The 71,535-nt window shown below is 41.5% G+C and overlaps 1 protein-coding gene and 1 long non-coding RNA gene across 4 annotated transcripts, besides 6 other annotated features; both read right to left on the bottom strand.

Moving 5' to 3' along the window:
• Positions 1-223: 223 nt before the first annotated feature.
• LOC105370838 (uncharacterized) lies at positions 224-12,432 on the bottom strand. Of its 3 annotated transcripts, none has more exons than XR_932307.2 (3): positions 12,098-12,432; positions 5,881-6,013; positions 224-511 (listed from the first exon to the last, which is right to left on the bottom strand). It is a non-coding gene; the product is annotated as an uncharacterized LOC105370838 (long non-coding RNA). The 3 variants fall into 3 exon arrangements; XR_932308.2 differs by lacking the exon at positions 12,098-12,432 and adding an exon at positions 11,753-12,088; XR_932309.1 differs by lacking the exon at positions 12,098-12,432 and adding an exon at positions 10,485-10,572.
• Positions 32,545-33,143: an enhancer, noted in NCBI's record as "OCT4-NANOG hESC enhancer chr15:60301179-60301777 (GRCh37/hg19 assembly coordinates)". NCBI's record gives its function as "activates a minimal SCP1, AML or CMV promoter by ChIP-STARR-seq in primed H9 embryonic stem cells {active_cell/tissue: H9 hESC(primed)}" and the evidence as "EXISTENCE:reporter gene assay evidence [ECO:0000049][PMID:30033119]".
• Positions 34,679-37,812, bottom strand: FOXB1 (forkhead box B1). Its single transcript, NM_012182.3, has 2 exons — positions 37,480-37,812; positions 34,679-37,216 (listed from the first exon to the last, which is right to left on the bottom strand). The coding sequence occupies exon 2, from the start codon at positions 37,157-37,159 to the stop codon at positions 36,182-36,184; it is 978 nt and encodes a 325-aa protein (NP_036314.2). The 5' UTR covers positions 37,160-37,216; positions 37,480-37,812; the 3' UTR covers positions 34,679-36,181.
• Positions 35,219-35,513: a silencer, noted in NCBI's record as "tiled region #13950; HepG2 Repressive non-DNase unmatched - State 4:PromP". NCBI's record gives its function as "represses a minimal TATA promoter and a strong SV40 promoter by Sharpr-MPRA in HepG2 cells {active_cell/tissue: HepG2}" and the evidence as "EXISTENCE:reporter gene assay evidence [ECO:0000049][PMID:27701403]".
• Positions 35,520-35,639: an enhancer, noted in NCBI's record as "active region_9503". NCBI's record gives its function as "activates an Ori minimal core promoter by ATAC-STARR-seq in GM12878 lymphoblastoid cells {active_cell/tissue: GM12878}" and the evidence as "EXISTENCE:reporter gene assay evidence [ECO:0000049][PMID:35858748]".
• Positions 35,720-35,799: an enhancer, noted in NCBI's record as "active region_9502". NCBI's record gives its function as "activates an Ori minimal core promoter by ATAC-STARR-seq in GM12878 lymphoblastoid cells {active_cell/tissue: GM12878}" and the evidence as "EXISTENCE:reporter gene assay evidence [ECO:0000049][PMID:35858748]".
• Positions 37,616-38,131: an enhancer, noted in NCBI's record as "NANOG hESC enhancer chr15:60296191-60296706 (GRCh37/hg19 assembly coordinates)". NCBI's record gives its function as "activates a minimal SCP1, AML or CMV promoter by ChIP-STARR-seq in naive H9 embryonic stem cells {active_cell/tissue: H9 hESC(naive)}" and the evidence as "EXISTENCE:reporter gene assay evidence [ECO:0000049][PMID:30033119]".
• Positions 46,075-46,862: an enhancer, noted in NCBI's record as "NANOG-H3K27ac-H3K4me1 hESC enhancer chr15:60287460-60288247 (GRCh37/hg19 assembly coordinates)". NCBI's record gives its function as "activates a minimal SCP1, AML or CMV promoter by ChIP-STARR-seq in primed H9 embryonic stem cells {active_cell/tissue: H9 hESC(primed)}" and the evidence as "EXISTENCE:reporter gene assay evidence [ECO:0000049][PMID:30033119]".

Raw genomic sequence — 71,535 nt, 5'->3', positions numbered from 1 at the left:
CAAAACTTTTACCCAATTGAGCCAGCAAGATTTTCATGAAGAAAATCTGAGAAATTAATTAATTAACTGTAACTGAATTTCACCTCTTTAACCTTAACTCGTGAGCAAACCTGAGCTAAATAAACATCTGACCATTCGATCTCTTTCACTTAAGGTTAACTTGAGTTTATTATTCAGGCTACTGCCCTTGTGTATTAGGCAACGCATAAATTACGCATACTAATTACCCTGGATGGGGCACCACTTTAATGAATTCTTTTAATTAAACTGCAACACGGTGGTTTTGCACAGGATGGTCTATATTTCATCCTTAAACTGTGTTAATCTTCATCTTTGTCTGGGCGGCTCAAACATCCAACCGGAGAAGGTCTGAGTTTAATTCATCTAAGTATATACATTCCACAACCCCCACTCCTTGACCGTCATAGGAAAATTTGAAAGACGTTTCTCTTCTGCTTTAAGGTTAAGAAATTAGATGCCTCTGTGAAAAGTTATGATTCTGCTGGGGATACTGAGATGGAAAAGAAAAAGACAAAAACTGAAATGACAGAATCAACCAGCACAACACTGCAGTCTTTAAAATATAAATAATAAAAGGAATTAACAATGTTCTTATTAATATGTAAACTAAACAAAGGACATACTTCACTTTGCAATCTGTATATTCCTGAGTTTACAGCAAATAATCCTTACCATCAGTCCAGTTTTCAAGGATACAATCAGTTCTCTATTATCTGGAACACTTAATGGATACAGCAGTAAAGAAGATTGAAACCAATGCATATTTTAGCCATGAGTATACATCTTCTCTTGTCTTTTTACTAAGCTCCTGCTTCTAGGTAGGAAAATTGACTGCCTTGAGTTTTATCTCCCTGGTATCTGATTGGGGGTTGTGGGGAGAGGAAACAGTTGAGGTACTATCTAGATCCCAGGTAACTTCACTCCCTTGGGTAGTTCAGCTGGGAGAGCAGAGGCCCCAGTTCAAGTCAATATATGTTAATTGATCACCTATTGTAGTTTTAGCCCTGTGTCTGTGCCAGAATATCATGGTGATTGAGAATTGTTCTATGTATGTTATTTTTTAAAGAAAAAGGAATGCATTTCTGTATTTATATTTGTACTTACCTAGATGAATTCAGGAAGATGCACAAAAAACTTTTGGGAGAGTTTGCTTCTGAGAAATATTAAAGGTCTTTGTTGGGAGAGAAAAGCACTTATTCTACATCCTTCTCCTTTTCCTCTTCCCTCTTTTTTTTTTTTTTTTATCATGAGCATGTAATCCTTTATCATTTAAAACTTTGAAACAATAAAAATAACTAGGGAGTTCATAGTTCACTCAGGGAGAAAAGCACATACAATGTAATATATTAATAGCAAGTGCTGTGAAAGGTGAACACACAAACTCTTCTACAGACACAGAGGTGGGATCATCTAATAGTGTCTGGTGGAGTCAGGGAAGACTCCTTAGAGGAGGTGGCATTTAAGTTGGGTTTTGAAGCATGAGTGTGAGAGTTTTTCAGGTTAAGACTCAGCCATTGAGTAATGGGAAGAGGAAGATAGCATAAGATGATTCCATCCACCCAAGATTATTCTCTCTTAGAAATCCTGTTAGTAGATATGCTACTCTAGGGCTTTCCTGGTGACATGTAGAAATAGCGTTTGAATGGGTACAAAAAAGTTAGAAAGAATGAATAAGGCGTACTATATCATAGCACAACAGGGTGACTATCGTCAATAATAATGTAACTTTACATTTTTAAATAACTTAAACAGTGTGACTGGATTGTTTGCAACTCAATGGATAAATGCTTGAGGGGATAAATACCCCATTCTCCGTGATGTTCTGATATACTTATTTCACATTGCATGCCTGTATCAAAACATCTCATGTACCCCATAAATATATATACCTACTATGTACCCACAAAAATTAAAAATAAGACTAGCATTTGAATCATTCTGATTTCTGACAAGGTGATTGGGAGTGATACATTGTAGATAATCTAAAAAAAAATTTGTTCACTCTGGAAAATAATTGGACATGCCTGAAATCCAAACTTCATAGTTTTTCCAAAAGTTCCTGAAAAATTTTCACCAATCCCTAACTTAACCTAAAATTTGTACAAAAGCAACTAACCTGGAGGTAGGATATAACTGATCTTCGTTTTGTTGAGAAAGATAAGGAAAATGTGGCATTTTTTAAATCAGCAAAGCCTAGCTATTAAAACCTTTCATTACATTCGGAAATGGTATCCCCGCCTTCACCTTGTAGCCACAATAGAGGAAGAATAGGGAAAGTAAAGACCATGGTGGTCTCAAATTCCATAGTTTGCCATTGATGGAGTTCTCTGGGGCACCACATTTCCTTATGATGAAGCTATTAAGGATCCCCTGATATCAGCTGGGTGGTTCCAAGCCAGGCAAAGGAACCCAGCCTCCCAAGCACAGAGCAACAAGTCCTAGAAAGAGGGATTTGGTAGAACTTGGCTTGGCTCTCCAGGCCTCTTAGAGACCCCTCGTGCATATGTAACAACCAGGGGAAGAGGCAAGCTGATTTATCTCATCTCTACCCTGACGCTGGTATGATCAATACCTTTCAGTTATTTACTGAGCCAGGGCTGTATGCCAGATGCAGAAAATGCAAAGATGGATGTTGCATGGTTCCTGCTCTCCAATAGCTCACAGGGAAAAGAGAGTCAGAGACAATCCACTGTAATACGGAGGAATGAATGTATTTCTCTAGCCAAAGCCAAGCACAGAGCTGGGAACCAGGACTCTTCCCTATGAAACTGGGAAGATTTCTCAGCCTGAAGACTCCTGAGTACAGTGCAAATATACCTTTAAAATGGAATCTATTCGAAGTCTTAACCGACGTTTTCATTATTTTAGACGAAAGAAGCAGAAGAAAGGCTGATGTGCATAGGTGGAATATAATTTAAAGGCAGAATTCTACAATGGATAGATGGCTAAACCCAAAGAAAAATTTTTCTCTCCCCTGACACTCAGCACATTCAGGAAGCCCCATAGTTTGTTAAACAATCTATGACAAAAACTAGGCTCCAGAATGAATTTTTTGTGATGACAATAGTGGCTCCTGAGACAGACAACTCAGGTCCCCTTTGGATGTGCTGTGTGACATTGGATAAGTCATGTAGCCTCTCTGATTCTCATCTTCTTCATCTGTAAAACTTGGATAATAATAGGACCTACATCACAGGGTTGTTGATGGGGATTACATGAGATAATGGATGCAAGGTGCTTAGCAAAGTGATAGGCCCCAAGTGAGTAATCAGGAAGTGTTAGCTGTTATCATAATTAGTATGAGTAAGGCAACTACATCTTAGAATGCTAAACAAGAGCATTTCTAAACCCGAGGGTTTTATGGCCAAACCACCAGAAATGACTGTAGGAGTCTTCTCCATTTAAATGGGCATGTGAAACTGCAAAAGCTGAACACACACACACACACACACACACACACACACACACATTTATTTCGGTTTGGAAACCAAATTACTGTTACCGAGGACCTATGTGAAAGACCTGGGATGAATCCTTTAACAACCAAATGCGACTTTTATTGACTTACTTAAAAGCAGAGAGTGTCAGTCCTTTCTGGCCCTGATAAATTCCTCAGAAATGACGTGTATTTCACACAGAAGGTGAGTGCATGTTGGTGTTCAGGTGTGCCCGTGAGTAGAGGGCATATCTCAAGTATCAAGAGCACCAGCACTGGAGAAAAAGGTCCTGGCCCCAGGAAGGCACAGTCAGGCCCTCTGGAGGCAGCCACCTGGGGCTGCCGACTCCCCTGGAGTGACTCCAGGACTCAGCGCCAGTGCGCTCCGCTTTGATCCTTTTGTGTTCCCAGGGCTTCCCAGGTGGCGTTTCTGCTCCAGGCTGTCTACACACAGAGTGTCTTCAGGCTGTCCTCTGCAGGAGCATATGCTGTGACTTACCATCTGGCCTTTATGCAGCTCTCCAGTGGCCATGGTATGAAAACCTGCCTGTTTGGCAGCTACAAGTGCCCACAGTCTCTTTGGTCTCTTTCTTGGTCTGAGTGTTTTTCAACATCAATGGATGTAATTAAGAAGAACTCAATCAAGCACATGGACTCAGGAGTCCATTATGACCAGGAAGGGAGCTCTGCCTTGGGAGAGGAGCTGCTTGGGGCGGGCCAGCCTTGGGCTCTGGGGCAAATGGAGTGCCTGTGGCAGTGGGCCTGGCACACTCATTTACAGCTAAACGCAGTGGCCCATTGCACAGGCTCAAAGCTCAGCTCTAGACGGAAGCTTGGAGCATTGTCATGCTCACTGACAGCCAGAGCCTGGCTGAGGGGAGCACAGGCAGCTTGCTGATGAGAGTGTGTGTGTGTGTGTGTGTGTGTGTGTGTGTGTGTGTGTGTGTCTTGGCTCTACTCAATGGGCAGAACACTAGAACTGCTCAAATCCAAGGGTCAGCATTATTTATGTTGTTGCTCTTTGAACAGAGAAAGAATTACCAGTTGCTGGATGGCAGTTATTTCCAGAAGGTATGGAGGGGGATGCCAAAAGCCATCTCCAGAGAGTTGAAATTAAAAGATAAAATTTGAATGTATAAATCACTGAATATACATACAATGGAATTCTAGGCAGCTAAAGAAAAGGCTGGGGAAATTCTTTACGTACTGATATGGAAAGAACCCCAAAATGGGTTAAATGAAGAAATCAATAAAACCTCTTCTACTATTTGCATAATAAGGTTGATAAGGTTGGGGGTGAGATGGTTGTGTTTGTACTGGCTCATATATGGATAATAGCGTCTGGAAGGATATAGGAAAAACTAATAACCGTGGTTATCTATGTTGGGAAGAGAGGAAGAACATGAGCAGATGGGGAATTGCATGGGAATTTTTACTGTATACTTTTATATACAGTCATGCATCGCTTAATGACAAAGATACCTTCTGAGAAATGTGTCACTAGGTTATTTGGTTGTGCAAACATCATAGAGTGACTTACACAAACCTAGATAGCATAGCCTACTACACACCTAGGCTATACACTATAGCCTACTGCTCCTAGGCTACAAACCTCTATATATAGCATGTTACCTCTATAGCCACTACCGGTCCATGGCCTCTTAGGAACTGGGCTGCACAACAGGAGGTGAATGGTGGGCGAGTGAGCATTACCGCCTGAGCTCCATCTCCTATCAGATCAGCGGTAGCTTAAATTTTCATAGGAGCACGAACCCTGTTGTGAACTGCGCATGCAGGGATCTAGGTTGCGCGCCTTATGAGAATCTAATGCCGGATGAAAACATCTCCCACCCCCATCCGTAGAAAAATTGTCTTCCACGAAATCGGTCCCTGATGCCAAATATGTTGGGGACTGCTGGTGTAAAAGATAAAAAATGGCACACCTGGATAGGGCACTTATCATGAATGAAGCTTGCAAGAGTGGAAGTTGTGGCCAAGCACGGTGGCTCACGCCTGTAATCCCAACACTTTGGGAGGTCGAGGTGGGCGGATCACAACCACAAGACTATCCTGGCCAATATGGGGAAACCCCGTCTCTACTAAAAAATCAAAAATTAGCCAGGCATGGTGGTGCGTGCCTGCAGTCCCAGCTACTAGTAGGGCTGAGGCAGGAGAATTGCTTGAACCTGGGAGGCGGAGGTTGCAGTGAGCTGAGATCATGCCATTGCGCTCCAGCCTGGGCAACAGAGACTCTGTCTCAAGAGTGGAAGTTGCTCTGGGTGAGTCAATGAGTGAATAGTGGGTGAACGTAAAGGCCTAGGACATTACTGTACACTACTGTAGACTCTATAAACACTGTACACTTAGGCTACACTATATTTATTAAAAATATTATTTTCAATCATAAATTGATTTTAGCTTACTCAAAGTTTTTACTTTATAAGCTTTACCCCAGCTACTCAGGAAGCTGAGGCAGAAGGATCATCTGAGTCCGCAGGAGGATTGCTTGAATCCAGGAGTTCGAGTCCAGCCAGCACAACATGGCAAGAACCATCTCTAAAAAGCAAAACAAAACAAACCACTTAATTGTTTTAAACTTTCTGACCCTTTTGTAACAACATTTAGCTTAAAACACAAACACTTTGGATAGCTGTACAAAAGTATTTTCTTTTTTTATATGCTTGTTCTATAAGCTTTTTTACTATGTTTAAAAATGTTTTAATTTTTACTTTGTAAACTTTTTTGGTAAAAACAAAGACACAGACATACACATTAGGCCTACACAAGTTCAGGATCATCAATATCACTGTCTTCCACCTCTACATCTTGTCACATTAGAAGGTCTTCAGGGACAATAACACACATGAAGATGTCCTCTCCTATTATAGCAATGACTTCTTCTGGAACACCTCCAAAAGGACCTGCCTGAGCTGTTTTACAGTTAAACTTTTTAATATATAAGTAGAAGCAGTGCACTCTAAAGTAACAATAGAAACTATAGTAAATATATAAACCTGTAACATAGTCATTTATTAGCACTATAAGGTACTACGTATTGTACATAATTGTGTGTGCTCTATGTTTATTTAACTGACAGTATAGTTGGTGTGTTTACACAAGTATCACTACAAACACATGAGTAATGTGTTGTGCTATGACGTTATGATGGCTACATCACTAGGCAAAAGGAATTTGTCAACTCCATTATAATCTTATGGTACCACTGTCTACGTGATCCAACACTGATCAAAAGATTGTTATGCTGTGCATGACTATAATTTAACCTAATTTTAAAATGTATTGCCCCTTTTAAAATTAAATAAATTTTAATGTGTTTAAAAGTTTTCAAGGTGACATTCTAAAATATTGACAAGCGAGGGGAGATTGCATACTAGTAGATTTAGAAATACATTTTTATTAGTTTCTGTGCACATCTCTCCACATGATTAAAGCCATTTGATTGCTAATAATATTCTCCATAACTTATTATCATATGATAGAGTAACTCACACATTGCTTTTTCACATTGAGCATTTTTATATTAAGAAACTAAAATAAATATAAGTTGCATTAATTAACAAATTCCAGGTTTGGATGTGGTTATGTGCTAATAACTAGAAGGCAGCATTAAGCGTTTGCCCTTTTTTCTATTGAATCAGCTAACATTTATTGGACAAGTGTCATGTGCTGTTGACATTTTGCTCTAGAATCCAGTTTCCACTGTATGGAACTCTGTATGTGTAGAATAATGCATGGTATATCCAGACAGGAATAGGTTTGGTTCAGGAAGTTTTCTGACAGATTATTTACTTCTCTGGTTTGTCCAGAAAGAATATCATTTGGTGCCTGCATGTTAAACTGTTTTTGTTTTTCTAACAATACACACGGGCATCAGGAAGATGACCAAGGTGCTGCTATTGACAAACTAGTAGAATCACAGATATTCATGTTCTCTCTTTCTCTCTCTCTCTCACACACACACAAAATACAGAAATTTAACCACAGAGCTTTTTGTAATAAATCCATTTCCACTTCTCTAAGAAACTATGAAAATATTTACTGTAGTGGCATTGCACTGTGTAAATGTAACTAAACCGAAACTCATTTCCCCATGATTCCTTTCCCCACAGGGCTCCAGGTTTGCATGAGCCACAAGAGAAACTTGCCTGAAATTTGGAAGACAGCAGTGAGGCAGCATTAATTTTCAGTCTTTGAGGGCTGGTTTAGGGTGCCATGCACTATAGTGACTTGCACAAGTTGTCACTGATCTGCTAGCTCACCTTGTGGGTATGGGTGTGGGTTGTAATTGGGCTCACAGCTCCTCTGGCTCCCACCGGATTTCCTCTCTCAGTTTTTCCACGTCCTGGGCCAGATATGTGTGCAGCTCCATGGCACAATATACTAGCTTTCCCTGCAAGTCACCCACATTATGAAGGATGGAGGCCCAGAGAGACAGATACAGGTTCCAATACATCTTCCTGGGTTCCAATTTGCCCTTTTCTCCTCTACTTCATACCAAGACTTCTTTCCCAATTGCCAACTTAGCTGAGTATGTCAACCTCAGACCCAACATCAGACATAGTGGTCACAATCTTGAATAGACTTCTGTACTTGCTCCTACAATTGCATGAGGTCGAATCCCCATAATAAACGCTTTATTCTATAGCTCTCATAGTGTTTCTGTTTCTCTAGTTTAACTCTGATTGATATGCTTCCCCAAAACGTCCAGAGACATGTCTTAGTCTTACCATTGCTAAGAGCACAGAATACCTAGGCATCAGTATCTCCACTTTGTAAGTAAAAAAGTGGGTTCCACAAAGAAAGTAAGCATCAAGGCTGAGAATCTCTCTGTATTAGTCAATTCTCACACTGCTATAAAAAAATACCTAAGACTGGGTAATTTATAAAGAAAAGAGGTTTAATTGGCTCATGGCTCTGCAGGCCAGCTCCTGCTCAGCTTCTGGCGAGGCCTCACGAAACATACAGTCATAGCAGAAGGCAAAGGGGAAGCGGGTATATCTTGCATGGCCCGAGCAGAGGGAAGACAGAGCAAGAGGACAGGTGCCACACACTTTTAAACAATCAGATTTCCTGAGAACTCTATCATGAGAACAGCACCAAAGAGATGGTGCTAAACCATTCATGAAGCATCCACCCACATGATCCAATTACCTCCCACCAGGCCCCACCTCCAACACTGGGGATTACAATTGAACATGAGATTTGGGTGGAGACACAGATCCAAACCATGTCACTATCTAACTTCAAAATCCATACTCTTTCTGCCAATACAATATTGCCTTGGCTTCCAAAGTAAGAGGAGAGCATAGAGCAAAAGAACATTGTCATAATATCTGAAAAATCAGCCTTCAGAATAGATTAAAGAAAACATCCCCAGCCTCTAACTGAGAGCACTGGGGCTCAAGATGGCATTTGCATTGTGATAAAAGACAAACATCAAGAATAAAAATGCTTTGCACATTCTGGGGAGATGGAGGACATTAGCCTTATAACATTTTAGCTATTTTGAATGAATGCAAGGATGAGTATTAGCCATATGTTGTTCAATACCATGAACTAAAATTTGGATTCATTCTATGCAATGCCAAAAAGTCTTCTTTTTTCTTTTTTTTTTTGAGATAGAGTCTCGCTCTGTCACCCAGGCTGGAGTGCAGTGGCACAATTTCAGCTCATTGCAACCTCTGCCTCCTGGATTCAAGCCATTCTCCTGCCTTAGCCTTCTGAGTATCTGGGATTACAGGTGCACACCACCATGCCCGGCTAATTTTTGTATTTTTTAGTACAGACAGAGTTTTGCCATGTTGGCCAGGCTGGTCTCGAACTCCTGACCTCAAGTGATCTGCCCACCTCAGCCTCCTAAAGTGCTGGGATTACAGGCATGAGCCACTAGGCCCAGCCAAAAAGTCTTCTATAACAATATTTATAAATATCCCCAAAGACTGTTTTAGAATGTGATGGTTAATTTAATAGTGTCAACTTGATTGTGCCGCAAGGTGCTTAGATTCAACATTATTTCTGAGTGTGTCTGTGAGGTTGTTTCCAAATAAAATTAGCATTTGAATTGGTAGACTCAATAAAGTAGATAGCCCTCCCCAAGCTGGGCTGGCATCATCCAATCCATTGAGGGACTGAGTAGAACAAAAAAGTGGAGGAAAAAGGAATGTACCCCCCTTTTTTTTCTATCTACCTGCATGAGCTGGGATGTCGATCTTCTACTGCCCTTGAGCTGAGACTTACACTATGAGCTCCCCTGGTTCTTCGACCTTCTTTATCTGACTGGAATTAGACCACCAGGCTTCCTGGGTCTCCAGTTTGCTGATAGCAGGTGGCACATCATGGGATTTCTCAGCCTCCATAATCACATGAACTAATTCCTCATTGTAAATCTCTCTCTCTCCCTCTCTCTCTCTTACCACACACACACACACACACATACAATTGGAGATTATATATATGTGTATGTGTGTGTTTGTATGTGTATATCCTGTTCAATCTGTTTCTTTGGAGAACTCTAATACAGAGAGTATTATGTGATGTTAGGAAATGCAGATTGTGGACAGCCTTTTGCTGGTTCCAGCTTTCCTTCCTGGGCATGCATATATAGAGGTAATGCTTACACTCTCCATTGGGTTACTCTAAAAATTGCCTCTATCCAAAATTGCTAGAAAATGTTATTTTCAAATCTAAATGATGGCTACAGAAAATGCAAGTCGCTGACAACTGAAAGCATACAGCAGAAGGAGAAATTCTCAATGTCATTTATTAGTTGAAAGGTAGCAGGGAAAGTATTAACAGAGAGCAGGTCAGTTTGGGAATGAGAAATTTCTGGAAAGCCCTACGCTAATTCACATCTTGGGACAGAAGAGGCTGTAAATCAATATAGCAGAGAATTTTAAGTTGGGCCTGTTTGAGACAAAGGGTGCCATCGTTGTCGTAGTCTGCTCAGGCTGCTAGAGCAAAATACCACAGGCAGGGTGGCTTGAACAACAGATACTTATTTTCTTACAGTTTTGGAAGCTGGAAGCCTGTGATCAAGGTGATAGCTTATTCAGTTGTTACAGAGGGCTCTCTTCCTGGCTTGTAGACAGCCACCTTCTCTCTGTGTGCTCACACGGCCTTTCCTCAATGTGTGTGTCTGGAAAGTGAGAGAAAGAGCCAGCTCTCTGATGTCTCTTTTTATAAGGACACTAATCCTATCAGATCAGGGCCCCACCGTTGTGATCTCATTTCACCTTAATTACTTCTGCAGAGGGAGGATTCAACCTTGATTGTAGGTCACCAGTAAACAAGGGTAAATGAAAAGACCTTCAGATTTTAGCTTTGTGCTTGAACTTCTTCTATTTTGTCTTTCACAGCAGCATCTCAAAATTTGCCAACATGCTCAGGTTGTAACCCTTCTGGTTAAAGAAATAAGTCCTGCTTTACCTTAATAGGCAATTAGCTTTGACAATCAAATAGAGAGAGTCGTGATTAATGACCTTGCTAATTGTTCTTCCTGATGTGCACACTAATACAAGCAGAATGCTCAGAATTCTCAGGAACATTCATTCTTTGAGTTTGCCATGCTTTATCATTGTGGATCCAAAGCTGAGACAGACATAAACTTAGCCCCCTGGGAGATCAGAATCTAGTACAAAAAAGTGTGTGAACAGATATACTACAACAAGGTAGCGATCTTGTCAATTTTCCTATGTCTGGCACAGCACTGACATAATGTACACCTTGGCCAGTTAATTACCAATGACCCCAGCAGGACGGCAAGCAAGAAAACATGCAGGAGAGATTCTGAATGCATAGCATGACAGTATTCAAGGATGTTGTCAAAGCTGGGCAAAATGTTCAAACTATGCAAGCCAAGTAGAAGCCAGAACTTTACTCTAAAAGAAACTGGAACAATATTCCCAATTGTCGAGTTAATTGTTTTTGTATAAAGAAATCCTACCTGGGCCGGGCACAGTGGCTCACGCCTGTAATCCCAGCACTTTGGGAGGCCGAGACGGGCGGATCACCTGAGGTCATGAGTTCAAGACCAGCCTAACCAACATGGAGAAACCCCATCTCTACTAAAAATACAACATTAGCCGGGAGTGGTGATGGATGCCTGTAATCCCAGCTACTATGGTGGCTAAGGCAGGAGAATCGCTTGAACCTTGGAGGCAGAGGTTGTGGTGAGCCAAGATTGCAACACTGCACTCCAGCCTGGGCAACAACAGCAAAACTCCATCTCAAAACAAAAAAGAAAAGAAAAGAAAAGAAAAAACCAAGAAATCTTACGTGTTCTTTAGGAGCCAACTCCTCCATTAAGCGTCTTCTGATTCTGGCAGCTGGAAGTGGTCATTTGCCCTTAGAACACTCTAGAACTGTGTTTCACTCACCTGCTGTTTGTCATTCAATGCCTTCTTACATACCTAAAAGCTATATGTCAGAACTGTAGCATGTCAGACTAGAAAGCTCTCAGAGAGATCCTGTGGTTTTGCTTCCTCCATCTACAGATGGGGAAACTGAGGCCCATCCAAGGAACATTCAGTAAGAGATTAGGCCTTTCTGAAGTGGTGGCAATTAACCACAGACTTAAAGGAGGTAGAAGGAGTTAGTGCAATGCTCAGAGAGGACTTGTACCTGCACAGTCTGAGAAGACTTCATATCTAGGAGGCTCTGTTAGCTGCAGCAAAGTGTAAGGAGAGTGACCAGGGATAAGGTCAGAGAGAGGGTGGTGGTGGGTTCAGATCCTGAAGGGCCTGTTGGCTTACAGAGTCATTCACGCTGAGGGAAATGCGAAACATTGCAAGAATTGTTTAAAAATCAGCTTTAGTGAGGTATAATTTACATAGAGTAAAATTCACCAGTTTTAAGTGTATAATTTGATAGATTTTAACGACTGCATAGACTTGAGTAACCATCACTACCACAATCAAGATATAGAACACCCACCTCAGAAGTGGGTGTTCCAAAGTTCCAAAGTTCCGTACCACCCCTTTGAGGTCATCCCTGTCTCCACTTCCAGCTCTTGGCAACCACTGATCTGATTTCCGTTCCTATATTTTGCCTTTCACGAAATGTCATGTAAATGAAGTCACAGATATGTAACCTATTGTAGCTGATTTCTGTTACTTAGAACTAAGCTTTTAAGATTCATACAAGTGTTGCATATATCAGTCATTTTTTTTTTTATATATATATTGCTGAGAAGTATTTTGTTAAAAGGATGTAGCAGTTTGTTTAACCATTCACTAGCTGAAGAACATTTGGACTATTTCCAGTTTGGGACCATTATAAATAAAGCTACTATAAACACTTATATATGGGATCTTATGCCATTATTATTTTTCTTGGGTAAATCCCAAGGAGTGGAATTTTGGATCATTCGGTAAGGGTATATTAAACTTCATAAAAACTACCCAATTATTTTACAAAGTGGATGTCCATTTTTTTTTTTTTTCTTGAGACGGAGTTTCACTCTTGTTGCCCAGGCTGGAGTGCAATGGCACGAACACGGCTCACTGCAACCTCTGCCTCCTGGGTTCAAGTGATTCTCCTGCCTCAGCCTCCCAAGTAGCTGGGATTACAGGCATGCACCACCAGGCCCAACTAACTGTATTTTTAGTAGAGACGGGGTTTCACCATGTTGGTCAGGCTGGTCTCGAACTCCTGACCCCAGGTGATCTGCCCGCCTCAGCCTCCCAAAATGCTGGGATTACAAGCGTGAGCCACCACGCCCGACCAGTGGATGTCCATTTTCTATTCTCATCAGCACTGTATGAGAGTTCCAGTAGTCCTGTATCCTCATCAATACTTGGTATTGCCAGGTTTTAGCCACGTTAATTAACGTGGCTTAATGGTAAGTCTTTGAAATCAAGCAATTTCTAATTTGCATTTCCCTAATAAGTAATGTTTTTTAGCACATGTCTTTTAAGTGCTTATTTGCCATTCACAATATCTTCCTTAATGAAGTGTCTGTTCAAATCTTCTGCTCATTTTTTTAGTCTCTTATTATTGAGTTGTAAAAGTTCTTTATATATGTTTTGGTATAAGTCCTTTATCAGATATACAGAGTGACAAGTCTTGTGGCTTGTCATTTTTCTTAATTCCAGTGTATCCATTAATTTTTTTTTTTAATGGCTCAAGCTGTTGTATCCTCTCTAAGAAATCTCTACCGAACCCAAGGACACAAAGATTTTTTTCCTACTTTTTCTCCTGGACATTTTAGAGTTTTAGCCTTTAGATTTAAGTCTGTGATCCAATTTGTTAGTTTTGTGAACGGTATAGGATAGCAGTTAAGATTTTTGTCATATAAGTGTTCAGTTTTTCCAGCATTCTTTGCTGGACAGACTTCTTTTAGCCATTGAATTACCTAGGCATCTTCATTGAAAGGCAAGTAACCATACATGTATGGGCCTATTTCTGCTTTATGTCTATCTTTATGCCAACACCACATATCTTGGTTATTATGGCTTACTGGTAAGACTTGAAATCAGATAGTATAAGTGCTCCAATTGGGTTCTTCTTTTCCAAAATTGTTTTGTGTATTTTAGGTCTTTCAGATTTCCACAACAATTTTATAACCATCTTACCAATTACAACAAAACCCTTTGGAGAGTTCTGAGTAAAAGAACAGCATGAACTGACTTACATTTTAAAAAGGATCACTCTGGTGGCTGTGACTTGCTCAATATCAAAGCTACTGGATAGACTACACTTGACTATCCATTATATAAGGATATCTCAATCCAGTGGGTCAAATGAAAAGTAAACAAGTGTCATCTTATTAGCGAGGGTGCTCAAATAAATTTCAATGTACTGTGTCACCTAAAGATATTTTACAGAAAATTTAAGAATATTAGAATGTTAAATACATTTGGACTAGGTCCCCCAGATGAAAATGACTTATGATTGCCTTTGACAAACTATTTAATGCTGAAGGGAGTGTTACCGAACCCAGGGAACACTTCCCAAAATAAAAGATGCTGCAGGCTGGGTGTAGTGGTGCATACCTATAAGCCCAGCACTTCGAGAGGCCGAGGCAGGAGGAACCCTTGAGCCCAGGAGTTTGAGGATAGCCTGGGCAACATAGCTAGGTTCTGTCTCTGTTTACAAAACAACAACAACAAAACTCTGGCATTCATGTGAATGTGTTGTACAGGGTTGCAAGAAGCTGTGGAAGTTGTCATTTGATTACTAACTAGGTTACTTTGGGCAAGTAATTAAATCTGAGTTCCATATTTTCCAGCAAAACAGTGATATCATCATTAACTACCCTATCTATCATAAGACTTGTGAGAATTCAAATGTGACAATGTGTGTAATGACATTGTATGGACTCTGGAGCCCAGTGTATAAACTTTGGTCACTAGAATTGCAAAAAATATATAGGGCTGACTTTGTGGATCTGCTTATATGTTATTGTTTTTTATTATGTTTCCTGCTTACATATTTTAAAAAATGTATTTAAGCCAGTATTTATGGGATAGCTACAACATGATACATATTATTATGGGGTAGAAAAAAACTATAGTTAATCCAGGAGGTTATAATTTTATCAGGAAGACAAGCCTTGTACATGTAAAATAATGAGATACCAACAATAGTTCATATTTGGAAGCACTTTTCTACTTTGTTTGTTTGTTTTTGTTTTGTTTTGTTTGAGACAGGGTCTTGCTGTGTCACCCAGGTTGGAGTACACTGGCACAATCATGGCTCACTGCAGCCTTGACTTCCTGGGCTCAGGCGATCCTCCCACCTCAGCCTCCAAGTAGCTGGGACTACAAGTGCATGCCACCACACCCTGCTAATGTTTTTTTATTTTTTTGTGGAGATCACAATGTTGCCCAGGCTGGTCTCAAACTCCTGGGCTCAAGTGATCCTCCCACACTGGCCTTCCAAAGTGCTGGGATTGCAAGTGTGAGTCACTGCACCCGGCCTTGAAAGCACTTTTCAATTTGCTGATTTCTCTCACACACTTTATCTCATTTCATTCTTATAAACAACTCTATGTAGTATGTAGCACAGTTATTTTTTGTTCTCATTTTACAAATGAGAAACCCTGGCCCAGGAAGCTGAGATTTCTTCAAAATTATAAGGCTCATAAACATTGGAGTTGGCACCTAAATACAGATTAATTTCTGACTCCTAGCCCAGAAAATCTATTTTGATGGTTCTCAAACTTTAATGTGATTAAAAATCATTCAGGGAACCTGTTAAAAATGCAGGTTCCTGAATCTCACAGGCAGGGTTTCTAAATAACTTGATCTGTGTCTAAGAACCGATCTTTAACAGGTATTTCATATGATTCTCTTTCAGATGGCTTGCAGTTTGTTCCCCACCAATTTATTTTTCTGGTGCAGAACATAAAAAGCAGAAGCAGAGAGCTACTACCCTTCTGTATAACTGGCATGCAGAGTAGTGGTTATGAGCACAAATTCTGGAGCCAGCTTGCCTGCTTTTAAATCCTGCTTTCATCACTTGCTAATTGGGCAAATTATGTAACCACCCTGTGCCTCAGTTTCCCTGTCTATACAACGGGGATAATACTAGTGCCTACCATGTAGGCCTATGATGAAGATGAAATAAGTAATTGTTTGTAAAGTAATTAGAGCAGTGCCTGGCACACAGCAAGCTTTGTGCTTGTGAGAAGGGACCTATAAAAATATAAAGGATGAGGAAGAACAGCCCTTCTGAGATGCAGAGGCCTCATTCCTCACCCTAAACAACCCGCCATTCCCACCCCCTCATACTCACCCTTCTGATCTTGCAGTTATCCATTGGCATCAGGTCCTGGGGAGGCTGACTGTAGCCAGTTATCTCTGCTTGCAAAGGAAGTGGAAGGTTCCGATGGGCTTTCTGACCCTAAGTCGACTTTGTTGCTTTATCCCATTTAAATCCACATTCTCTGCTAAAGAAAATAAACCAACACAGTAAAGCTTGCTGATAGTCACTCCATCTGTATTATAGCACACAATGATGGCTGGAAGTTAAAGGTTTGATATATAGGTCTATTTTTTTATTGCCAGTCCCTGCCCCTGAAGAAAGTATTAAAATTTCCAGATGAGTAACCAAACAATAAATAGATGAGACAGTTGCCGTGAATATCTCATTTTTTGCATAATAATGAGATATTGCTGGATAATGCACTCTGCCATCCCCAGTTTGTCTAAATTATCATTTTGATTGGTCAAATGCCTAAGAAAGATATACCAATAAAGTCGTGTCAAGTGCTCCGTTGTAAATTGATGCTGGATGGGCGTTCTTTAGGGTTGAGGTGAGGTGGGGGCAGGGAGAACTGATTCTTCAGTAAGTAACTTTAGGTAGATGTTTTCTTCAGCCGATTCATAATCAAAGGCATCTGAAATTCTAGCTTCTCCAGGGCCGCATGCATAAACATGAAGTAGTTTGTGCCTTCTAAGGCCTTGTGTGTTGTTTTTGGAATTGAAAATAAGAACCAGATTTGGAACAGAAGGGTTGTTCTAGGACATCTGAGGTTTGTTTTGTGTGGAGAATTTTCCCCTTGATTTTGCATCCCTGAGACATAACATCAGAGTGTTGATAGAACTTTTGAATCAGAAAGACCATTCATTAGGAAACAGGATGTCAGTAAATCCAAATAGCTCTTTTTCCACCTTAAAAAAAAAAAACAAAAACGGAAGAATTCTACAAGTTCCAAAGTGGGGTGAAAACTAAAACTGCCTGAGGAAGTTTGACTTGCAACTCCTCTTTCTTCTTAGTTATATAACACTTGGTTTAACGTGTTTTGTAATTCATCCTGGATTCTATTTTTCAAATTTTCCTGCTGCTGTCTTGAATGATCATTTTTATCCTTTGCTGTTATTTAAGTGTTCCATGGCCCTGCCTTGAGGTCAGGAGCTATATCTTGGCATGATTTGTGTGCTCTGCGGGACTTGCATATAGTAGGTGCTCAAACAGGGCCAAGGCCTAGCACTCAGCAGTCTAGGATGCTAAATAAGCTATCACTTTTTGAAACGTTTCAAAGCAATAACCAAGTATAGAATTGTGTGGCATTTATTATAAATAAATATGGCAATCATTTATCAAGCACCAGTCAGGAGCCAAACACCATGCAGACATTAGCTCCTTTACTACATACATCTCAGCAAAGAGAAAAGTCTTACCCCCATTTTGCTGGGGGAGAAACTAAGACTCCAAAATGCTCAGTAGTTGGGCCAGGGTGACACAGCCAGTAAGTGAACTTGCACCTGTCTGGCTCTAAGACTCTGCTGCTTTCACTAAGCCACACATCCTTTGCCATTACCATTGTTAAACTTCTATTACTCCATCCTTTTTTTGTCTCGTGGATATCCATCCCAGTCAATACTGAGCTGACACCACCCCACCCCAAGCATTTGAGTCTTTTGCAGTTTGGCATCTAAGTTGGCCCAGCCATGACAGCTGGAAACTGGCATCCCCCAAAATCCCATACATCCAAGGGGCTATTGGCAAAGTGGAACTAAAAAAACCTCTTTCAAGTGACAAAGCTGAAGATTTCCCGGAAGTCAGCTTTCTGATGCAGAAGGCTGCATACTCTAGCAAATGGATACTCTAGTAAAAGTTTAAAAAGTAATAAAACTGGGAAAATTTCCCCCTGCCGCCAAGGCTGGAGTGCAGTGGTGTGATCTTGGCTCACTGCAACCTCCACCTCCCGAGTTCAAGTGATTCTCCTGCCTCAGCCTCCCAAGTAGCTGGGACTACAGGCACGTGCCACCACACCCAGCTAATTTTTTTGTATTTTTAGTAGAGATGGGGTTTCACTGTGTTGGTCAGGCTGGTCTCAAACTCCTGACTTCAAATGATCTGCCGGCCTTGACCTCCCAAAGTGCTGGGATTACAGGTGTGAGCAACTGCACCCTGCAAAACAGGGAAATTTTTTGCCAAAAAAAATATATACCTGTAAAGAAATCCCTAGATGCATTGGAGAAATAAAATTTGAGCTTATCTCAAAATCTGTAAAATATACAGTGTGGTGAGTTGGGTATTGAAGGGAGACACTACAACCTCAAGAGAAGAATCTTGTTGGACAGATTTGTTGTGATTAATTTATCACTAATTAATGACATCTGAGGATTATGTGAGGAAAGGGATACAAAGTGCAAACTAAAGTCTCCCCTGTATTTGTGAGTCACTATTGGAAATGACTAAAAGTGTCTAGGACACCAGTTATTCTGACAGCTACAATTTACAGCTCATTGCTTTGAACTCCATGTGTCTGTGCACTGCTCTCCCTCCCCAACCCTGTTCCCTCTCCCCATCCAGTGAGTGGTTTTTTTTGGGTTTTTTTTGAGAAGGAGTCTCACTCTGTTGCCAAGGCTGGAGGGCAGTGGTTTGATCTCGGCTCACTGCAACCTCCGCCTCCCAGGCTCAAGTGATTCTCCTGCCTCAGCCTCCCGAGTAACTGGGATTACAGGCGTGCGCCACCACGCCCGGCTAATTTTTTGTATTTTTAGTAATGACGGGGTTTCACCATGTTGGCCTGGCTGGTTTTGAACTCCTGATCTCAGTGATTCGTCTGCCTCAGCCTCCCAAAGTGCTAGGATTACAGGCGTGAGCCACCACGCCCGGCCCCAGTGAGTCATTTGAAGGCACAGATTGAGTAGTTTCCAGAGCCGAGCATAATATATGAGCAGGATAAGTGTAGGTAATTTTGGTATAATACGAAATAGAAGATAGTGCTACCAGTGTAGGTCTCTCTGCCTCCTTGAGTTTGGCTGTTCTTTCAAAAATACCCTGTTCCTCAGCATGGCCTATGGAGCCACAAGCTACTGTTACCTAAAAGAGGAGAAAAGCCAAAGAGGACAGGAGGATAGGGGTGGAAGAGAAAAAGAGGCTGGATGAACTGAAATGGATTTTGAGAATTGGCAGAAGCCCAAGATTGCAGCATATTAAAGAAAGCGATCTCTTTGAGCCTGCTTTTCTCCGGAGCAGTAGTGTATGAATAAAGCTTCCTGTGTTGTGTGAAAAGAACAATAATAATAATGATAATAATAATAATATTTGGGTTTTGTCCCTGCTTCCTGACACAGAGTTCCTAAAACACTTGGAATTTACTGTCTTTTGTATGCTAATGAGGTGGCTCAGGGGACGGTGGGCAGGCTCCACAGCTTCTGGATGGGAGCTGATCACCAGAAAACCAAGTGATTACAAGGTTAGAATTTTCAGCCTCACCTCCTGACCTCTGGGGAAGGAAGAGGGGCTGGAAATCACATTCAGTCACCAATGATCAATGATTTGCCTACTGCCTCCATTAAAACCCGTAAATAACACTGTTGGGTGGCTTTCAGTTTGGTGAACTCGTGGATGCACTGCAAAGGTGGCATGTCCAAAGAAGGCATGAAAGCCCTGCACCCCCATCCCCCGACCTCCAAATACCTTGCCCTGTGCATCCTTTCTATTTGGCTGTCCTGAGCTGTATCCTTTATAATAAACTGGGCAGTTGTTCAAGTGGATTACAGAATGGGGGCAAGGAGACTCTGAATTTGCGGTCAGCCGGTAAGAAGTGCAGGTAACCTGAGGACCTCATTTGTGGCTGGTGTCTGAAGTGGGGCAGTCTTGTGGGATTGAACCCTTGACATGTGGGTTCTACACTAACTCTGGGTAGTGTTAGAGTTGGTATAGGAAAACGTAAGAATTGGTTGTGTCAGAGGCATTTGAACTGGAGCGACACCATCTTGAGTAGGGGCTGGGTAAAATAAGGCTGAGACCTACTGGGGCTGCATTCCCAGTAGGTTAGGCATTCTTAGTCACATGATGAGACAGGAAACTGGCAGGACTGGTATCACAAGATACAGGTTCTAAAGACCCTGCTGATAAAACAGGATGTGGTAAAGAAGCTGGCCCAAACCCACCAAAGCTAAGATGATGATGAAAGTGACCTCTGGTCGTCCTCACTGCTCATTACATGCTAGTTATAATGCATTAGCATGCTGAAAGACACTCCCACCAATGCCATGACAGTTACAAATGTCATGGCAGCTTTGGGAAGTTACCATATATGGTCTAAAAAGAGGAGGAGCCCTTAGTTCTGGGAAATTCCTGCCCCTTTTCTGGAAAACTCATGAATAATCCACTCCTTGTTTAGCATATAATCAAGAAATAAGCATAAAAATAACCAACCAGCAGCCCTCAGTGCTGCTCTGCCTATGGAGTAGCCATTCTTTCATTTCTTTACTTTCTTAATAAACTTGCTTTTACTTTACTCTATGGACCCATCCCAAATTCTTTCTTGTGAGGGAATCCAAGAACCCTCTCTTGGGGTCTGGATCAGGACTCATTTCCGGTAACAGTTGTGGTTGTTGTTCAGAAAAGACTAACATTTGGGGTCAGAAAAAAGAACAAACAAAAAAAACCCACATAACAACATTTTATGAATGAATGAATAAATCAAAGAATCTTTGTTACCTGATGTGTTTTAGCCACATGTAAATGAAAACCCGATTCAAACTAGGAGAGTAAAGGGCATTTACTGGTTCATGACACTTCAAATGTCAAAGGCAGAACTTGATGTACATCAGGTAGCATCCAAGAGAGTGACTCAATAATGTCCCAAGGACTGTTTCTTTTTCTCTCTACTCTTGCTTCTGCAATGCCAGCTTCATCTTAGCAGTTTCTCTGGGGTTCCTACGAGGGCAGCCAGCCACTCCCATCCACTTCTCACTCAATCCTATCAGGAAAGAACGACTGACTTTGAAGCATTCCTGCCACATTTCTTAGAATCACTCTGATAGGATCAACTAAGGACCACATGCCTGTCTGACCAGTCACCGTGGCTGAGAATGGACTGCTTGTCTTAGTATAGGTTTCTTGGTAGAAGCAGCTTTCTTATTACTTCATGCACTCCCAAAGTGAAGCTGTAGGTTTTGGAAAGGTGAGAATAGATGCTGGGAAGGCATCCAGCTAATCTTCATTCTACTTGGAATGTGCTTACTTGATCTAACGAGTAATGTGTTTCCTAAATTGATTCATTTGTTTATATACTACCATACTATGACATATTTTAATCAACCAATCCCTAGCAAATGTTACATTCAGGAGAAGTCAGGTCTTACCATAAGCTAACTATGTAGTGTTTTACATATTGGCTCAAACCTATGGCGTGTTTGATAGCACTTTGTAAACTACACAGTTTGTAAAAATATGAGATGGTCCCATGAGCAACTAGAGAAATATAAGGATATACTGAGAGTTGTGACTAGCTTTTGCTTTCTGATCCGAGTTCTGTAACAGGCTATGAATAAATTTATTGACAGCTCCCACACTTACAATCAAATGGATTACTTGATAAAAATCTAGACTTCATCTTGGCTTTTTACCATATTTGTAGCTCAGTAACCATCCAATAAATATAGGTTGGCCTATCATAGGCCAATTCATACTCCACATTTTTAGCTCAGTTGTTGGCAAACTTTTTCCCTAAAGAGTCACATAATAAATATTTTAGTCTTTGCAAGCCATGTGGTCTCTGGCACAACTTAACTCTGCTTTAGTAGCCCAAAACAGCCACAGAAAATATGTAAATTAACAAATATGCCTATATTCTAATAAAACTTTATTTATGGTCACTGAAGTTTGAATGTCATATAATTTTCATGTGTCACAAACTATTATTATTCCTTTGACTTATTTCAAGCATTTAGAAATGTAAAAACCAGGCCTGGCACAGTGGTTCACACCTGTAATCCTCATACTTTGGGAGGCTGAGGCAGGCAGATCAAGAGGTCAGGAGACCGAGACCAGCCTGGCCAATGTGGTGAAACCCTGTCTCTACTAAAGATACAAAAAATTAGCTGGGCATGGTGGTATGTGCCTGTAATCTCAGCTACTCAGGAGGCTGAGGCAGGAGAATCGCTTGAACCCAGGAGGCGGAGGTTGCAGTGAGCCAAGATAGCGCCATTGTACTCCAGCCTGGGCGACAGGGCGAGACTTCATCTCAAAATAAAATAAAAACCATTCTTAGTACACAGGCTGTACAGCAAGCTGAATTTGGCTCATGGGCTGAAATTTGCCAACTCCTGTTTTAGCTCAATGCCACAAACCCATAAAGTTTATGGAGAGGAGGTGAAAATGGTATTACCTGAACCAATAATTTGTGCATTCACAAAGAAAAAATCTCACTCTACTTTGCATGTAGGTTCTATAAGTTCAGTCATTATTTTTTGTCCCTTTCACTCTACTTTTGAAATCAATGGATGGTCCAAAATTTCTAGAATTCACACTTTTACCTTAAAAGTTAAAAAGATTTAAAGTTTTTGAGAAAACATGAGAGCAATTTCAGGTTACGGCTGGACACCTACAAGATTGGGCTACATCTTTGTTGGAGCTGGTGCAAGCTCAGCAGGTCCTCACCCAAACTCAACATTTTCTCCCAAAGCCACTTGCTCCCCACCATTGATATTTTCCATCCATGGCATCTCACTTCTAGTTAATCAGGCTTGAAACTTAGCGTTACTGTATAGTGAGCATTCCAAAGGAATCCTGCTCAGCCTCAGGAATTCTGTGTAGTAGAGCTGCCTGCCTGGGTCCCAGGGATGGAACTTGACCCATATGTGGCCAATCAGAGAACTATATCTCTTTAATTACAGTGATGACCCAAAGAGAAAGAATCAGACTCCTCCATGGGACTTTTGCTAGAACTATCAGGCTGAGTTGAGTTTCTGTTACTTGCAACCCAAGTAGTCCTGACTAAATGAATTGCCATTCAATTACTTTGATCTTTACCTCTCCTGCCCAGCACCTTTTCTCCCACTATCTAGTCAGTTACCATGTCCTCTGATTTGTGGCATATGTCTTCCAAATGTATCCGTTTCCTTCGATTCTTAATTACTTCACCATTACCTCTTTCTATTTGTCACGTTAGCCTCGATGGTATCCTATTCAATAGATACTTTTTGAAGGACATGCTGCTGTATGTTACAATGGCAGTGGACTAAACTGGCAAGGGCACTGGATTTAAAGACAGGTAGAATCTGGGTTTGAATCTCAGTCAGCCCCTCATCAGGAAATGTATTAACTCCTTTAGGTATTAGTGTAATAAGGGTAGCTTTTAGGGTTGATATGAGGATTAAAAAAGAATAACATATGAATCAGACCATATACATACACAGTGGGCACCTAAGAAATTAGAGTTCTTAGTACTGGGTGAAAGGAACTGTGAAAGCCCCAACTCTCATCCTTGAAGAACATTCAGGTGTACTTCTCCTGGGGCTTGCAACCCTCTCCATCCATCTTCTCATTACTTCTTATCTTCCTGCTATGTGAGGCCATTTCTGTATGCAGCCTCATTGCTCATAAATCTCCTAAGGACTACACTGGCTCCACAGACTCTTCACTCTGGCCTCCAGAAAGTCCATCTGCTCTCTTCACCTGAAATTATCCCTATAAACATTATAAAAATTAATCAGGGAAGAAGTGGGGAGAAATGAAAATACACCATGCTTGTAGCACATTCAACATTAATCATTAGGTCAGCTTGCACTCTGACCTGCTTCCTCATAATTCTTTGCCTGCTGCCCTAGAATCACATAGAGCCTCGATTATAGTTCTCCTTAACTGCTCTACAGATGACTACTTGAGCATTGTGAAATGTTAGGTTTTCCATTTGAGATATTCTTTCAAGTCCTGCATGTCAATGAAACTACTGATGTCAGCTGGTCTGAAGCACCCCAAGAGAAGATGACTCACCAAAGAATGTGGTTTCTACATCCTGATAATTTTATCACTTACCCTGTCCAATCAACAACCCTAATTTTCCAGCCCCTTGCACTGCATGAGCCCCTTAAAAACTCAGCCCAGAGCTCCTTGGGGAGATGGATTTGAGTGTCTGCTCTTACCCCTTTTATCTCCTTGCTTGGCCACCCTGAAAGTATTAAATTCTTTCTCTGCTACAACCCTTGCTGTCTCTGCATATTAGCCTGTTGCTACACAGCAGGCATATGAACCTGTTGGTCCTGTAACACACTCAATCTGACCTCCCTCTCGTCTCAACCATCAGGTCTCTTTCCACCAAGTGGGAAAAGTCACTATCTGCCAGATGTGCCACCCAAAGTCCTTATGCTAGTAAACTTGAATTTGAAATATTTGTCTTCACCCAGTCCTAAACCCCAAATCCTCTCAAGGCCTTCTGTTCCTCCTCTTTCTCTTCTTCCTTCTCAGAACTTTCAGAGAACCTTTTCTTTCACTGAGGCATGCTCTCCATGTGTGTCTTCTTTACTAGATGGTAAGTTCCTGGAAATCAGGATTTGTTGGGTATGTATTTGTAACTATGTCCTTGTTGCCAATTCCTAGCACAGTAGAGCATCCATGTCCATTGTTCAGTAAGCATCAGTTGAGTAGACTTTTATGGTGCTGATGGATTAAGTGATCCAGGCTCATAACCACTCTATTAGTCAGGATTCAGTTGGGAAAACAGAACTAACACTAGATGTTTTATTTTTAAATTTATTTACTTATATTTTTAAGAGACAGGGTCTCTTTGTTGCCCAAGCTAGAGTGCAGCAGCATGATCATAGCTCACTGTAGCCTCAAAGTCCTGGACTTCAAGTGATTCTCCCACCTCAGCCTCCCTAGTAGCTGGGACTACTGGCATGCACTGCTGTGACCAGCTATTTTTATATTTGTAGGCTGGGCACGGTGGCTCATGCTTATAATCCCAGCACTTTGGGAGGCCAAGGCAGGCAGAACACCTGAGGTCAGGAGTTCGAGACCAGCCTGACCAACATGGTGAAACCCTGTCTCTGCTAAAAATACAAAAATTAGTTGGGCATGGTGGCGGGCGCCTGTAATCCCAGCTCCTTGGGAGGCTGAGGCAGGAGAATTGCTTGAGCCTGGGAGGCAGAGGTTGCAATGAGCTGAGATCGCACCACTGCACTCCAGCCTGTGCAACAACAGGAAAACGCCTTCCAAAAAAAAAAAAAAAAATCAGAACAGAATAGGGAGAAAGGGACAACAAGGACCCCAGTCTTTGCAACTATATACATCTTTAAAGATGGGGTGGGGGCTGTAATAACTCCAATGGCTAAGCTTGGCCACTGGAGTAATAGCCCCAGGACCTCCTATAGTGAGTGATCATGTGCATTACCAGGTATAAACCCTTATTTGGCAAGTTCAGCCATCAAACCAGCATGAGACAAATGAGAAGCTCGCGTGAGCCTCACTAGCCTTATCCAGCCGAAACACATATAACAAAGCACAGCTCTATTAGGGAAAGGTTGACAGACTTTCCAGACACACAGCAAACTGGCAGCCCATAACTCAAGTTGGGAGCATGAACTGTTTCTCAGGAGTCACTCAGAACTGAGACCAGTGGTCAAAATGGAGGTTAGAGTTGGGATAGTAAACGCAAAGACATACAACCTTCTTAAAATGCACACTTCCAAAAACAGACAAATGCCACCCTTTTGAGAGTTGCATTGAAAAAGCTATGTGAGTGCCCAAGCATACTTTAGAAAGCACCACTAATGAAGGCTGAGCGTTAAGAGAAAACACCAAATGTTGATTTCCTGAGTATTTGGTTCCATCGACAACAGATGAAACTATATTTACTGAGTTAGAAAGTTACATCATCCTGATTCTTCCTTCTTTCCATTTTTCTTCTTTTTAAAATCACATCAAAAGTGCAAAAATGGGCGGGGCATGGTGGCTCATGCCTGTAATCCCAGCACTTTGAGAGGCCGAGACAGGCGGATCACGAGGTCAGGAGTTCGAGACCAGCCTGACTAACATGGTGAAACCCTGTCTCTACTAAAAATACAAAAATTAGCCAGGCGTGGTGTTGCACGCCTGTAATCCCAGCTACTCAGGAGGCTGAGGCAGGAGAATCACTTGAACCCAGGAAGCGGAGGTTGCAGTGAGCTGAGATCACGCCACTGCACTCCAGCCTGGGTGACAGAGTGAGACTCCGTCTCAAAAAAAGAAGTGCAAAAATGGTACTTTTTCCTCCTTCTGATTTATTTTATGATCTGATAGAGGCTGTCAGGGAAGAAAAGGGCACTCAGGTTGGTAATTTTCTTCTAACTATAAGAATGCATTCCTGCTTAGATTTCATGTGGCTGCCCTCAATTCTGGAAGATTTAAGTTAATCTTGATGTATGGATCCAGGTTGGTTGGCTATACACTGAGGTCCATTTTCAAGGATGGGATGGAGATATTTCAATGTGACTTTTTTGGTACATGATCTGACTGAGATCAAAGATCAAAAATTGCTGTAAGCTAGAATACAGGACTATGTTTAGTTCTATAGAAGGTTTTCTTTCCCCCAAATAAGTTAAATAGAAGACAGTTTAGGAAGAAAATGCAGTTTAGTGAAAGTGTCTTTCTATTAAACCAACCTTTACTGAGAATCCATAGGGTGTAGATAATACTTATTAGCAGGGTAACCTTGGGCAACTTAGTTAAATGCCCTGTGCCTCAATATTCCCATCTGTACAATGGGCATAATAAAAAAAGTGCATATTTCATAAAGCTGTTATTGGGATAAAATGAATAAATTTTTTTAAAGAACTTAGAACAGTAGGAATGATCAGCTCAGAGGATGGTGGCTCGTTGTTTGAAGACTATGGAAAAGTAGTTGTGAAAATATTACTTTGGTTTTATGATTTTTTCCCCCAACAAAAAACATTGATCCCAATTCAGGAGAATGATTTCAATCTCAGCAACTAGTTACAGCATGAGGTGTGGACCTCATGCTTATCCTTCTTTATTCTCTTCTGTCTGTTCCAACTGACAAGCACTGATGGGTGCCAGTGTCATGCCTCATGCACTGTGTAGCCACCTTATTATTATTTTTCAAGATGAAGTCTTGCTCTGTCACCCAGGCTGAGTGCAGTGGCACGATCTTGGCTGACTGCAGCCTCCGCCTCCTGGATTCAAGCGATTCTCCTGCCTCACCCTCCCCAGTAGCTGGGATTACAGGCACGCACCACCACACCCGGCTAATTTTTGTATTCTTAGTAGAGACGGGGTTTCATCATGTTGGCCAGGCTGGTCTCGAACTCTTGACCATGTGATCTGCCTACCTTGGCCTCCCAAAGTGCTGGGATTACAGGCGTGAGCCACTGTGGCCGGCTGAAGCCACCATATTAGAAACAAATAAGGTCTCAAGAACCCGGAGTGGGGGAAGTCTGACACAAAAGTGTCACATAAGAAAGGTCAAAACAAAATGCTACAACAAGGAGACAAAGCCTGAAGTTCAGATTTCTTGCCTGCTTTTCCATCCCCTTCCCCTCAATCTCCCTTCTTGGGAATTAGTCATTTCAAAGCAGTCAAAGAAACAAATTGGTCAACATCTGTTGAGGGCCTGAACCCTTTGGACTCAAGGCAGTCTGTCTGGAAGACTATTTGTTTGTAATTTGGGGGAAGATATCAGAAACTTAAGAAATGATTCCAATTCAAGGTGGATCTCTTTCTCTTGAGATCTGGGGTTAACCAATGACCATTCCCTCTAGTCGCACAAACTGCCCAGTACGCCCACTTCAAAAGGGTACGGCGGGCCATAGAGTATGAACTGCCTTAAAATCATGCACACTCACATTATCAGATAAAGACTTCATTTTGTCAATTTCAATACCTTCATAATTTTTTATTGTTAGTTGCATTTGTGTGGCATCTGTGGTAGGACTGAAGTTTTCTGCTTTACTTTACTTTTAGAACCTGACTCTGGTATTGTTAAATCACTGGGCTGCAGATAAGACAATATATCAGAGGGATTCACAAGTAAGTAAAATAAAGGTATTGGTTTACCTGGATCTCTCAGGACCTTTCTAACACTAACATTCAGTGCTTTCATGATTCTAAGTCAAGCCGATATTGCTCTGGGTTCCTGGTTGCAGGGTAAATAGCAATGGAAATATAAGAGCAAAAGCTGAAATCCTAAGTTAAATTACATTATTGAATTTGCAGGAAGCTGTTAAGGAATTCAGTATGCCAAAAGCTAATTTATTTTATGTAATTGGAACTAGTGTTTAGTTAGGTATAAAATATGTTCACTGCAACAGTCTTTGTATTAGCAAAAATAAACAAAACCTAAAAGCGTTCTAAATGCCCAAACAAAAAGAATTCACTCAGTGGCATATTATACAACCTTTAAAATCAATGGTTATTAAAAGTATATAGCTAGATAGGGAAATGTCTATGATATGCTGGAGAAAAGCAAGATGTAAAAATGTATAATACTGAAATAACTATGGAAAATATTGAAAGAAATAAATGATTTAAAAATATGCATAATGCAAAATATATAAAATATTTCTATAACAAAGTATTTTTACAGTACAAACTAAATTTCTAAATGAAATAGAACAGAACCAATTATATATTTAGAAATCAATATAAATCTGTCTCTAAACTACACCATTTCTCATTGCAGTGAAATTCCAAGTAATTATTTTACATGATTTATTCAGCATCTGTCATTTTAAGAAATGGATAATGTTTGGCTACACAGCAAAGAATAATTAGCACTATAATTAATCAAATTGCTGTTTATATTTCTATGTCAAAGTTAATCATTTTCATTTTCTTGTTTTATGTGAGGGGTTCTCTTTTACTGAAGCCAATAACATCCACAAGTAAACTTAAATGCATTTCACATGTTTTAATTTTACAAACTTAATACCACAGCAGAAACTTAATCTCAGTCAACATTCTCAATTACTGACACCTGGAGCAAAAGCATAGCGTTCTTACCTAAGCTAAACCAATAGGACTATTTTCAGAACGCTCAATCATTCAGTCATCAATTTTTCTGTGTTAGGCCCAGAAACTGCTGTGTTAAGCATAATCTGGACTAAACTGATAGAAGATGTTATCCTTGCCTGTTCTCCCTTATTCTCCCCTGCCCTTCCCCTGTTTACCAACACACAACACAAGAATGGGAATACAACTTTGCATCTTCTAGGCAGTCATAGAAATACTTGGTTCAGTCTGAAGAATCCATTCAACGTGGAAGGGCTGGGTCGTCTTTGGCAGTTTTTCTCCAATATGAAATCAAGCTAAGAATCTTCAGACAAACCATTATTTCAGCCTTTTTTTTTTTTGTAGTTCACCTGGCACCCAGAGTGATGTGGAACTTGTCAATGATCATTTTATTGTTATACATAGAATTTTAGTTTATCAAACATATGTAAATAAATAAAATATGTGTTGATATTTCCAAGCAAGACAGACATTTGCAGCTCTGGTTTCACCGTAGCAGGTTTAGTGGGGAAGTTCAGATACTCAGAGTTTTCCTGTTAAGTGAAACCATTCTTGGCTGTAATGTCTCTACAAGGAGCTGCTCTAATTAATGCAAAACACTAGATATTACTTAACAAATACTAAGCTTCTTCTAAGCACAAAATTAAAATCCTTTGCTGAACAGTTTCTCTATATGCTGTCATGTGCTGGAATTACCAATATGTTGTATTTCATGAAGAAGAGAGAAATCTGTAGCAAAAGCAGAGTTTGAAAGCAATTATTTCTGCTAACCAACTCTTTCGGTACTGTATACTTAGTAAACCCAGTTAACGGGGAACACTCATGGAGAGAAATTAACTGAGTAAATAAAAATATACAGGCTGCAAAGCATGAATTAGAATCACAATGTCTCCAAACAACAGATACTTAAAGAATGTGTTTTATCTCTGAGCTTATCTGCTCTAATTAATGCTCCAAGAGTTTGTTCCTTCAAAAGACTGCAACTGATTTGACATCGGTTATTTGCAGACACAGGCAAAAGGAGGCTGCACCCAAAGAATGCTTTGTCCGAATATTCTTGAAGATATTCTAGAAGGACAATCTTCCAGGGAAGATTTTAGTTAGCCAACGACATTTTTTCATGGTTAATCTCTGATTAGTTTATCATTAGTTCCAGTGAGTTTGATAGCCTATGGTTATATGCAACCAACTATTTTTTCAACATCTTTTTTTTATACATATATATTTATCTGGAGGTCTGAGCCACTTCCCCTTCTCAGTCCTATTCCTAGCTCCAGGCACAATCCCAAGAATTAAATGAAGAATAGTGTCAAATATGACTTTATAATTATTGAAGCTAACATGAAAAATGTTAAAGGTACCTGGAAATAATACCAGACAAAATTTAAAAACACAATAGAAAACCTCCAAATATATTCTCCTTTAGATCAGATCTCATTTTGATTTCAAGTTTGAGAAAAATTTCTTTATTCCTCTGCAATCACATCTTGAAAGTTGATAAGTCTACTTTATTTTTTCTTACACTGTCTCTAGAAATACCTCTAATAGTCACTGCAACCTTTCTACAATGTTGGTGGATAAAAGTCTACAAAGTTTACCTAAACAAAAACGTCAAGCATGGCAGGCAAAAGATAAAAGTATCCCCACAAGATTATCTCCGTTACCCTGACACATGTGGCTTATTTTCCCCACTCCAGGGATGAAAAATGAAAATGTAAGAGAATTCTCACTTGGAAATTCTAACCAAAGAGTATCCTCTCTCCTGATTTTAACATAACCTGTTTAACTATCACAGTGCTCAGATAGGGTAGCTAGCAGAAAGTGGTGTGCGAGAGAGAAGAGAAGAGACTAACAGAGACAGACAGGAGAGACAGAACAGGTGAGGTTGCAAGCTCAGCTATCTAGCCTGTTATGACACCAAAGACCAGATACATTTGTTGAAAGAAGAAAACTTGATGACCCGGATGTGATTCTGGTTTTTGAAAACAAGTAGTTAATGCAATCCAAGCCTAGCAAAGAGGTAGATTTGGAGATGTGTATGATATAATGATGTTTATATTGACATAGGTAAAGATTTGTTTAAATTAAACTTATTATCTCAGACCTGACTGTTGATCACCAAGAGTTCCTTGAGAATCCCAAGTCCCACATTGCCTGCTCCCACTCACTTTCTTCCCCTCCCCCATTTTTTCAGAAGCCAGAGGATGCCTGCTGCATCTTGCACTGTAGTGCAAACAGATTCCCCCAAAGAGAGAGGAAGATAAAATGAATTTAAATTCCAAAGGGGTTCCAGTGCCGGTTTCCTAGTCCCCGAGTCAGCAATGTGTTTGTGAAAATTCAGCCTTTTTGTCTCCCAGTAAAAAGGAGCTAAATCTACATCGGTGGCCCAGTCTCGGATTGCTATTCTTTGCATTTTCTATTCGAGTGAATGAGAGTGAATGAAGTGGCCGGGACCCTTCATTTGATCTACTCAATTGCATAAAGTGACAGAATTCTAATATATTTGTTTAATGCTCTTCAATGGGCTTTCACTTTTTTTGCTTGCAAATGAAGCATCCGTGGGCAAAGTTTCATCCCCCTTTAACACTGGGACATATTTCATAACTGAGGCTGTGGTTTGCAGTAATCTTGAGAGGAGTTTTAGACTCAAAAAGTGGAAAATAAAGAAACAGATGTGAAGTTATTGTAAATTCCTAGAGTGGGCTCTGGGGCTATTGTGCCTCCACGGCGGGCGGTCCAGGGGCTGCGCCTTTCATGCTGTAATTGAAACATATTAATTAGATAATTTGTTGTTAGTTTAAACGAAACAAATGCATCCCCTTTGAGGCTTCACAGCCGGTGGGTTGGGTGGTTTTTGTTTTGTTTTTGTTTGGGTGTCTCTGTGCATATGTGGCTTTTAGGAGAAAAAAATTAATTGACATTTATATTAAGAATTTAAGAATAGATCCTGATCCTTTCTGTTTCTTAGCTGAATACCTTTTACAAAGGGAATTTTCATTTGTAAAAGTATAAACCCGCTCCTCACCCCTACACTCTGCAACCCCCCAGTTCCCCCAGTCTTGCATAAACGAATGTAAATCTTACTCTCTGCAGCACCGGCTTGGACTCTTCCTCCCTCCTACTTCCCACCTCATCCTTCTTGAGCACCTGGCCATATTTATGCTTGCAAGACCCTCAGTGTTCTCATCTCTTTAAAGGAATTAAACTCACTGCTATAGTATTTAGGCCATTTTGATGATCATTTACTAGCACCACTCCTCAGGCTTTTCAAAACCCCCAAATCAGATAATAGAAACAGTGAGAATTTCTGCAGCTTCTCTCTTGAGAAAGTGCATGAAATTCATTCATTGTGTCAGCGCTTCCTCAAATCACAGAGAATCCTGTTTAAAAACTCAGTCAAATGCAGAATCATGTAAAAAACCAAAAGTAATAGAATAGCCAAGTTTCCAAATAAAAAACCCGAAATCTAAGAAATCAATACTACTTGAATTTACAAAATAGAAAAGAATATCACTTATCTCAGTTCTCAGGACAAATACCACACAGACATCTTCCCACTCCATGGTGTTGTCTCTTCCAGTTTTATTTTAAAGCTGTGTGTATTGACTTTGGACTTGAGCCAGGTGAAAAGATTTAACATGACAAAGAGAGCCATTGAAGGTATCATAGTTATAAACTTCCTTATTTGTGGGGCACTTCAGCTAAACAGGGCATAAGTCTCAAAGCTGGGGGGTGAGGCGGGGATGGAGTGGGGTGGAGGCATGTGTGTTTGGACTGCCTTTGGATTTCTGATCAAGGTCAAAATATCATCAATGGATTTTTTTTTTTACTTTACTCATTCAACTTTGTCTGAGAAAAGATGCCTGCATTTGTGAAAGGAGGGCTCACAATGCCCAAGTTATTTCATTCTTTGCAATACACCATGACGAACTTACCAGCTGAAAAGAGCATTTTCAAATACTGAGTTGAAATCTCTCCTTTGCTAAAAATCAGAAATAGGATCTGTATCTTATTTACCTCTAGGTATTAAATGTGCAGATGTACACATCACTCATCTCTGAATTCTAGTGCCTGTTGTAAGAGGAACATTTATTTAAGCTGATGATTTATAAAATGTTTGAGGCCCGTGTTAGCCCTCTATACTTCTTTCATCCCCAGCTTGAATTCAGTGTTACCAAATTCGATGAGATTAGCATATTCCAGAGATGGCCTTAATTTTCTTTTGCAGGAAACTGTGAAAACATATTTAATTTTTTTTAAAAAAATGTATATGATTTCTTGTTGAGAACAAAGTTTTAAGAGTTTCCTAGCCCAGGGCGGTTAAGTTTTCCAGGCTTTCTTTAGCTGATCTTGTTGATATAATTGTGAATTGGGCTTGATGAATGAGTTTAGTTGTCCCCTGTCTGACGAGCTTTAGTAGCTTCATGCATTTTAATCAGTCCAATGATTCATTTATTTTCCACTTTTTTTTTTTTTGGCTGTGTGTGGGATCCTTCTTTTTAAAAAATGGTCAGAACAGGATTAATTACCCTTTGCATTAATCCTAAGTTGTTTTTCAGGTAGTCCTCTAAATATATAATGGTTGCAGGTGCTAAGGATCCTCCTATGAAGTACAGTGATTGTGGTTTCTATGTGGCTCCCTCTGTGTTGCACAAGGGTCTCTTGTTTAATCATTTTACACAGTAAAGTGTTAATCACCATTTAAGTTACTCTTTGCCTTGTAACTTCATTAGGTGAATACACATCTCATTCTGGAAATATTGTGACCCTTTCAATAAAGTGTCAGTTAGCCTTGCGCCATAAATTCTCGGCAAATTTTAATTCTCTGCAAAAATATGAAGAAAAGCAAGTACTTAAAGTCAGGCATTTGAAGTAACTTCATTCATATCTTTAAAATAAGTGCATCAAGCATTATCTTCTCAGAGGAAGGAGTGAAAGAAATCTGTTCAGTTCAAAGTGAACAGGTATCTGGACATGAAGGTGAACCTCTAGGTAATTTCTATTTAAAAAATTTTAACAACCGCAATAATTTAAAGGAGCAAGGAACTGAATACTCACACTAAATAAGATGCATCAGAATATAAGCATTGAGTAAGCAAGTCTGTTTTTACTTTTTAAGTCTCCATATTTTCTACCTGATTTCTACATAAGCCTTATATTTATAAGTGCTATATTTCATAAAATGTATATTTCAATAAAGACAAAAATACATATAAAATACTTATTGTTTCAAAAACAGGTTTTCTTTCACCACTGCACCTGTGCACCTGATCTTTAATAGAAATAGTCTGTTTCCTTTTTCCCTATACACAAATACCTTCAAAATTCTATCTGAATAATTTCTCCCACAATCTCCAAGTGCATAAGAGGAGGTTTGACTGTTTTCACAATATGATATGAAAAAGGCAAATTACTCAGTGTATTGCAGAAAGCATGTTTAGGGAAGCATTACATCCATCTTTTGCAAAATTATTTGTAGCAACTCTTCAAAAACACACAAAACTAAAATTTGAATTTACATATTTTAATGAGAAAATATTATTTGGACTAGGTCATAATTTAATGTAGACACCCTTTTTTTTTAAATCCTTTGTTTTAAAACAGGCATGCTGGGAACAAGAACATCAATATTTAAAATGCCACGCTAATTCTGTACAGGGAGGGAAAATGAAAGGTAAAAATTTTACAGCTCTGATGACACTACAACTTTTTTTTTTTTTAACTTAAGCAGGTCACACCAGAACAACAGTTCGTTTTCCAGCCAATTATCTAAGATTCTAAAGGAATACAGCAAACAAAAGTGCATTTTACACAGTGTATAATCATTCCTATTCACAAGTATTTACATCTCTTTGCAGCCCTTTAGCTTCTTGGAAAAGTTCTGGTAGCAAACAGAAAGACTTGTCCGTGGGAGAGCTATCCGGTGACATCCCTTCATGTTACCAGTCAGCTTATCTAAGTTCTTCCCGGGTTGCCCTTGATGCTTTCTTGGTTTGGGCTTATTTCATTTTCTTTCCTTCTTTTTTTTTTTTTTTTTTCCCAACAATAAAATAAATAGCTAAAAAGGTCTCTAAGTCATCGGAAAGTTAACATCCCAATTAACTTTCCCATCCCCACTTCCCTCCCTTTCTAAACCTGGCCAGAAATGAAGAGTAAACATTCACATTACAACAGGTACTTATAATGTGGGCTTTGCCCGTTCGTCCGCCTAGCAAGACAGATTCAAGTTCACTGTTTACATATTACTGGGCGCTTTGTAAACAATACAAGGTTACTTTTAGTTTTGTTTTGCTGTGTGAGGACGAGCGTCGCTTTCTCAGCTTGGCAGCCTCTTTCCTAACTCCCAGCGCCTGGAGCCTCTGGAAGGAAACAAAACCCCAAACAACAACAAAATCTCCGCAGAAGCCTAGGAGGCAGGGCCGCAACCCCGGGAAGCTGTGGTCGGCCCAGCCCCTGCCGGATGGGCGGAGGCGAGTGGGGTAGGAAGATTAGTGGCTCCTTTTTGCTGCAGATTTCCAAGACGTAAAGAGATCCGGCCCTCCCCTGCGCTGTTGCAGCCCTCGCGGGGAGGGGGTGTGGGGGGGATCTGTTCCTGGAAACATCTGAGGCAGTTTCTCTAGTCTTGAAACTGCGCAGAGTTCGGGGCTCCGCCGATCTGGGCGGAGGGAAGACGCGCTTTTCTCGGCGAAGAGGGGGTGACAGGGTTTCCCCCGCCGGTCAAATAGGAGGGGGTTTCGGGGCCTCAGGGAGGGGATGGTTCGGCTCAGGTGGCCCCGGCCTTCCTTGATGTGGGGGCGAGGACAACTCCCACGCGCCTCTCGGCCCATCTGCAAGTTTGTGTTTGGTCTCCTGGGTCCAAAACAAAGTTCTCTTGGGGCAAGGCGGGTTGGCCGAAGGTGAAATGAACAAGTTAGGGTGGCGGTCCCAGGTGGGGGCCGGCAGGACTGGGAGCCAGGGAAGGCGAGTGAGGTGGTGGGGAGGAGAACGAGAGGGGGCGTGGGCTCCTGCGGGTCAGTGCACCGCCACCGAGTGCAAGGCGGAGGCCGGGCTGGTGAGCGTTTCGCTGGGGGTGGCGGGGCTGCTTTGGCTGGTGGCTGTTTGCGAGGACGTGGGGCTGAGCGAGGGCGGCGAGTTCGAGAGCAAGGTGGGGATGGGCGCTGGCAGCGCAGGCAGCGCGGGCACGGCGGCCGGCGTGGGCTTAATGGGCACGGGGATGGCGGGCAGCGTTTGGCCCGCCGCGTGGCACAGCGGCTTCAACGGCACGCCGTAGGCGCTGTAGTCGCCACTCGCCATGGAGATGGGGGTGGCCGAGTCGATCATGCCGGCGGAGCCATACACGTGTGGCCAGCCGGTGCCCAGCGAGCTGCCCATGGTAGTCAACTGGTTGGGGAGCGGGTAGGCAGCGGGCACCGGCTGCATGGCGGAGAAGGCCAGCCCCCCAGGCATCTTGTATTCCCGCGCGATGATGTTCTCGATGGCGAAGGGGTGCTTGAAGCCCGAGGGCTGCGCCACGCCGCCCAAGTTGTAGGCGGCGGCGGGCATCTGTGGCAGGTGCGTGCCCGAGGCCGCCAGCGCGCTGAGCCGCAGCTTGGCCTGCTGCTGCAGGTACTGCGCCGCGTCGGCTGGCTTGCTGGGCGCCAGGTGGTCGGACTTAAGCACCTTGAAGCGCTTGCGGCGCCGCAGGAAGCTGCCGTTCTCGAACATGTCCCCGCAGCTTGGGTGCAGCGCCCAGAAGCTGCCCTTGCCTGGCTGGTCCGGCCGCCGCGGGATCTTGATGAAGCAGTCGTTGAAGGAGAGGTTGTGGCGCAGACTGTTCTGCCAGCGCTGCGTGTTCTCCCTGTAGTAGGGGAAGCGGTCCATGATGAACTTGTAGATCTCGCTCAGCGGCAGCATCTTCTCGGGAGAGCTCTGGATGGCCATAGCGGTCAGCGAGATGTACGAGTAGGGCGGCTTCTGGTCGCTGTACGTGTTGCGGCCGGGCCGAGGCATCTTCTTCCTCGCCCTCTTCTTGCTCTGGGTCCGCGCGGGCCGGCGGACTGCTCGGATCTGGGAAGGGGGTGGGTAATAGGGAAAGGTAGCATGGATGCACAGAGACACCGGCGGGGTCAGCCAGACCGAGTAACAGACTTCGGGGGTCGGGGGTGGGGCCTGCGGCGCTCGATCAGCCAGCGCCCGGACTCTTTCGCCAGCAACTTTGCGGGCTTAGTGGGCGCGGGAGGGGAAGCCGGCGAACGGCGCGAGGATAGCCGGGAAGTAAGTCGGTACTGGGGCCAGAATAGGGGGCAGGGACGGAACAGAGAGCTGCTCACCTTAAAGTTGCTTCAAGTTGCGCGTCCGCATCCGGGAGGACGCCGCTGCGCGCCGCTTCTCTCTCGGCGCGCACTCGACGCGCACTCCGCGCGCAGCGTCCGGGTCCGGTTGGACTCGGCGCGAACCTGGGCTCTTGAGCTCAGCCCCGCAGCGTCCCGTGCCGCCCGGTCCGCGACGCTCCTGGAGCGTCCTGCGGGCGGCCGAGCTCGGCTGCGGAGTCCCGGCGCGGATGGTGGCAGCGACGTGTTAGGGCTCCGGAGGGCGCTGCTGTGGGCTCCGCGTCTCCGCTGAGCTAGGTGGCTGCCTCCATGTCCTCCCTCGAACCATCTGATAGTTTTAAGCGGTGACAGGAGCAGAAAAGACCCCTGTAGCGGCGCTTCATTAATGTGCCACTTCTTAGCTATCATATGACAATCGCCTTGGGAGGAGGAGGAAGAGGAGGGGGAGCGGGGGCTGCAGAGGGAGGGGACTGAGCGAGAAGGGAGAGCCCGGCCAGCTCTGGTTTCTTTCACACCTATTTACATGGACACCTTGGCCAATAGGAATCACTTCCAGCTCAAGACTGGGCGAGGGGGAAGAGCCTCGGCCACTGGGCAGGCAGCTGGACGCGCCGGCCGGTGTGCGCCGTGTGAAGGTATGAGGAAGCGGCCGCCGCGGAAGAGGGAGCCAGGCGACCACTCACGTTCACAGATGGAGCAGCCGCGCGGATGATGTTTGACATGGAAATTGCTTGGCTGGGGTATTCTGTTTCCTCTGCGTTGTATCCGGTTTGTATCGTTAGGTAACTTTAGGCACGGCTTTCCCCTGAAGCCGACCCTTTTCCTGCGCTTAGCACTACCCGGGGTTGGTTGCATGGGTTATAATAATGAAAACACACCCTTGCCCCCCAGTCCCCGGAGAGTTAGGTCGAAATTTGACTTGACTTTCCTATGCAGCTGCTTCAGCTTTGTATAGTTAGTGTGTAGCTTTGAAAAAGTGATGGGGTTTACAAATACTTTCAAAATGTGATTGGACATCCCCATGTAAGAACCCATTTTGAATGTAACTGTATTGACCAAATTTTTAAAAATTAAAATAGTGTATCTGGGCGAAGAGTCCAGGTATTTGCTTTAAAAGTCCTCCGGGAATTTGGTTGGACACAGGATGGAGGCTCAGGAGCTGTTGGGGCAAATGTTGTGCGGACCTGGGGAGGGCCTGAGTTTGTTTGACACAGTTTATCACCAGGTAAGCCTCAGGGGCTCTCGCTTTTCCCAGGTGGTTTGAAACTTTAGGACTCAGGCACATCCTGGAAGTTTTCATTTTACACCCGGAACTCCCCTTCCCAGCCCTCCCACCCCCCCAACCTCCCACCCCCCATCCCCCAACTGCCGCTTTTTTTGGTATGGAGAACTTATTTAGGATTTAGAGTGTAGCAAAAGCCGCCTGCGATCCCACTAAGACAGCAGTATCTTCTACAACTTGGGGAAAGAACCATAGAGTTTTCCTTCTTGGGGAGCGGGGAATGTGCCTTGGGTCACTCCGCCTGGTGCGAGCAGCAGGCTCCCTTCGGTTCGGATTCGCCTTGGAAGGGTTAAATGAATCATTATTATTATTATCATTATCCTCATCGTCGTCGCTGCCGTCATCATCATCATCATCAAATTGCTATGAAATAAATAGTGAGTCGACCCCGCCTGCATGCACGCACTCTATAAGTACACACCAGGAGTTCCCACGGGTTTCTGCACATTCTCCGACCTTTAAGGTTTTTAAAAGACATTCATTTTACTGCGTTGTTAAAAACTCAATACTTACAGCCCACACAGAATCATCTTCAAAGTCCAGAAATGGGAGAACTTTTTTTTTCCCTAGACGTGGTGATCGTAGAGAATTCTGGGTGTTAAGTTTCAACACTTTAAGTGATATTAGAGCATTATTAGTGGAGCTGTTTGGGGTTAGCATAAAAAAGATCTTTCAGCGCGCGAATGCACACACACACAAACACACACACACACAACTTCATTAACTACAGTTTCGGAGGCGGTCAATAACTCACCAAAACGTAACTTAAACACGATGAATTTAGGAGATTAAACAATTTCATTAATATTGAAATGGCTCTGGCTCTGGGCTGCCTCGGTTGAGATGCAAGCGCACGTTTTTCAATATTAACAGAAGTGCTTGAAGAAAAGAATAATGTCACCTTCTTAATTCGGAAAAAATAACTGGGAGGAGGAGATGGGTGCGAGGGGCTGGGGGAGGGATGTTGACCTGTCTCTGGGGGTATGGCTCGAGAAGGGCAGATAAATGTATTGCCCTTCTCAGCAGATAAACCACTTGGACTCGGGTGGAACCTCTGCCAAGCTTTGGCCGGAGGCAGCCGTACTCATCCCAGCTACTCGCGCTTCAGGTCATAACGAGGTGCGGCGTTTGGGGGGTTACTTTGTGCGGCCAGATTCGGATCGAAGGTCCTGGGGAGGAAGGAGCTGGGGAGTCCAAAGAGCTGGGGAGCTTGGGAGATCCGTGATGAGGAATAGTGGGCAAGGCTTGTGTTTCCCAGAATGGAAAGGCGCTGGTCCACAGCTTTCCTGCTCCCGAGTACAGCTGGCCTCGGTACAAAACAGTTACTGTGGGCAAGGCAGGAGCGCTCCTGCTGTGGAAGGGTACCAGCATAGACTCCCCCAGGAATTTTTAGGATCCTCTTAGTAAATATGTGCATCCGTTCATACTGATACGTAGACCGATAAAATATCGTGGGCGGCTGGAATTGGGATGTAGATAGGAGTGAAAGCTCTGCTCCGTTCCCCCAGTGACAGCCAGGAAGATTCTTTTCTAACCGGCATGGGTGCGTGTTGAGGGTGGGGAATAAGGAGAGAGAAGTGTTTTCTTATTTTAACAATTGGCATTTTGTTGCCCTGCAAAGAGGCCATTGTATGCCTGTCGAAATCATTGCTCAGAGTAAACAGGAGATTAACTAAATTCTAAGAGTAAAAACGTTCGGGTTAAAAAAAAAAGTCTGAAGTTGGAATAAATCTTTGTCTATCTCCCCGGGAAAGTTGTCACCCCCAAGTTTGGAACATGCGAGGATACAAGTAGGAATTTGTGTCTGATGAATCTTTAAAGTTTGGCTAGTGTGGAGATAGGAGTTTGACGCATATTGCACACGACCAGGGTTACTTAAGTAAACCGAACCCAGTAGCACAAGTTTGCCTTGGATGAGGAGAGAAGTTGTGAGAAACACATTTAAAACTTGGGCTTTGCTACAAAGTTTTATCTTGGTTCTGCTGGAGGTCTACAAAGCCCAGGGCGGGGAGGGAGGATTTGCATGTTATTGACAGCATTTTAAGACTGGTATTACGAAAAGGAGGAGGGAAGGAGCACTTTCCAGAAATCTTGAAAAGTGCATCAGAGTCTATTGTGCAGAACCCAAAGCAAACACGGGGTGGGGGTGGGGGGGGAGGCACATCCGACCCGGTGGCTTAGGGAGTTGTTGGGAAAACTGTATAAAATACACATAAGTCAATTATACCCATGTGCAAACCAAATGGAAATCTCTTTCGTGCAATAGCCATTCATCGCCTCCGCAGAGCCCACCACCGACCACCTTTCTGCTTGGAGAGTTCGCAATAGCCTCTTTTCCCACAAGCTGGACCACACACGGCTACAGATTTCGTAATAATTTATGCTAATTTCCCTCCATAAATCCACAATTCGCTTCAGTGGCACCCGGGTTGCTGAGGGAGTAAAAAGGAGACAGAGGGGTGACAAATACAATATTGATTTTGATTCCTTCTGTTGTCAAGCAGGTGTGTGTGTGCGTGAAGGGTGGAGCTGGGGCTTTGGGGGCGGGGGCTCCAGGAGAGGAAATCTGTCCCTAGTCTCTGCCAGCCCCTCCATGCACACTCCAGAAAATAACGCGCCCTGGTTTGTTAATATTTACCAAACATAGACGGGAGGCGGAGGGAAAGTACCCGGCAGCTTCCGAAGGTTTCCTAGGTGCCAAAAACAATACCCGTCGTCCCCACTTGGAAAATGAACTCTGCGCTGCCTGGAGCGTTTCGGCTAAGCCTTCCTTTGCCCGGTCCTCTTCTTTCTCCCTGAGTCTCCCTGAACTCCTCTCCGCTTCCTCAGTCTGAGTCTCTCCCTCCCTCTCCTTCTTTCCCCTCTCCTACAGCACTCCGGTCCTTCACTCCTCTTGACTACACTTTTCTCCTCTCCCTTCTGCTTTTTGCATCTCCTTTACCAAATTGACAGTGAAATGTGCTGAGGGAGAGGGTCGAAGGCTGGTGCGCCGTCGATATCAGGTTTTAGGGCCTTGCGAGTCTCCCCTGCCCCGCCCCACCTCTCCAGGCCGCCTCCCGCATTTGCCCCAGTGCTGCGCTCGCTCTGGGAACCCGCGCTAACGCATCGCGCCTCTTTGTCCCATCAGTCATTCTTCAAATCTGCACTTTGGTGGCGTGAAACGACTTAGCCTCCCTTTCAAAAGGATTTCGTTCCTGGGGTATTCAGCACTAAAACAAACTCCCTCAGCCTGTCAGTGGTCAATTAAAAAAATGGCCATCCCGAGTGTCCTGGGGGCTGTTTGTCCTCGGAGTCTGTGCGCCTCCCCCACCAGCCCCCCAGCACCGCAAGGCCTGGCTTTAACGTGCTGGATTTCGGGACCAGAGGGAACTAGCTCAGAAAGTTCTCCTTTCCCGGGGTCACCGGACAACATCGACTTGCAGGTTTGGGTTTTGGGGGCGGGTGGGGGGCAGAGACGAGCACCCGGCGCATGTCAGGGGAAACGTATCCGCTACGACTCTCCCACGACTGCCTTTGGAGTTTGAGCCCGCTCTTCCAGGCCACTCCGACTGAGTCTGGCGGGAAATCAAACTGCCCAAGGGAGAGAGGCGGGGGAGGGGACACACTTTCCGCTCTGGTGCCAACTGCCGACGGGCAGTGAAAGGACTCCGTACCCACCCACACCCCCTACCCCCGCCAGCGACCCCTGCACTGTGGTGCCACAGGAGCATACTTTTTCCAACTAGTGGGGAAGAATGTCTGCCGGGGAACTTTGGAGCCAGCTATTTCATCCGTTGGTGACTGGGCTACAAGGGGACCTTAACTCATCACAGACAGGAAAAAACAAAACAAAAAACAAAAACAAAACAAAAAACATTTGACAAGTAGTATATTGGCCATAATCAGATCTCCCCTCCGGGCTCAATCTTGTGGGGTTCTAAGACAAGAGTCTCCACTTCCTGTTCACCCTTTACTCCCATCCAAACTGGGGGGCTCAACTTCAAGGGTGTCAGTTTTTTAGTCCCCACCAGCATAACTTGTCCAGCGGTGAATAGGGCCTCTGGCTGTGGCTGGGGCACCTAGAGTTAAATCTGTGTTTTGCTTGGGAGTGAGGTAAAGGGAGGCAACACCCCACACATTTTAATAGTATATCCCAAGCAGCTGCTGCGGTTTGGAGAGCGTGGAAGGCCCAGTTTCCCCTCTACCTCAAGCATAAAATAAAGAGTAGCCAGAGTTAGGTGCTGGTGCAGCTTGATCCCCATCCCCAAGAGGTGCCACCCGCTCTCCTCTTCCCCCTCCCCCATCATGGTGAGCAAGCAATTTCAATGCCTGAGAAAACAACTCTCCCTGCTCAGCACAATGCCTTCTCTTTGGAATTGGTTTGCTAAATACCATTTGATGTTTGCTTGGCTGTGATTTGTTCTGAGACTTCAAGGCTTTAAAATCTTTGTTTCCAAATCAAATCCCTCCTTTGCACAAACAGTTGCATAGCTTTAAATTGGGCATTACCATGCTCACAAATGTATTTGTTTAAAAAGTTATTTGCAAAAGGGTGGTGGAAGGCTTTTTGTGTTGTTGCTAAACCCTCCCCATAAGTTTTGCTCTGTACTGTGTGAAATAGAAGAAGCAATTCAAATCTATTATTATTATTGGAGGAAATATTGCTAAAGCCACCTTGGTATTGAAGGGATTAACTTGCTTTTCTCCCAGCCCCTAACTCTGGGGTTAAGACAGCAGTAGATCAACTGTATAATGTGTGCACTGTTCGCTCATTTGTACAAGCAGAACAAAGGTTGGACTAAGCCAAATTGCATTGCACTTGTGAACCGAGTCCCGATGTGAAGTATCTTTTACAGCGGGGGGAATGAGAACAATTTCGTGTATGTCTAAAAGGGAATAACAAAGCCACTTTCTCGAGCATCTCAAAGTGAAGTAGCGAGGCGTGACATTCCCAGGGTGAGAAGGGACAAAAGCAGGGTCAGGGAGATGAAAAAGAGAATCAAACAGCCACTTTCACATGTCTGCCCTCAACTGCTGCACCTCTCCATAATAGGAAACAAATGTTGTAAAAGGGGGGATTGCTCCCATTCATTCAAAATAGCAAATGATAGCTAAACAACATTGTCAAAACTGAATCAACTTCTGTGCAGTACCACCCAGAAAAAGGTATTGTGTTTTGTTTAATAGCGGGGTGGAGCAAAGGGTTTTTTTTTTTAAAGTGGGGAGGGAGGGAGAGAAAAATCATCCTATACTGTTCATATTAATTTTCTTTGTCAAAAATTATTGGTTTGCTGAGTTTTTTAAAAAATCAGTATTTCTGGCTGGGCACCCACTCTTAAATGTTATTTTTGGGGGAGGAATTTTGGAAAAGCTGCAACAGGAAAGTGATTTTTAGCTTTATAAAGTGTTTTAAAGCTTCCAATAAGTGGGAAAAACGGGTTTAAGCTCCTTCAAATGTAGGATCTGGGAAAAATAAGTTACTGATTGAATAGATTCAGGTAAATCCCGGACAGTAGGCTAAAATGTGCTTTGCTAATAAATTGGAATAAAATCGATGGGGGGGGGCAACTGCAGATATGTGAAATGAAGAATATTTTGCATCTATAATATATATTTTTTTGGTGGATCCCTCTGCTTTAATTTGTTTTGAAACCGGATAACCTATAGATCTTCAGCCTTAAAACCCTGCGCTTCTGCTTTGTTTGTTCAGGCTGACCAGGGAGGAGAGCTTAACCAGGGTGAACGTGTGTAGTATGTGTTTTCTTAATGGCAGAAGCAGGTTTCGCTGAAGACCACAACAGCTTTCAAATGTAATAACTCGCTGTGTTCCTAGGCAGGTTAAAAACTATTTGTAGATCTCTCTCTGTCTCTCCCTCTCCCTCTCTCCCTTTCTCCTTCTCTCCCCCTCTCTCTCTGCTTTTTGTTTTCTTGTCTCCATGCGTCCCCCGCTGAGTTGCCACCCACAAAGCGGGTTTGAAAAAGAAAGAGAGAAAAGAAAGAAAGCGGCTGATCCGTGCTGGCCTCCCCCAGCTAAGAATGGCTAGGGGGCGGGGCTTGGCGGGGCCTGCAGCGCAGCCAGGCGCTCGCCGCCCCTCCGCGGCAGAGTCCTTCCGCTCATTTCGTGCTCACCTGGGACTAGCGCGCCGCTTCGTGGGTCCTAGCGCGCGGTGCCAACCCCAGCGCGGTGCAAACCCCCCCGCGGTGCACTCTGGCCCTCCTCGCGGCCGGCCTCTGCTTTGGGCGCTCTAGCAGCGCGGGGGCTGTTGGCTGACTCTTGGTGGGTTGCAGTTAACTGACACAGCTTGTCAGCAGGGGAAAACCAGGTTGCCCCAAGGACTTACCGACGCCCCAGAAATAGACTCCTGCCCCCTGCGTTCCTTTCCCCCATTTTCTCCCTCCCTCTCCCCACCCCTTCTCATTCCCGCTAACCTTTTCCCCTCTACCCTCCTTCTCTCGCCTTTTTTCTCAGCCTACAGTTTCAATTCCAGCACAGGTATGAACACCAGATTTTAGGTCAGCAAACTGACTCGAGGCATTCCCAGTAGCGCAAACTTTCCGGGATTGGCAGGGCATTTTCTTCTGTGCTCAGCTGGCCTAACCAAAATAAAGGAGCTAAAGAAGGGAGGGAGGAAGAGAAGAGAGAAGCAGAAAACAGCCCCAGCATCCCCCCCTGCAGCGCATCCTGGCACACCTCCGCGGCGTAGCGGTAGGCTACATCAGGTGGTTGGCGAGTGGGGTAAATCATTAACCCGATCTTCAGAGGATCGGCGAGGTTTTTCGAAAACTTTGCCACTTAGAGTTGCGGCTGACGTCGTTCACTGGCCCGACGCAAGAGACCTTAGTTGGCACCCGCCCCCGCATTTAGTTTTACTTAATATTTTTACTGGGAAAGAATCTTGTAAATATATTTATATACAATATTTATGTACTTAAAATAACCATTAAGTCTGCACTGCCACTTTTCTCTTAAAGTGTCACCTCATCTCCATCTTTTGGATAAATCTAGAACCACGAAGGATTTAATAATTCCAAGAAGGCTGATCCAGCAAGTGATTTTCTTTGGAGCGGATAACCATTTGTTCATAGCCATAGCGATTTGATTGGTGGAGCCGGTGGCCTCCCTTAGCCAAGGTAGGCTGTCTTTTCTTCCCTCGCCGGCAGTAAAGGAAACCTTCTCGTCACTTACTTCACCCCTGAAAGCAGTTTGGGTTCACAGTCTTTAAGGAACACTCCGGAATACCAGGAGTTTGGGGAGGATATTGATCTTTCCGTTCCGCCCATCCATCCTCTTTTTACCGATTTTTTTTTAATTGCAAAGAAAAAAAAAAGCTACACACAAACGAGATAAAGTAGATGAACCATAGTGAGACAGTTGCTTCTTTTTCTTCAAGTCTTTTATCGCTTCCCAAAAGGACAGAGGGAACTGTGGGCCTCGTAGGTTTCCCAGATTTTCCATAGTTGTTAGGAACTTAGGTTTTCCTTCGCGTCCGCTTCCCCGCGACCTGTTGATGACTCCGAGTGGCGGAGCACGAAGCTGTGCGTTGAAGTTGGTTATGTAAACTGCTTGTGTATTTCACATTATCATCGCGCTGTCTGGAGGCAATGTAGATTTTCTAAAGATCTAATGAATAAACAACCAGCAACTGCTGGCGGTGTAATTTACATTGTTAATTCCTACATGTGTATAATAAATATGCATTTGTATGCCTTCAAATAAACTCTTTTCAGTTTCTAACCTGTGGTGATTTTTTTCCCCCCAAAAAGAAGGGGGTGGGGGACTTGTGTTTCCAAGGGAGGAGAGTTTATTTCTCTTGCATTATCTGGTAAAAATGGCTGTGATGTGGAGCCCAGATGTAGGGTCCGCAGCCTCGATGCTGTGCTTTCTACCTGCCGAGGTAAGCTGGGCTGGAATGCTCCCCGGCACGGGCACTGGACTCGCCAAGAAAGGGAGAATGCGCCCAGGAATTTAGCTGCGCAGTTTTGAAGACCGCAGCGCTTCCTGAGGGTTGTGGGACCTGGATCCCGTCATTTTCGGGATCCAAGCGTCCTCCCCGGAACTGTCGCCCTCCCCCAAAGAGAAGTGTGAGCGACTTCTCTCGGGTCGCAAGCTGGGTTGGGAGAGTTGGGGCTGCTGCGGCGTCCACAACTCCTGCAAAAACTTTCCCTGGGAATTTCCGGACCTACGATGTTTCCCCAAGTGCCCTCTGTAGACAGCACTTCAGACCAGCCCCGGGACCATGACCCGGACCAGGACCGCAGGGAGGAGAGGGCCCTGGGTCAGGGGCCGGGATCCTAGACTGCCCATCAGCCACTTCCTCCGGTAGGACAACACCGCGCAGGGTAGCAGGAGCTCGGACGCACCTAGGAGCTATGGCCTCCCGAGCCGCCGGGTTTGGACCCAGCGTAGCCGCTGCTTTCTGAAGCTGAACGCCCTCCCTGCGCGTCCCATGCCACTTATTTCAGGCTGGGCGCCGACATTTGGTATCTCTCCCCTCCACCAACCAGGTGCCACTTTCTTAGCGAGCTCGAAGGCAAATGTCTCATCTTTCCCCGTGCTGGATCTGGAATACATTATTTTAATTAAGTCTATGGCGATTTACTTTCCTCTGAGATCTATTCCACGGTGCAATTAGGAACGTATTGGTGCTAGCTCATATGAATATTCAGGAGCGTGTCAATTAATTAGCAGACAGAAGAATCTCATTATGGTGCTCAAAACCCTTTTAGTGTTAAGCAGAATTAAGGGGGTATTTGGCAATGCGCTGGATTAGTGAATATTTTACTGTGCACTCATTTAACTTCATTATCATAGCACTTACACTACTCTCTGATTTTATTAATTAAATTGCTCATTAATTTGTCCAAAACGGATAAAAGTTTTAATGTGCCACCCAGTAACTTGGAAAGTAGACTTTCGCCCTGCTTAGTCTTTGCCCCATGGAGGCTATCGCAGCCCGAGATGGAGGCTCGCTTCACCTCTCCCTCCACCCCTCAGCTCTGGGGAGCTCAGGGACTCGGGCGCCAGGCAGTTGGGGATCAGCGCGACGCCTGGAAGGAAGGGCCACTACCTCTGAGCAGCCTGTTCGCTTTCTGCCTCTTCCGGCTGGCCTGGAAATCCGAGTCGTCCTTCAGGGCGCAAATAAATAAATAAGAAAGTGTCACTGGCTCCCAGGAGTGAGGACCACTGGGCGAGGAGCGATTTGCCTAGGGACCCGGGAAATGCCCCGGGGGTAAGGATCAGGCAGCCCGGGCGCCTCCACCTCCCTGCCCTGAAGGCTCTGTTTCCCAAAGCCGAGCAAAATGCACTACGTGGGGTCAGCAACAGTAACGCCCCCTAAGGGCCTGCTGAGCTCAGTGCCTGCACTCCCTGCCACTTGAAGCCTCTGCGGGAACACTGCCCCACCACCTGGGCCACCCTCAGGCACCACCCAAGCTCGCCCCCGCGTGCTGCTCATAGCCACCTGCACCTCCCTCATCCTACCCCAAAAGGTTAGAAAGACAAATATTAAAATTACTTGCACAAAGGGAACTGCCAAAGAGATCCCAAATTAATATGCATGTAAAATTAATTAGCTGCATTTTGTGACATCAAAATAAGTACCTGGGAAACAGAACACCTTCTGGGCATTGGGAACATATGCTGGAATTAGAGTTAATTGACTAATTACATAAATTAGGCATTAATTTTGCAACACATCAAGTATAAAAGATATCTCAATTAATTGTGCATAAATTACCAGGTGAAACAGGGCGGCGGTCCGGCCAGGATCCCGGTTCTCAGACCTCTTTGCTCTTCAGGGCCCCAAAGCTAGGCGGTGTGGAGGGCGCACGGGTCGCGCAGGCCGGACGGCAAAGAAAGACGCAGATCAGCACCCGCAGCCGCAGCCCGCGCAAGCTGAGGACCACGGGCAATCGTTAATACGAAGAACCCCGCCCCCCTTCATTAAAATCAATTATGTGCAGTTAGATTGATTAGCTTTTGTCAGAAAGAGGAGAGAAGCAGACTCTTCACGGGTCCACCTCCCCCTACCCCGTCAATCTACCTTAGCTGGTAACTATAGAGATGGGGGGTCGTGGGGGAGGGGCCTCGCTGAGCGCGTCTCGCTGTCCTGGCCCTCCGTTCCTGTCGCGAAGGATGGCAAGGTTTCTGGATCAGGCGTTGGTTCTAGGCCGCTTTGGGTCCATGGGAACGCCAGTCTGGGGGTGCTGGGTGCTTGGTTCCTCTTGGTGGTTTACAATCCTCTCGGACTCCCCACCACTGAATCCTCACCCAGAAGTCCAACTTGGAGGGAGTGGTGCCAACTTATTTGAATCTCTTCGGTTTTGAAGTGGGTGTAAATTAATCCCGAGGAGATAGAAAGTCTGAGTAAAGAATCCATACATTCTCCCTGAGGACTGGTTTGTCAGAGCCCCCACTCACTCAGCCCTCCTTCCCACATGATATACATGATTTCTCTCCTTTCTTAGGGCTGGAAGAACAGAAATGGGATATAGTATCGATGTTCAGTTTAATTTTCTATGGCTCCCTTCTCCAAGGGGAGCTCCAGGGAACACACCTTAGTAATTCCCCCTCAACAAACCACCAAACGTAACATTTGTTTTGTCCTTAAAACATTTCTATTGTCAAAATATTAATGACCTTGGCACTGACTTTCCCCTACGTTCTATACATATTTTAAATGGGAGAAAAATTCCCAAAGGAAAGGGGGTATTTGAACATTGGATAAAGTCGTGCCAATTTCAAACCTTAGTGAAATAACAGCAAAACTTACTATGAATTCCTCACACAAATTACCACCAATTGTAACAGTTTGGCTCTGTTGATCTCGTGGAATGTAACTAATGAGGACGTTTGCTGTCCATAGTTGAAGACATCTGAAGCTGTCTTCATGTGCTTGGTTGTTTGTAAAAATATCCGAAGTCACAGTCCCATCCCTCGCTGTCCCCACTACCTCCTCAGCCCCGTCTTCCAAGAGTCCTTAGGTGAAATTATTTTCTCCTTCTCCTTCTCCTTCTTCTTTTTTTTTTTTTTTCCCAAGGCAAACAGAGAGAAAGAAGGGATATCCTGAGAAACACTTTATCATCTGATGCTGTATATTCTCATCAAGGAGGCTTGGTGACATTTGTTACAATATAATCCTGACTGCTGATGAAATCCTGAGTTTACTGAGACATTCATTTTGATGTGGAGGTTTCCTGCTGTAGCCAGATGCTGAAGGTACTTGAGGGAGCTGTTGACAAGTGGATAATTGTCAGCAGAACTAAAACAGACACTTTGTTTACAGTCGAGCATGATTAATTGAGAGTAAATAAAACAACAGCACTCTTTATGAAGTCACCATCCAAGTTCAAAAAAGGCTGTAGTCTCTAGGAATAAAAGAAGTGGACTTACTGTACAAAGGCTTGTTTTGCCAAACCCTTGAAGCAGCAGCTGGCAGCGGTGTGGATGAGAAGTAGATATGCTTTATTGCTTTCCAGCTGGTCTCCTTTTTTTCTTTTTAATTTTTGCCAAATCTATAGAGCTGGATTAAAAACATTTTTGTCCTAATTAGCTGAGTTTTAAATTTCTTTTTTATTACTCTTCCCCTTTCCCTTCCTTCCCCTCTTTAAAAAGTAAATCATTTAATGTGAAATAATTTTCAAAATGAGCCAGATGTGATAAACCTAAACTGATGATGTCAAACAAGGTTATCACATGCCATTGTGATACATCAGTTTGCAGGAGAGCGTTTCTATTCCCTGGAGTTCTAATGAATTGCAGAGGCCAGACTCCAGTAAACATCTTATGATTGTCCAACATAATACATTTTAAGGAAACAGGACATATATCTTTCAAGGCAGAGTGTGGCTTGTGTACAAGAAGTGCTTGGTTTTGTTTTGTTTTTAGGCCTCTATCCTGCCAGACTAGAGGATGAATAGGCCAGTATCTTTCTAACAAACTTTGTTAGTCATGTTTGTGCAAATCAGTGCTGCAAACATATTGATCAATTGCTTTGGATGGATATCGTGGATGGATTGATTAATAGCAGCCTATAAATGGAAATTCTGTATATTTTAATATAATGCCCCATAGAGCTAAAAGCAATGAGCCTAAGGTAGCTAGAAATACTTTTAGATCACTAACAACTGAATTAAATTCAGTACTGTTTTACTATTGTATAGATGGATACAGAAACGTAAGCCCGGTGAATAAGATGCAAACCCGAACTTGTTTCAGCTGCTGGGAAGAGCTTTCTTTTGGGACTACTTGCAGTTAAGAACGGTCTCTAGGAGCTTCTAAGACAAAAACAAAGCAGAGTCTGTGATAAAAGCAAAGTAGTCTGTGAAGGAGACGGAGAGAGAAAGAGAGAAGGGGTGGGGGAGAGAGAGCGAGACAGCGAGAGCTTTCTTTATGTGAGACCTGGCTTTTATGTGAACCAATACATTTTCTTTTGCCTTAAGCCTGTTTGAGCTAAGCTCTGAAGTGATTATGACTAATACACTTTTCTTACTGTCATGAGATCCACAGCAACTTTCATGCTGAATCTTTTGCCTACATTAGTTCTCCTCCTTATCCATGGGGGATATGGTCCAAGATCCTCAGTGGATGCCTGAAACTGTAGGTAGTACCAAACCCTATATACATGATGTTTTTTTCCTGTACATACATACATATGATAAAGTTTAATTTATAAATTAGGCACAGTAACAGATTAGCAACAATAATAAAATAGAGCAAGTATGATAATATACAGTAATAAAGTTATGTGAATGTGGTCTCGCTCAAAATATCTTATGATGTTGTACTCACCTATTTGCAGACCTCAGTTGACCACTAGTAACTGAAAGCTCGGAGAGTGAAACTGTGCGTAAAGGGCAATACTATGTTCCTTCCATCTCTCCTCACCAGCATGAGCAACTCGAATTGATCCCTTACCGTTGAAGGGCCAGCTGGGTAGCTCTTGGGCTTTCTGTCCAAGGAATTGAGTCGTCTTCTGGTGGGCACTATATATTGCTTTGGTGATTGTTCACTTGTGAAGATACTTATCAGGGCTTCTAGAGTCTGCGAGTCTTCCGATGAAGTAGCTAAGACAATGTCTCCATCAGCAGATCCTTAAACATTTTAAGACATCTTAGAACTCAAGCAGCCTTCCTGCATGCCCTCCCTCCCTCCCATACTTCCTCTCTCTCCCTTCCTTTCTTCCTTCATTTTCTTTCTCTTTCCTTTTCTGTATACATTTCTGAGGACTAATTCCATTTGAGGTCACACAATAGCAAAGCAGGGCTTTGATAAATTCATTTCAAGAGTTTAAATTTCAGTTGTTGAAAAAATATAAGTAAGAATAGCCACCAATGTCTCAGACTGGAGTTTTTCGCATTGTAAGCTTGTCATGATTTCACAGTCTTTTAAAAATACATGCTCTCATTTGATCCTCACAGTAACTCATAGGGGAATAGAATCTGTGAATAAAAATGGCTAACAGCCATTGAGAGCTTTGTATTAGGCCAGTAGTTCTGAAAGCGTAGTTCTGGGACCTTGGCATTCTTTGATATGAGATAGAGATATAACAGATATGAGAATCCAGTTGTCTTCTATTAAGCCAGACATTAAAGAGACTTGCAAAAATGTAAAACAATGATACTATTCTCATTAAGTTTTTGTTTTGTTTTGGAAAATATAGGCTTTTAAAAATTAAAATATGTTATTTACATTAACATGTTATGAGTTTATATTTTTAAGTGAATTAATATTTTAAAATGTATTTATTTTAACATCTAATACATTATATATCTATAGATGCAACTCCAATAAAGAAAAGCCTTAGGAATAGGCTCTGCTATCATCTTTCTTTTACAGGTAAGGAAACAAAGGCTAAGAGAGAGCTTAGGAAACTCCAAGGTTTCATGATAATAGGCGGTGGAGACAGGATGGGAGCTCAAAGCTCTCTGCCTGCAGGATTTGAGATTTGACTTCTTCTTCTTCTTCTTTTTTTTTTTTTCTTTTTTGAGATGGAGTTTCACTCTTGTTGCCCAGGCTGGAGTGCAATGGTGCGATCTCGGCTCACTGCTCGCTGCAACCTCCGCCTCCCGGGTTCAAACGATTCTCCTGCCTCAGCCTCCCAAGTAGCTGGGATTATAGGCATGAGCCACCATGCCCGGCTAATTTTTTGTATTTTAGTGCAGACAGGGTTTCAACATGTTGGTCAAGTTGGTCTTGAACTCCTGACCTCAGGTGATCCACCCACCTTGACCTCCCACAGTGCTGGGATTACAGGCATGAGCCACTGTACCCAGCCCTTCCCTAGGTTCTTTATCCCTGGTCAGAACAGAACTGATAATTTTCTTTTAACACTCCCATGATCCTTTGTCCATACCTCTATTTTACCACTTATGCATCACCTCATAATTGCTCTTAGGTCTGTCACCAAAGCAGTAGAATGTGATAGTTCAATTCTCAGCATCTACAGCAGTGCTGTCCAACAGATGTATAACATTAGACACATAGATAATTTTGAAAGTTCTCATAGCCACATTTTAAAAAGTAAATATATTATTGAATTAAGGTAAGTGTAATTCAATAATATATTTCATTTTAACTCAAAATATCTAAAATATTATTTCAATATGTAATCAATATTAAAATTATTAATGCAATATTTTACTTTTTTTAGTAATTCTTTGAACTCTGGCGTACATTTTTATACTTATGTCTCAGTTCATTCTAACTACATTGCAAGTACTCAGTAGCCATGTGTGGCTAGTGGCAACTATATATATTGGGCAGAGCAGGTATAGAGTCAGTCTGCCTGGGTTCAAATCCCAGCTTTACCATTTACCAGCCAGGAAGCTAACCTGGCTTCTCTGTCTCTCAGTTTTTCTCTTCCTGAAATGGAATTAATAGTGCAATTCATATCATAGCATTATTGAAAGAATTAAATAAGTTAATATATACAAAGTGCTTAGAATAGCATTATAAAACTTTCACACCATAAATGTTAAACATGATAGTTTTATTTTTAGATTGTAAGATTTCTAAAAATCAAACTGTATTTTATTCTTATTCTACTTGGCTATCTGGCTGGGCTGGCTGGCTGGCTGGATAGATGAATAAAAGCTGGCTTCTATGACTCACTTTATATGGCATCAAAACTTCAAATGATATTCTGGATATTTTAGGCAACGGAAAGAGGACACTGTTCATCAATGGTGGGAAGAAGATTTGCAGATGTATTTTTAAATAATCTGCTTTGTTGAGATATAACTAACATAAAATTCACTCAGCCTAAGTGCAGGGAACCCTGGCGAATATGAGTAATCAATATATAGTATAGAACATTGCTAGCACCCAAAAGCTTTTTTTGTGCTTTCTTTGTAGTCAATCCTCTTTCCCCACCCTTAACCTGTGGCCACTATTGATCTGCTGTCTTCTACTACAGTTTCACCTTTTTAGAGTTACATATAAGTGAAACCAGAAAGTATGGAGTCTTTTTTGTCTGGCTTTCTTTACTTAATGTAGTGCTTTGAGGTTCATCCATGTTGTTCTGTGTATCCTTAGTTCATTCTTTTTTATTACTGAGTAATATTTCATTGTATGGTGATATGGTTTGGCTCTGTGTTCCCACCCAAATCTCATGTTGAATTGTACTTCCCAGTGTTGGAGATGGGGCCTAATGGGAGGTGATTGGGTCATGGGGATGGATTCTAATGGTTTAGCGCCATTCCCCAAATTCTGCCTCATGATAGAGTTCTCAAGAGATCTGGTTGTTTAGAAAGTGCATAGTACCTCTCCCCTTGTCTTGCTCCCTCTTGCCAACCAGGAGAAGATGTTCCTGCTTCCCCTTCCCCTTCTGCTATGATTGTAAGTTTCCCAAGGTCTCCCCAGCCATGCCTCCTGTACAGCCTGTAAAACTGTGAGTCAATTAAACCTGTTTTCTTTGTAAACTGCCCAGTTTCACGTAGTTGTTTATAGCAATGTGAGAATGGACTAATACATATGGATATACCACAACTTGTTATCCATTTTCCTGTTGATGAATGTTTGACTTGTTTCTAGTTTTTGACCATTATTCTCTCTCTCTCTCTCTCTCTGTTTTTGTTTTGTTTGTCTGTTTGTTTTGTTTTTGAGACAGAGTCTGGCTCTGTTGCCCAGGCTGGAATGCAGTGGTGTGATCTTGGCTCACTGTAACCTCTGCCTCCCAGACTCAAGTGATCTTCCCACCTTAGCCTCCTGAGTAGCTGGGACTAAAGGTGCATGCCACCATATCCAGCTAATTTCTTGTACTTTTTGTAGAGACAGGGTTTTGCCATGTTGCCCAGGCTCGTTTCAAACTCCTGAGCTCAAGCAATTCACCAACCTCTGGCCTCTCAAAGTGCTTGGATTACAGGCATGAGCTGGGCCCATTATTCTCTTAACGGTGTTTTCACAGAGCAGAAATTTTAAATTTTAATAAAGGTCCAACTTAATCAATTTTTTCTTTATGGATCATACTTTTGGTGTTGTATCTAAAAAAGTCATCACCAAATCCAAGGTCATCGAGATTTTCTCCTATCTTTTAAATGTTTTATAGTTTTGCATTTTATATTTAGGTATGTGATCCATTTCGAATTTTGTGTGTGTGTGTGTGTGTGTGTGTGTGTGTGTGTGTGTGTGTGTGAAAAGTACAAGATCCATGTCTAGATTTGTTTCTTTGCATGTGGATGCCCCGTTTTTCCAGCACCACTTGAAAAGACTCTGCTTACCCATTGGCAGTGTTTATTTCTGGAGTTTCTCTTATGTGTTTCACGTGTCTAGAGTTACAACACTGCCATGTTGTTTTGATTACTATAGCTTTATAGTAAGTCTTGATATCGGGGTGATTAGTCCTCAAACACTGGGTTTTTTTTCAAAATTGTTTTGGTTATCTAGGTACTTTGCCTTTCCACATAAATTTTAGAACTAGCTTGTCACTTTCTACAAATATCTTCTGGAGTTTTGAATGAGATTATGTTGAAATATCACTTTTGGGGAGATTTAACATCTTAACAATATTGAGTCTTCAAAACATGGTCTTGTCTTTTCTATTCTTTTCTTTCTTTCTTTCTTTCTTTCTTTCTTTCTTTCTTTCTTTCTTTCTTTCTTTTCTTTCTTTCTTAATTTCTGTCTCTCTCTGTCTCTCTCTTTCCCTCCCTCCCTTCCTTCCTTCCTTCCTTCCTTCCTTCTCAGGGTCTCACTCTGTCACCCAGGCTGTGGAGTACAGTGTCATGATCACAGCTCATTGCAGCCTCCACCTCCAGGACTCAATCAATCCTCCTGCCTCAGATTCCTAAGTACCTGGGACTATGGACTTGAACCACCATACCTGCTAATTTTTCTTCTTCTTTTTTCTTTCTTTCTTTCTTTTTTTTTGAGAGATTGGGTCTCACTATGTTGCATAGGCTGGTCTTGAACTCCTGGGATCAAGTGATCCTCCTGCCATGGCCTCCCAAAATGGTGGCATTACAGCTGTGAGCTATTGCACCTGGCCCCTTGCTCCAATTTTTACATCTTTAATTTTATTGATCATTTTTGATAATTATTTGATAATTTGATATTTGCTATTTTCTAGTGAATATTTGATTATTTGTAGTAAACAGATTTTGCATATTTTACTAAATTTATCCTTAAGAAATTAATGTTATTTATTCTGTTATAAATGGTATTACTTTTTAAAATTTCCATTTATTTGCTGCTAGTACATAGGAAGACAATAGATCTATATTGACTTTGTATCCTGCAAACTTGCTAAACTCCCACCTTAGTTCTAGTAGCTTTTATATAGATTTCCTAGATTTTTGACACATACTATCATGTCATCTATGCGTAAATGCAGCTTTACTTCTTCTTTTTCAGTCAATATGCCCATAGCATTATCTAGGATCCCCAGTAAAATGCCAAATAGAAATAATTAAACTGGACACCCCCACTTAGTTCTTGATTTTTTGAGGAAAACATTTAGTATGTTATCATTAGGTATTATGCTTACTGTCGATTTTTTTTAATAGATGCTCTTCATCCACTCGAGAAAGTTCCCTTATGCTTCTAGTTTTCTGAGAGTTTTTTAAAATGATGAATGAATATTAAATTTTATCAAATACTTTGTTATCTATGAGATGATATAGTATGATTTTTCTGCCTGTTAATTGGATTAATTTTATTGGTTGATATTTGAATATTAAATCAGCCTGCTTAGTCACTATGTATTACTCTTTTTATATTGCTGGATTCCATTTGTTGAAAAAACATGGTTTGTAGTTTTTTTATCTTTTTCTGGTTTTGGAGTCCAAGTGATGTTGGCCTCACAAGATGATTTGGAATATGTCTCCTTCTTTTCTATTTTATGAAATAATTTGTATAGAATTAGTGTTATTTCTTCCTTAAATGTTTGGAAGAATTTACCCGTGAAGCCCTCTAGCCCTGGAATGTTCTTTGTGGAAAGGGTGTTATCTAAAACAATTATTTTGTTATTGATATCACTCTATTCAGGTTTTCTGTGTTTTCCTGAGGGGGCTTTGGTAGTTTGTATCTTTAAAGGAATTTATCATTTCATTTAAGTTGATGAATTTATTGCTAAAAATTGGTTATAATATTCCTTTTTTATTTTTAGTCTCTTCTCACCTTTTCTTGATCAATCTGGTTAGAAGTATATCAATTTTATTGCTCTTTTCAAAGGATTAGCTTTTGGTTTCACCAATCTCTATTATTATTCTGTTTTCTGTTTCACTGATTTCTGCTCTGATCTCGTCATTTCCTTCCTCCACCTTCCTTTTGGTTTGATTTCCATTCCTTTCTACTGCTTTTTTGCTGAAGAAAGAAGCTTAGATTATTGAATTGAGAGCTGCCCACCATACTGGCATTTAATGGTATCATTTTGCTTTTAAACTGCTTTAGCTTCATCCACAACTTTTGATATGTTATATTTTTATTTTCATTCAGTTCAAAATATTTTTTAACTTTCTTTGTGATTTCTTCTTTGACCCATTTGTTATTTAGAAGTGTGTTAATTTTCAATTAGTTGGAATTCCAGATTTTTTATTTGTAATTGATCTCTAGTTTAAATTCATTTTTGTTACAGACCATGTTTTGTAAGATTAATCCTATTACATTTACTAAGAGGTTTTTTTCTGTTTTGTTTTTTGTTTTTTTGGTTTTTTTTTTTTTGTTTTTAAATACAGAATAGAGGTTTAGTTCACAGTTCTTTTTTATTCTGTTTTTAGATGAAGCCTTGTTCTGCCGCCCAGGCTGGAGTGCAGTGGTGTGATCTCAGCTCATTGCAACCTCTGCTTCCTGGGCTCAAGCAATTCTCCTGTCTCAGCCTCTGGAGTAGCTGGGATCCCAGGCTCTCGCCACCATGCCCGGCCAATTTTTGTATTTTCGGTAGAGACGGAGTTTTACCCTGTTGGCCAGGCTGGTCTTGACCTCCTGACTTGAAGTGATCTGCCCACCTTGGCCTCCCAAAGGGCTGGGACTATAGGGGTGAACCACTGTGTCTGGCCTATACTAAGAGTTTTTAATAGCATAGTATATGATTTATTTTGACAAATATTCCAAATACACTTGAAAAAAATATTTACTTTGTTATTGGGTAGAGTGTGCCATTAGTGTCAATTAGGTCAAGTTGGCTGAGAATGTGGTTCAAGTCTTCTGTATTCTTACTGTAATTTCCTGTTTACTCATTCTGTCATTCACAGAGAGAGGAATGCTGAAGTCTCCAACTAAAATTGTAGATTTTTCTATTTCTTCTTTTAGTACTGTCAGTCTTTGCTTCATGTATTTTGGATTTCTGTTTTACTTGCATATACATTTAGGATTATTATTTTTTCTTTAGACTTGATCCCCTTTACTTATGAAATATCCATCTTTATCCCATGTTTATACCTTGTTTTGAAGTCTGCATTATCTGATGTTAAGATAGACATTTCAGCTTTATTCTAATTAAGGTTTCCATCCTTTCACTTTTCAAGCTATTTGTATTTTTATATTTAAAGTGGGTTTCTTGTAGACAGCATACCTTTGGGTCTTGCATTTTAATCTAATTTCATAATCACTGCTCTTTAATTAGAGTGCCTAGGCCATTTATTAATATATTTATATTTATACAATTGGATAGAACACTATCTTGTTTTTTGTTTTCTATTTGTCCCACCTGTTCATTATTCTCTCTCACATTTTATTGTCTTCTTTTTGGATACTTTTTATGACTCCATTTTTATCTCTATGAGCTTATTAGCTATTCTTTTTTTTCTTTCTTTCCTTTTATTTTTTTCTTTTGTGGTTACTTTTTTTTCTTTTGTGGTTACTCTAGAATTTACAATAAATAATTTTAACTTATCACAGTCTACTTTCAAATAACATTACAGTACTTCGTGTGTAAAAATCTTCATAACATACTCCTGTTTCCCCTCCTGTCTTTTGTACTATTGTTACAGTGTGTTTTACTTCTGCATATGATCTAAACTCTAATACAGTGCTATTGTTTATGCTAAAATAGCCAACTGTATTTAAGGAAATTTAAAAATGACAACAAATGTCCTATATTTACCCCAATACATGCCATTTTTATTACTCTTTATTGCTTGATGTAGATCCAAATCTTTATCTGTTATTATTTTCTTTCTTCTGGAGAACTTTAACACTTATAGTTCAGATCTGCTGGTGATAAAATCTCTCAACTTTTATTTGTCTGAGAAAATATTATCTTTACTTAAATTTTGAATGATGTTTTCACGTGGTGTTGAATTTTAGATAATTAGGTTTTTTCTTCCAGCACTCTAAAGTTTTTGTTGCATTGCCTCCTGGTTTGCATGGCCTCTTATAAGAAGTCTGATGATTTTTACTTTTTGTTCCTTTGTACATAATGCACATTTTTTCTCTGGCTGGTTTTAAGATTTTCTCTTTATTGCTGACTTCAGTTAATGTGATTATCACATGCTACATTAAGCTTTTGTGTGTGTGTGATTATTCTAGCAGAGGTTCATTGAGCTCTTTAAATCTGGGAGTTATATTTTTCAATAAATTTGGAAAAATTTTGGCCATTATTCTACAATTTTTTTGTCCCTCGCTTTTTCCTTCTGGAACTCTATATGTGTGTTAGGTTGCTTTACATTGCCCCACAGATCACTGATTATTAGTCGTTTTTTTCTCTTTCTGCCTCATTTTGGCTGTTTCTATTCCTATGTCTTCTCATTTTGATAGTGTCTTCCACAGTGTCTAATCAGCTATTAATCCCATCTGGTATATTTTCACTTCTGGTATTATGTTTTTTATGTCTAGAAGTTTCATTTGGGTCTTTTTGGCCCATGTATACTAGTTAATCATCTCTGTCATTTCTGCATCTGTTCCTATTGATTGATTTTTCTTCTATATGAGTTACATTTTTGCTTTTTTACATGCCAGGTAATTTTTGATGGAATGCTGGTCATTGCGAATTTTAAGTTATTGATGCTAAAAGGTACTTGAAAAAGTGCTGGACTTTATTTTTTGGCGTGAAATTTAGTTGTTTGAATCAGCTTGATCCTTTTGAGTCTTGATGTTAAGATTTTTTTGCGGCTGGTTCATAGCAACTTTTACTCTAAAGCTATTTTAGTCCCAATCCTAAGGTGTGGTACTTCAGAGAACTCTACCTACTGCCCTGTGTCTTACAAGGTCTCTCCACTCTGGCGAGAAAGTAAACTATTCCTAACTCTATGTAAGCTCCAGTAATTGTTCTGGTTACTGGTTTTCAGTGGTTCTTTTTGTGACCTCCTGGATAGATCTGTACTCAGGTCTAAGATTCCAGGAGGTGGCTCTGCAGATCTCTAGTACTCTAGCCTGCAAATTCTAAACGCCTAATCCTTCCCAAACTCTAGCATCTATCTCCTGAGCTCAGTGGCAGTGCCGAATTTTGCTTGGATTCTCTCACTTTGCTCTGTGCACTAGAAACTATCTCTAGGCGGGAAGCAGGGGTAATTATCGGGTATGCCTCATTTGATCAGGGACTATAGTTCTCCTCTGTCTGAAGCAGTTTTAAAGTATATTTTTGGATGGTTTTCTAATTGTTTATGAAGGAAAGGCAATTCCCACAGTAGTTAAATTTTCATGGGCAAAAACAGAAGTCTGTCTATGAATATAATTTACTGTAAAGATAGATTTTTTTCTGAGTAAAATATCTCCTTTTCTAGATATTTAATTAAAAGTTTTTTATTTTTCCATTTTAAAGTGTCACAAAGCCTCTTCTAATTTAAAACAAACTGAAAGTCTTCAATTCCCAACATTTTTGACCTAACAGGAAGAAGAGCAGTGCTTTATTTTTCTTATATGATGCCACTTTTTGCCATACAAGTCAGGTTTTAAAAGTCAGTTGTTATACACATAAAATATTGTAAGGAAATATGTAATATCGGGATACTTGAGATTATATTTTCTAGAAAATGCACTACTTTTCTGTTCATTTAAGCCCTTACTAAAATCATTTTTTTCTTCCTAGTTACCAGTTGGGCTTTAATAATTGTACAAGTAACAATTTTTATGGCATTTTGTATATTTGGTCACTTAAAATTTAAAAATGATAAAATATCAGTTGCTTTATATAAAGTGTTGACAAGTTATTTATCAGGATCAAAACTCAGTGCATAACTAGAATAAGAAATATCTATTTATGGCTGATATTATTTAATAACACGTGCACTTCTCACTTCAGTAGAGAACATTTGGTACCTCTTCGCAAGGAAATTCTATTCTCTTATAGCTCTTCCTAAACAGGTTATAAATATTTGTGATATTCCTTTTTGAATTAGTCTAATTCTTTGTAATACATTGAGTTTCTGTGTTTTGCAGAGCCTTTGAAGACTAACTTAAACGATAGGGATTTGAGGAATTATAAATTAACTGTGTTGTAATATTTCCTTCTACTTATGTGTTAAGTACTTTGCGAAAATAAGTACTTTCTAGGCTGGGCATGGTGGCTCACGCCTGTAATCCCAGCAGTTTGGGAGGCCAAGGTGGGCAGATCATGAGGTCAGGAGATCAAGGCTATCCTGGCTAACACGGTGAAACCCCGTTGCTACTAAAAGTACAAAAAATTAGCTGGGCATGGTTGTGCGTGTCTGTAATCCCAGCAACTCGGGAGGCTGAGGCAGGAGAATCGCTGGAACCCGGGAGGCAGAGGTTGCAGTGAGCCGAGATCATGCCACTGCACTCCAGCCTGGGTGGCAGAGCGAGACCCTGTCAAAAAAAAAAAAATTACTTTCTACATAAGCAGAATATCTATAGAAACAACAAAAAAACTTTTATTCTCATTTTCCAGAGATAAAATCTTTTTCATACATATATATATATATATTTTTTTTTTTTTTTTTTTTTTTTTTTTTTTTGAGACAGATTCTTGCTCTGTCACCTAGGCTGGAGTGCAGTGGCATGACCTCAGCTCATTGCAATCTCCACCTCCCGGGTTCACGCCATTCTCCTGTCTGAGCCTCCCAAGTAGCTGGAACTACAGGCACTCGCCACCACGCCCAGCTAATTTTTTTGTATTTTTGGTAGAGACGAGGTTTCACCGTGTTAGCCAGGATGGTCTCGATCTCCTGACCTTGTGATCCGCCCATCTTGGCCCCCCAAAGTGCTGGGATTACAGGCGTGAGCCACCGCGCCTGGCCAGTATTTTATTATCCCTGAATAGAAACAAGCTTGCCTAAAATACCTGTCATGTCTTGTGGTTGTATACCCTTCACCTTTAAAAATAGATACATTTGGAGACACTATTACTTGGCAAGTCCTCCATTATTTTGTGTTTTTATATCTTAATAATGAAGCATAAGATAATCAGTGGAAATTATGATGATAATTAAGAAATTGTAGAGCACCTACAGGAAGGGATGGTTACATTTCTTTTAATACTATATTGGGCCGGCCGGGCGCGGTAGCTCATGCCCGTAATCCCAGCACTTTGGGAGGCTGAGGTGGGCGGATCACGAGGTGAGGAAATCGAGACCATCCTGGCTAACACGGTGAAACCCCATGTCTACTAAAAATGCAAAAACAAAAAATTATCCAGGCGTGGTGGCAGGTGCCTATAGTCCCAGCTACTTGGGAGGCTGAGACGGGAGAATGGCGTGAACCCGGGAGGCGGAGCTTGCAGTGAGCTGCGGTCGCACCACTGCACTCCAACCTGGGCGACGGAGCGAGACTCCATCTCAAAAAAAAAAAAAAAAAAAAAAAAAAGTATTGGGTCATTATTCTTGTATCTGAAAAAAAAGTTTGAATTCTGCTGGTTGTCATCATGTTTTGGACTATTGAAATTCTTATGTTTTTCTGGCCCTATTTTTGCTTGTTAATTATCAAAATAACATAACTGACATCTACACAATAGGTCAAACTTTAAAAAATTCATAGCTTTTAATTTTCATTTTGTTTATATTTATGCTATGTGAACATCCTGCATTTTAGAGTTTGTATATTACTTTGGGGAATAACTGCAGAGTCTTCCCGTTTACATAATTGTATTTAATGATAAAAAGAAAACCATGATGTCATGATGCCTGTGGTCCTCTGATGTTCTTTGTTATCAATTAAAAAATAAACTAGATTTTCTAATTCCCCAGTTCCTTGAAGATTTATTTTAAAAAGTGACCTGAATTTTTTTAACTTCATGCAAAAATGTTGCATTGTTTACAAGATGAATATTAAAATGATACAATTAGAATGAATAGTGATTTCCTTTGAGGTTCTCTTGAGAAAGAAAGTGCGACACCCAGACACCTTGGGATATCGCATGAAACGTATATGTTATCTACAAACCTGATTTGATATTAATGTATTCTACTCATCAAGTTTATTTTCCCTGTTGACTGAAGTTAACATTAATCCTTTAATTTGCAAATACTACAGTTCTAAAAATTACGTTTCCAAGTTGTTCGCTGGTGGTTATGCTATATGGTGTCATTGTAAACTCACTTCTGAGAAGATTATTTACAGTTACTCTAGAAGATGAAATTATCTCCAACATGTCTTTCTTGCAAAATTAGTGGAAATACTGGTTGCTATTAAACATGATCAGCTGCTATGACAGCAGGGTACTTGTAAAAAAAATTACTTACTATCTCTTTGTTTTCAGTCTTCACTGAGGTGAATATATTTAATGTAATTATTCAGCTGCTAACCAGCCACTGATGTTAACTATCTCTGTTTAAATAAAGTGCATCTTAAACAAAATCTATGCCACACCAAAGGTTTTATTTTTTTTCTTAAGAATTCTATTTTGTGTTTATATCTAGAAAAGGAATTTAATGAAGTATTGTGCTTTCTAAGCCCACACGTATTATTACACAGAGAAAATCTGATCATTCTTGTATCTTCAGAAAGGGTGGCATCGTGTCAAATTAAAATTTTGGATTTCTTAATCAGCCAGTGATTTATAAGACAATTTGGGGACAATTTACTTTATGAGTGCCTCAATTTACCTTTTCAACAGCAATGAAAACTTCGTGAGACTCTTTTGTATTTAGTGAAATACACTGGAACAAAGAGATGAAAACAGCGAGTGAACTATAAACTTCTCTTCTATTCTTATTATAGAAAAAATTACTCCAAGCCAGCAATGGGCAAAATATGTAAATATAATGCCCTTAGGTATACATGTAGTGCCTGTTGATTTCAAGGGAAGCCATGCAAATGTATATGAATAGAATTTGATTCTGAGTCTCTTCAGTTGGCTCAACAATTTAGGTTTTCAGTTATATTTATGTTTTACTATATCCCCCAAACAGCTCACAGAATAAATGTATTTTATGTCTTGAATCATCAGCCGGTCTTAAAACTGCTCTTTCTTTCTCTATGTAAATATTCCGACGTAGCTGGTTGCCTAACAAGCTTGCTTAACCATCCAGCAAACTTCGAATCCAAGGCCTATTCATACTTCTTGGTTCTGATATATGACTTTAAACTGGAAAAGAATCTTTTCAAAAATACGTTGCTCCCCAAGCATCACTCTAAGGAACAGAATGTAGCTGGGTTGGCTATTATTTGGGGGTTTGGAAACGCGGCTTAATGATATTCATATTAGAAATGATAAACCTGGAGAGTTATAACTTCTGTCTCCAATATATTAAGTCTGAACTTTGGCTCAACTGCTATTTTGATGGAAAGGTTTGTGCTGTTTCCTGCATTTATTTGAGTTGCCAGACTTCTTAAATGGCTTTTAAATATCTTAAGTAGAGCAATTCACTATTATATAGTAATTTTGTAGTTCTTTATGTTATTACTTGTTGAAAGTTACAAGCAGTGCATTTTTTGTTTCAAAACAAATTTCTATACCCAGCACAATTTCCAGTTTATAGTAGGTGCTCAACAAATACCTGTTAAGTAGATGAATATCAGCTGCTTCTGTATTCTTTTGATTCCTTGCTCTTGCTGTACCTGCATAACCATGAGTTCCAGGTGTCACACTATTGTACCCCACCTTCTACTCTAAAAAATATCAAAATAGGACCTTCGTTCAAGGTCCAACCAGAAAGAAGGAATCACTCTTCTTAAATCAGAGGAAATTTATTTAGTGCAAAGAACAGGTTACACAGGTGCAGAAAGAGCTGAGAAGATGAAAAGAGCACAAGAAAGCAACACAGAGGTTAGCAGTAGCAGGAAGCTACACGCCTAGACTGGAGGGACAAAGGGAGGAAGTGGAGTGGAGGAAGTGGTGTTACCACAGCTCAGAGGCTGGGGGCACCTGATGGAAGCTGAAACCACAGAAGACCATTCTGATAGACACTGATACTAAAGAGGTGATGCAAGAACGTGATACCCGACAGGCACCAGAAGCAGAGAACGGAAGAGGTCCTCTGGCTTCTCTCTTCCTTCTGCCCTCCTATTTCTCATTAGCCAAACACTGTAAAATGCCCGTTGACATGGGGGCATATGGAAGGCAGCCTGCAAGCCTCCCCAGCCCCCTAGACTGAGCAGAGCAGGGAAGGACAAATAATAGATCTGAGAGCAAACAGGCCATGACCTGATCCACTACCAAAGGAAGATATTTGGGAATAATAATAATAATATTTTAGAATAATATATTTGGCAATTTTGTGCTTTCCATTCCCTTCTGACATATCCCTGCCTGCCAGTCACTCTGCCCATTAACTCCTATCCCAGTGTGGCCTCACCAGTGATACTTCACCAGTCCTTTGATCCTGAGAGCCCTTCATGAGGCATAATCCAAGATCAGACAGCTGGCCCTGTACTTTACATGCCACTCGATCACCCATTACAGAGGAATCCAGCCCAGTGGACCTTGCTCCAGAACTTATCCCCCAGCCTCGCAGCTGATTTCACTGCCAGAGATGGTGGATGATTCTCCTGAGCTCCTGGTGGAGAGAGCAATGCGATCTTGGTTACCCAGGCCAACTTCCAAGCTTTTAGTGGTGTGATTAGGGCAGCCTCTGCGTCACCACAATTCCACCCTTATATTTTTCAATGAAGATTTTTTCTTTGGCAATTATTGTCCTTCACATTTTATGCTTCATTTATAAGAGTCTAATTTGCATTGCAACGTACAGACAAGCTACAAATTAAGACATCTTATTACGATTATCACTATTCATAACATTTTTCACTAGGCATCTGCTTTGATTTCTACAACAACCACATGATGTTAAGGCAGAGTTTCCCACCATTGGCACTATTGTCATTTTGGGCTGGACAGTTCTTTGTTGTGGGTTGTCCTGTGCACTGTGGCATGTTTAGCAGCACCCCTGACCTCTATTCACTGGATGCCAGTGGCACAGTGGCACTCCCCTCCCCCTACTTGTGCCAACCAAAAATGTCTCCAGACTTTGTCAGTTGTCCCATGAGGGATGAAAATCACCCTTCTTTGAGAACCACTTTGTTAAGAGGAGTACAATTATCGTGATCCACATTGTACAGATGAAAATACGAAGGTCAGAGATGTTAAGGAAGCATTCCAGGGATTTTTTACTTATACACCATCATATATTTTAACTTTTTACATAGGCTATACGTCAAATATCAATAAGAAATTCCTGGGGTGAAAAATTTGCTGGTCTGGGGCAAAGTTAAAACTGGGACCCAAAATATAAGGAAAAAAGGCAATATTTACTATTTTGAAATCCATTTCTAGGCCCTAGAAATTAAAGCAAGAATCTTGATTTTGATAACTGAAGGTTTGTATAATATTATCCTAATAGCTCTGTGTTATAAGAAATTGAGTGTCAGGACTACTGGGGACAGCCCTGGAATTTACTAAGCAGGGAAAACAGCACTAGTGGCTTTCTATCTGGCATTGACGTAATGACTAAATTTTTTTCCCTATATTTAAAATCTTTGGTTTCTTCAAGATAAGAACACCTTAATTTCCCTGATCACATCTGTCTGCTCACTAATGTGCATGTTTTCCTCTTTGTCAGCAGTTGGCTACCAGATGAAGTTTAGATAAATGGTTGTCAGCTTCCCTTACACTTGTTATGATGAGGTTTGGATGAAAGACTTACAGCAGATACTCTCAATGAGAAGAGTCCTGCACTCTCTGCAGTTCATTGAACCCATATGGATCAGAACAGCTGGAAGGATGGATATGCTACCTGAGGCCAGCAATTGTGTCGCCAACCATGACTCCCACTTGCTGACCCTCGTATAATGCATTGCAGTTCAGGGAACGTTGATCACTCCTTTCCATTTTGTGATGGATGGTGCCGTTTAAAACTGATGGCCTTGGAAACCACTGGTGAGTTTCTACATCTCACAGATGCAAGTGAGGCAGATAGTCAATAAATAATGGCATGTACTAGAGAAACATACACTGCTCTCCACCATGTGGGCTAAATGGTCCTGCCAACAAGCAAGGGTGACATTAGCTTAGGCCTGGAATGGAAAGGCATCTAGAAAAAACTATTTCTGGCTGGTACTGTTATAAGAAATACATGCTTCTTTCTGGACCTGTGTTTAAGATTGCTTTATGCATGTTGCTTGATTCTAGGGTGGCGCTAAAGCACCTGCACTACCTAGATGTTAATCTATGGCTAGCAAAGTGATAGCAACGCTTAAGAGGACAAAGCTTTACTGAATTAGATGCACTAATTAGGGCTGGAGTTTTGGGTACCACTTCATGGAAGGCAATTTTCTTCAGTCGTGTAAAGCTTGGCGAGGCATTCAGAATCATCTGGAAAGACTGCCATGATTGACACTGTTAAAGTTTTACATCATTCACAAACTCCGCTGACACTGAGTCCATTCTCCCAGAGCAACCTTCCAATTTCAGCTGCGCTTTACAAGTAGTCTCAACTCCAAATGGCATATAAGGCAGACAAACAAATGGGACGTCCTAGTCACACCCTAGTTAATAGATACATCAAGTATGTTTTTCATTATACAAATTAATCAATTGGCAACAAGTATAAAAAATGATTAAAATCAGTTAATGAGTTTTCAGTTGTAAAAAGGTCAGTTGTAGTCCCTGTGTTCGGCTGCATTCATTTGTTTGGGAAGAAGTAAAATGAAGCCTCAGAAAAGCTTTAGCATTTTATCAGGTATTCTTTAACATAGTTTTCCAGTTGTTTTGTGTGGGACCTTCTTTCCCCAAGAAGATGGCAAGGTTTTTTTTTTTTTAATTAATTAATTAATTATTTTTATTTTTGCTATTTTGTATATTCTCTAGTACATACTACAATGCTGGGGATAGGCTTAATGTTCATTGAAAAATCTATAGTTTGTTTTCTGGTTATCCTAATATATCCAGCTAATTAATTAAAGAGGTATCTGTAAAGATGTGGAACAGTATATCACAAGTACAGTGGCATCCTGTGAAATGACGGTTTGGTTGATTTATGCATCCATACAACGGGGTCAGTAGTAAATCACCATTACTATGTGATCATGATGTCTTTTACTAAAGGAGCATTTATCGTGAGTTCCAGTATGTGTGTGTGCTTTAAAGAGAAATGGTAGAGGCTACTGCTGTATTGAATTTACATAAAGGAAAGAAAATTCAAAATGTTTAAGGAGGGAGGGTAGTTGAATTTGCTAGTAGTACATTTATGATCTGAAGCTGTGTTGTGATATTTGGCTATTACTCCACCTCACTAGATGTGAAGATTAGAGCAGTGAAAAGCTCCTAAAAAAATGATTTTTTGAAATAATTCTGTTCTAGATGCTGGTGTGGATATCAAATAGCTTTAAAACACTAACACAGTCCCGGTGTGGTGGTTCACGCCTATTATCCCAGCACTTTGGGAGGATGAGGCAGGCAGATTGCTTGAGCCCAAGAATTCGAGACCAGCCTGGGCAACACGGTGAAACTCCATCTCTACAAAAAATACAAAAACTAGTCAGGTGTGGTGGCATGCACCTGTAGTCCCAGCTACCTGGGAGGCTGAGCTGGGAGGATCACCTGAGCCCAGGAGGTCAAGGCTGCAGTGAGCTGTGATCAGATCATTGTACTCTAGCCTGGGTGACAGAGTGAGACCTCATCTCAAATATAAATAAAATAAAATAAAAATACTAAGAGAAGGCTGATTCAAATAGAAAATTCTCAAATAAACTACTGTTGATTAAAATCTGTGCTGTCCCCATTTTTATAAGTTGTTAATGTATGTTAGTAATTTAATATTAGATTTACTTTAAGCTGCTTTGAATCTTGGGGTGTTTATGTCTTTTCTTGGCTTTGAAACACTGACTCAGTCTTTCTAGTAACCTCTGAATTGTCATAGACAAGGTGTAAATTCTCCTGTACTTCATCGATAATTTCCAGTCAAATAGTTTGGTAATAGCTCACTGTATTAATTTCTGGTGATTGCTATAGCAAAGTACTGCAACATGGAGACTAAAAACAACAAACTACCTGAAAACAACGGAAATGTATTATTTCACAGTTCCTGAGCCCAGAAGTCTGAAATCAGTATGACTATGCTGAAGTCAAGGTGCCAATAGAGCTGGGCTACCCTCCAGAGGCTCTGCAGGGGCATCTATTTCTTGCATCTTCTGCCTTTGGATGGCTGAGAATTTCTTGACTCATGGCTGTATCATTTCATTCTTTTCTTTCATGGTCATATTACCTTATCCTCTTCTGTCTGTCAAATCTCCCTCCACCTCCCTGTGGCTATGATATCATTGCATTTAGAGCCCAGGTAGATAATCCAGAATAATCTCCCTATTTTAAGATCCTTAATCTAATCACATCACTGAAGTCCTTTTTTTGCCATGTAAGAAAACATTCATAGGCATAGGTTCCAGGGATTTGAAGGCAGCTACATTTGGAGGGGGGTAACATTATTCGGACAACTTGAATTCTTTATTAATTGAGTATAGCACTTTAGTTTTAAATCCTTTTCCCTCAGCACTTACATTTTTTTCTACTGCTTTCAATTGTTTGTTACATTTAAGGAGTCAGTGCTGTTTTAATTGCCGTTCTTTAGTAAGTAATCTCTTGCACCATGCCCCCAAACATATATGCACATACTGGAAGCTTAAAAGAATTTTCTTTTTTTTCAAATGTCTCCAGGATTTGTCTGTATATTATGGTCTTCCCTGCTCCCATTATTTCTATAGATAGTTAACATGCCTTTTCCATATAATAATTTAAATATCTCTTCACTTCCTAGAAATATTTAGTATGTCTTTATTTGTTCCCCTCCATCTTCTCTGTTATCTCTTTCTAGAAATCTTATTAGAAATATTTTGGATATCAGATGTGTTTGACTGCTTCTGTGAGACTGGGAGGATCTTTTGGTTTTTATCCTATGTGTTATTTTTTCCATTTTTAATAATTTTATTTTTAATTTATATATATTATATATTTTCATGGTCCATGTATTAATTTAATACAGTCATATAATTAAAGATTTATCTTTTCCTTATGCTAGAAACATTTGAATTATTATTCTATTCTAGGTATTTTTAAATATATGGTAGATTATTATAAACTATAGTCACCCTACTGAGCTATCAAACACTAACGTCTTATTTCTTCTGTAAAACTGTGTATTTGTACACATTAATCAACTTCTCTTCATCTCCCTCTCCCCCTTACTCTTTCCAGCCTCATTTCACTTAACATAATGACCTCCAGTTCCATTCATGTTGCTGCACATGACAGGATTTCATTCTCTTTTGTGTCTGATTAATATTCTATTGTGTGTATATATATATATATATATGCACACATATATATTCGAATATATATACATATATACACATATATACATATATACACATATATACATATATACACATATATATACACATATATATTCGAATATGTATATATTAGAAAAAAATATATACGTATTTTCTTTATCCATTCATCCATTGATGGACACTTAGGTTGATTTCATATCCTGACAGTTGTGAATGGTGCTGCAATAAACATGGGAGTACAGATAGCTCTTTGATATCCTGATTTTCTAAAGTGTATACCCAGTAGTGGAATTGCTGGATCATATGGTAGTTCTAGTTTTAGTTTTTAGAAGAGCCTCTATACTGTTTTCCAGCCATTAGTATGGCTGTACTACCTTACATTCCCATCAACAGTGTAAGAAGTTTCCCCTTTCAGATTGGGAGGATCTTGATTGCCCTAATAAGGAGTAGGTTTTCTGGTTTGGGAGTATTTTTCTACACATATCTGCAGACTGGATATGCTATTATTCGAAGATTACAGATGGCAGTGAGGAGCTGAGCCACTGGATTTTCACGACATAGGTGAGCAGAGGACTGGATGTAGGACTTAAAGCTTTGCCTTGTTGGGCTACAGTCAACCAATGAGAAACTCTGAGCTAAATTGAAAATGCCTTTCATCAGAAGAGAAGCCCCATGGGCACTGGGAATG

The sequence above is a fragment of the Homo sapiens genome, chromosome 15 (genome assembly GCF_000001405.40).
Source record: "Homo sapiens chromosome 15, GRCh38.p14 Primary Assembly".
In the NCBI taxonomy this organism is placed as follows: domain Eukaryota; kingdom Metazoa; phylum Chordata; class Mammalia; order Primates; family Hominidae; genus Homo; species Homo sapiens.
Note: the sequence above shows the minus strand (reverse complement) of the source record. Positions and strands in the feature narration are given on the sequence as shown.

Coding starts and splice junctions, on each gene's coding strand:
- FOXB1 (NM_012182.3), bottom strand. CDS start 37,159: ATGCCTCGGCCCGGCCGCAACACGTACAGCGACCAGAAGCCGCCCTAC.